Source organism: Papaver somniferum, chromosome 2, assembly GCF_003573695.1.
Source record: "Papaver somniferum cultivar HN1 chromosome 2, ASM357369v1, whole genome shotgun sequence".
NCBI lineage: Eukaryota > Viridiplantae > Streptophyta > Magnoliopsida > Ranunculales > Papaveraceae > Papaver > Papaver somniferum.
In genome coordinates this window covers 14,430,060-14,495,807 of record NC_039359.1, presented here as the reverse complement: position 1 = coordinate 14,495,807, position 65,748 = coordinate 14,430,060, and the positions used below count along the sequence as shown (strand labels likewise).

Here is a 65,748-nt window from a genome sequence, read left to right as displayed (position 1 = left end):
GTAGCGAAACAAGATACCGCTGAATCACAAACAATGAGACGAAGATGTTTGTGATTACTTTTTATGTCTTGCCTATCGGAGATATCAATCTCAAGCCAATCAATCTGATTGTACTCGTACGATAGAATATGCAAGATCAGATCACACAACTACGATAAAAGTAGTATCGGTCTGGCTTCACAATCCCAATGAAGTCTTTAAGTCGTTAACCTGGTTTTAGAAGAATAAAACCAAAGGTTAAAGGAGAACCGACTCTAGTATACAAACTAGTATCACATGTGAGGTGTGGGGATTAATTTTTCACAGATTCTAGAGTTCCCCTTATATAGTCTTTCAAATCAGGGTTTGCAATTAACTTACCTTGGTAACAAAGCAATCAATATCCACCGTTAGATGAAAAACTGATTTAGATTCAAGATAATATTTCTCAACCGTTAGATCGAAAACTTAGCTTGTTATACACACTTGACAATGCACGCTTCTAGGTTTGTTAACCTTACCCAAACGTATGCACTTGTTGGTTCAACATTAGTTAACCAAAAGGTTAGCCATATGAGCATTTCATATCAACCACGTTCTTCTTCACCATAACTAGTTAGAGAGTTGTTCAATTGCAAGGAAATCTCATGTACTACACAAGACACAATTGAAGCAAAGATGATTTGATTTACTTGAATCGGTTCATGAACTTTTATAGCCACGGTTTGCAAACTGCATTCCTTAGTCTTTTTAAGTTTAAGTTCATAAATCATCTTCAGATATATAACCTTCTCAAGTTCGCAGACTAAGTTTACGGACTTAAGTTACCGGGCAGAGTTTACAAACTCCAGCAGAAATTCTCGGGTATGAGAACTTCGCCAGTTCGCGGACTGGGTTTCACGCAAGTAATTTGTCAACTCCAGCAGAAATTCTCGGGTTTGAGAACTTTGGCAGTTCGCGAACTTGGATCACGCCATTCTTCCGGTTCTCTTGATCAACAAAGTTCGAAAACTTTGGTTCAAGGAATAGGACTTATACATAAATGTGGTTCCACAACAATGCTTATGTCCACCATTGGTTATGTAATCTAAACTCTCATTTCAATCATTGGAACATTCTTAGAGGACGTTATACAATTGTTACACCATTTCTCGTCAAAGAAATTTTAAAGATGATTGAAACATATCATGACTTTCGTCACATGGTAAAGATAAACTTGGTTAAAGCGAAAAGTTTACCAACTCATATTTCGAGATATAGATAAGCGAGGTATACTCGGCTCGAAATACCAAATGTGTATAATTAAAGTCTATATATATAGCATACGACTTCTTGTCTCAAAGAATAGGAGATAGAGTAGATAGACTTTTTAGTGATAGATAAGTTCAAGTCTTCACATACCTTTTTGTCGAGAAGTTCCACTGGTTCGTTGAGTAGTTCTTCTACTTGTATGATGAATCGTCATGAAGTCCTTGAGCTTAACTACACTTTCTATCCTAGTCCGAGACTTAGCTATAATAGACTAGAAATCAAGACTTATAGTTTTGATCACTAACATTGACAAACATGCTTGAGATAGCAACGCATGCGAGTTCGACCGAGCAATGCTCTAACACTTATATGTACACTGTTTGTGTCTTGTGATATTGAAATTATGTGATTTTTTGACTGAAGAATTATGAATCTGGTTTGATCTAACTGGATTTCTTTGATTATAGTTCTCTTGCTCATGGTAGAATGGCCAACGAGGAAGAACTGGTAGTCTTGATAATTACTAATTATTGTTTTAATTGTTCAAATTAGTAGTTGAATTTGTTAGTTCTAAATTTCTATCAGACTCTGAACAATTGAAAAACAAGATATTAACCTCTTGAGCATGAACTGTCAGTTAACCAAAACCCTCCGGCTAAGAACCGAACCAAGTCACAACCGAACCAAATGAAACCGATCAAGTTAAATGGTTTCAACGGTTTTTAAAGTTGGAAAACTGAGTACTTCGATTTTTGTTTTTTTTTGGCCTATAACCGTACCGAACCGAACCATGTGCAGCCCTAGATATCGCTATACACTTGTGTACTTATGCTTTTCAATATTGGTTCGTAACTTTCTTTTGGGTCGTACTTTTCTCCGGATATGATGTATCCATTATTTGTTATATATAACATTTCCCCTCATCTAGGTTCTGTCTTTTGACGCTGCGTTAGTCTAGGCTTATGGTGAATCATTTTCCAAGTGTGTCGTGGTGGTTATGTTCTAGAGGTTTCGAGGGGATTTTCCATGAGGATATTGATGACTCCGTCAGAACTTTCTAGTGTCAGCCGAAGTTATTTTTTAGTGTGAGGAGTCTCTACAAGGAGAACGCAGTTTTTCTAGGTGCTGAGTTATTGGTTAGCCGGTACGCACACTATAGCTAAAGGTTTTTCTCTTCTTTTTTGAAATTTAAATATAATGATTAAAAAGGAGAGGGTACCAAGTACACCACCAATTTTTTTTTTCGACAACATGTATTGAGAAAACCTACTACAGTTGCAAGTAGATCTAATTAAAAATCCTTAAACAATATATATATATATATATATATATATATATATAGAGAGAGAGAGAGAGAGAGAGTTTTTCTCTTGTCTCTTCCATATCAATATGTCTGGACAACAAATTCCCTGAACCTGATTGTGTAGAAGAGTTCTTGGATGATTTCACAAATCAATATCCAAGATCAATATAGTCGTATCCAAATCAAGAGGATCCGAGTTCTGTCAAGTATAAAATTTGTAATCTATCTTTCAAGATATGAATTCTACAAGAACAAGTCTCGTAATTGATCACAAATAATAAGGACTTAAAGTACATAGATTGAATATGAATTCTACTTGTGTTATTCCTATTATGAAGATAAACAATATAATACGGAAAATGGAAAACACAAGACACCAGAAGTTTTTTTAACGAGGAAAAATGCACTTGCAGAAAAATCCTGAGTCCTCGTCCAACTTTGAACACCAAACTGTATTAAGCCGCTACAGATACTATCCTGCTATCAGATTACAGACTGGAGTGTAGTTGAGACCAAATTAACCCTATAAGCAATTCTATTGCAGTCGTAATTCTTACGTATCTTGAACCTCGCAAGGCTTTACACAATTAATTCCCTTAACTGACGTCATTTACAACCTAAGAGTTGCTTCAACCTCAGTGAAGAAGAATCTGTCTCTAGCATATACGCTTATTTAATTTACCTTTAGAGCTTTTAGATTAAGGCTTGAATATCTGTTTGCAATAGACAAAGTTAGCAAACCTCATGAATACGGAACACTTACACTCAGTCTGCTGAGAAGCCTGGATTAATAACCACCTCTTAAGAACAATCTTAAACCAATTAACAAATAAGAGTTTTAGATATCTATATTGAGGAATCATAAAGTATGAGTCTAAAAAAACTTTGCGGTTTCTATCTATCTCGTTCTTTATAGGAGATTGACGAAAACTTCGACAATCGATAAGAACAAGATCAAGATACACCAACTTTTAAAGTAAGTATAGTCAGACCTGGCTTCACGGATCCATAATTGAAGTATTTAAGTCGTAAACCTAATTATTTTTTTCAGAGGAAACCTAGGTCAATAAAGGACGACTCTAGCATAAAACTAGGACATAGAAGTGTCAGGGATTGGGATTTCCGGTTGTTTGAGTCTCTCTATTAATATACTTTTAAGACTATATGTAGATTTGAATTCAAGCTAAGATAACTTGAGATTCAAGCAAACACATTCTTGTTTTAGGTGAAACTCTTGTAAGGAGTTCATATAAGCATGTGAGAAGTTCGTCTTAAAATTACATGGAAGAGTATACACTATGGTCCAGGTTTCTAGAACCGTATATAACGATAGTTTATGGAAAGTATGCCATATGAATGTATAAGCATAACCGTGTTCATTTAACACTCAAAACTGAAATCATGATTTACAAACACGAAGTGATTTAATGATCAAAGATGTCTTACAAGTGTTTATGAGAGTTGTACCAATAGCAAACATATTTTTGAAAATAGTTTATGAGAACCTGCTTAATTCGTATTGGGTAGATATGTGTAGGGGTATAAGTACCTATGAACCAGTTCGCCAATTCACTGGCTAGGGTACGTACACGTACTGGGTTTGCATACCCTAAGCTATTCACTTACTTGGACCCTTGGGGTACCTGTACTGGGTAATGTATACATTCACCTTTTATACGAATTTAGAACCCAATGGAACGCATATTGGGTATATGTACCAACCTATATTCTGGAACTTCAGTTGACTAGGGTACGTATACTGGGTACGCGTACCTGCCTTGTGTCCAGAATCCCAGTAGTTCTGATAGCTCTGTTTTAATGATTTGGAACATTACCAATCTCTATCGATATGAAATATCATTGCTTGGGATATTTACAAATGATCAATGTGATACAAAATAATACTTGAATAATAAATTGTTTTTAACTAAGATTGCTAAGGATCTATGAACGTCATTGCTTGAATCGTATTTCGAGATATTTAACAAGATAAGCTTGACTCGAAACTTCTTCTTTGCAATATGAAATCTACTAAGATCATATGACATAGTCTCATGAAGATAGAAAGGTAACGTCGTGAGTAAATAGGATGGTTCAGTCTTCACATACCAATAGCAAACATATTTGTGAAAATATTTTATGAGCACCTGCTTAATTCGTATTGGGTAGATATGTGTAGGGGTATAAGTACCTATGAACCAGTTCGCCAATTCACTGGCTAGGGTACGTACACGTACTGGGTTTGCATACCCTAAGCTATTCACTTACTCGGACCCTTGGGGTACCTGTACTGGGTAATGTATACATTCACCTTTTATACGAATTTAGAACCTAAGGGAACGCATATTGGGTATATGTACCAACCTATATTCTGGAACTTCAGTTGACTAGGGTACGTATACTGGGTATGCGTACCTGCGTTGTGTCCAGAATTCCAGTAGTTCTGATAACTCTGTTTTAATGATTTGGAACATTCCCAATCTCTATCGATATGAAATATCATTGCTTGAGAGATTTACAAATGATCAACGTGATACAAAATAGTACTTGAATAATAAATTGTTTTTAACTAAGATTGCTAAGGATCTATGAACGTCATTGCTTGAATCATATTTCGAGATATTTAACAAGATAAGTGGTGGACCCGGGAAAGCGTATAAAATTGAAGCGAAATGAAAACGTGCCTACAGTAATACCGCAAGTGCACGGTCGTCAGTTGTAGCTCGTGCAAGTACGGGTCGATCCACAGAGACTGGGGGTGTTTGGAGTTTCTAGCTATGTGGGCTCTAAATTGCTATTGGGCTTCTAATTGTGCTTTGGGCTTAGTGGGTTTGTTTGTAATGGTGAAGTGCTTTAGGCCTTGGGCCTTTGAATGATGTTGGAATGAACTGTGAACTTGGGCTTAACAGTTCAATTGTGAACTGGGCTTGGTAACAGTGAACTGGGCCTTAGCTTGAAAAGTGAACTGTGAGCTGGGCTTGATAGAGCTATCAGTTTGGTTTTTGAATGAGTCCACAGTGAACTGGACTGGGCTCTTAATGATCAATGCACTTAGGCCACAGTGAGCTTCAATGGACTAATGGGGAGCAAAACAGAGAAACTAGAAGAGCAAAAGATAGCAAAAGAAAGAGAATAAAAGAGAACACAGACAGAGATGAGGAACAGGGAAGAATAGGGAACAATAACTAAAGGATTAACAATGGCAGTGAAACAAACTAACAATGATCATGGGAAAGAAGCAAAAATCAGTGGCAATGAGGCACAAAGGCAGTTAGCCTAAGGCAAGGGAGCAGCAATGAAACAAATGGTAACAGTGGCAGTTAACAGGAAACAAAACCAAATAAACCAAGGCTGTTAGCCAAGGGCAGGGAGGAGAAGAAGTAACAAAACAGTTAAGTTGCAAGTGACTATGAAAACAGAATGTGGGTTAAGCTAAGGCTTTGAATCCACCCTTGTGTCCTAGCCAAACAATGTGATCCTAGGTTGAGTTGAAAATCCTATGCATACATCTAGAATGGGAGGAAAACTAATTTGCTCACTAGTTTGCCCCTAGCATTGACTGTCTTTTGACAGAACAATCAATCACAGGCACTATGAGCATCAATCTCTTCCCATTGCTCAATCAACACACTGCACTAAGGCTCTAACCTAGCATTCCACTATCTAACAGTGCACTACAGCTTCATCTGAGCCTCAGCAGTGAACTCAGAACATAATTAACATTACAATGGACTTAAACATGATCAAGTTTTAAACAGGAAATTAAACTAACTAACATGTGAGAAACAAAAATTGAAAGATGGAATTAAACAGCAAAGAACAAACATGAACAGAAATTGAAGAACCCTAAATATTAAATTGAACATTAAAACTAAAATTAAACAGTGATTAACCCAAATTTGGGGGTATCTCGGCTAACCAAGAACAACTTTTGACATCTTACATCACTTCCCTTTTATAGCTTTTACAAAATACAAAACCCTAATTCGAAACCCTAAAATTTTGGGGAAAAACAAATTCTCTCACCAATTTCCTGAATTGAGCTCGACCCATGCTTTGGGTATGTCCCCTCTGCTCTTCTGAAGCTTTTCCTGCCCTCAATTTTGTACTGCAACCCTAGCTCGAGTTGTTTCATCAACTCCACACCTAGGTCAGAGAGATGTGGGTTTGAAAAAGCAACTAGGCTAGAGGGTTGGAGAAAATGATGTTGTCGGGTGGTTGTGGTGGTGGTGTGGTTCGAGAAGAAGGTGTAGCTGGTGGAGGTGATGGAGTTGCAGAGCAGCTCTCTGTTGTTTGGGAAGAAGAGAGGAAGAACCCGATGGAGAAGAAGGGTCCGTTTGGTTGGGTAATAGGGTTCGGTGACTAGGGTGTGAAGCAGGGATAGAGAACTTTGATGAACATCGAGTAAAGAGCGTTGGATGATCCCATATAGATTGAATCGAACGGCTACGATGGAGAGGTGTGTGGCGACCGTTGGATTATTAGATACAACAAAATTGACGACACCAGATGGAGTTAGGTGTTGTAGTGTTAAGCGAAAATATCGAGGTTTGATGCGCAGGCAAAGAAGCGACCGTAGGATCTAAATGTGATCTAATCTGAAGGCTTGGAATTTAGGTACTATGGTGTTTTGCAGGGACTTCAGATTTTGATGAACGATGAAGAAGCGACCATTGGATGATGAGATGGATCTGATCTAACGGCTGAGAATGGAGGCGGGTATGGATATAGAAAATGGGTTTGGGTAAGGGTTTTGGGCCTTGGGTATGCCCAGCCCATATCTTCTTTAAGAACAATTCTTCCTTCTTGAGCCCATTCCTAGCTTTTTGGACGTGCGCTCCATTCTTTGCGTCTTCCTTGCGTAATTTCTTCCGGCTTTTCACTACTTTTCTGCTCTTTTCCGCTCTGCTATTCATCCAAACTTTATTTATTACCTAAAAATGCAAAATTAAGTAAGAAAAATATTTATTCTTGAAAACAATGAAAATACAGAATATGGGATAAAATGTAGAATTACTGCACAAAAGATGAGTTAAATGCCAACAAAAAGGGATAAATATATACATTATTTGGCACTCATCAATAAGCTTGACTCGAAACTTCTTCTTTGCAATATGAAATCTACTAAGATCATATGACATAGTCTCATGAAGATAAAAAGGTAACGTCGTGAGTAAATAGGATGGTTCAGTCTTCACATACCTATGTGTTGATGTAGTTCTCCAAATGTCTTAGTTTGATTTTCTGTCTTCAATGGTTATTCAGTGATGTCTAATAATCAAATTCTAGTCCGAGACTTGACTTTAATAGACAAGAAATCAAGATATAGATTTGTAAATCTAACATTGATTACAAGCTTGAGATAGCAAAACTTGTGAGTTCGACCGAGCAGTGCCCTAACAATGTTGACTACCTCCTGTTAGATCACTGCTCGGTCGAACTCGCAAGCGTTGCTATCTCAAGATTGTTTGTCAATGTTAGTGATCAAAACTATAAGTCTTGATTTCTAGTCTACTTATAGTAATGTATCAGACTAGGATAGATTGTGTAGTTGAGCATTAGACTTCACGTCGTTCATCAATTGAAGACGAAGAACTAGTAAGGAGAGCTTGTGAAACTTCATCAACAAAAGGTATGTGGAGACTAAAACTCATCTATCACTTGGAAAGCCTGTTTCTACTATATCTCCTATAGTGAGACAAAAGTCGTATTACTATATAGTTGTCGGTTATACACATTTGAGATTTCGAGTTGAGTTTAAATCACTTACATATTTCTCGGAATATGTGTTTGTAAGATTTCGCTTCAACCAAGTTCATCTTATATTCTTGACGAAAGTCAAAAGATGATCATGTGAAAATCGCCGAGTAACATCTTACATGGTTTGTGTGATACAATCATTTGGTGTAGACTTGGAATGTTTCGTTATGATTATTTAAATAACTTGAAAATTGTTTTGATGCTAATAGTGAGTGAAAACGGCTATTGTCATCCTCTAATAAAGTTTCAATGATTGAAATAAGAGTTTAGAATACTTAACCATCGTTGGATTTTAAACATAGTGTGCATTCTTGCATGTACGTGATCCATGACCGGAACTAAAGTATGCATAACCGTATGCGTACTTGTAGTACTTATGAAATTACGTTTACCAAGTACACATACCGGTACACATACTTTCGTAGGGTATAGGTCCGAGAATTTCTGCTGGGTTTTGGAAGTGTACTAAATATGCGTACTCGTTTGCATACTAGCGAACCCAAACTCAGACCAGCTACTTAAGTATGCATACCCGTTTGCATACTTGAGTGGTTAAAGTTCTAAAATCGGTTGGCTCATGAACTAATACATTTATATATTAAGGAATGCATTCTTTTCAAACCGTGCCTATAATGTTCATGAATTGATTTGAGTGAATCAAACCGATTTTGCTTCAATTGTGTTCTTGTATACTTCTATGAGAATATAACAATTGAAAAACTCTTTAACTAGTTTCATTTGAGTCATTTGAACTAGTTATGGTTAAGATGAATAAGGTTGATATGAGAGTGTTCATATAGCTAAACTCGGTTAATTACGGTTGAGCCAACATGGTGTACACGTTTAGGTACGGTTACTAAACCTAAATGAGGATACATTTCATTTGTGTATAACAATCTAAGTTCGAACTAACGGTTGAGAGATAGTAGCTTGAATCTAATCAAGTTTTCATCTAACGGTGGATATTGAATGCTTTGTTGACAAGGTAACTTAGATTGTAAACCCTGAATTGAAAACTATATAAAAGAGAACTCTAGCAACTGGGAAACCTAATCCCCACACCTCCTGTGTGATACTCGTTGTATAAGCTAGAGTGGATTCTCCTTTAACCTTAGATTTTTCACGAAACCCTGTAGGTTAACGATTTAAAGACTTCATTGGGATTGTGAAGCCAGACCCAACCATTTTCTCTGTAGTTGCGCGATCTGATCTTGCTATTTCTATCGTATTTGAGTACTACCTTTTCTAAGATTGGCTCGAGATTAATTTAATCTCCGATAGGCAAGATAAAAAAGTAGTCACAAACATCTTCGTCTCATCGTTTGTGATTCCACAATATCTTTTTCGCTACCATACGATTAAGATTATTGTGAGGTGATTGATATTTCCAGGTTGTTCTTCGGGAATATAAGTCTGGTATATCAATTGGTTCCTGTTCACCTTGATTTATCAAAAAACGGAACAAAACTTGTAGGTATTTCTATGGGAGACAGATTTATCTATTCCTATAGACTTTTATGTGTGAGGCAGATTTGTTTATCAAGTCGTCGACTTTGGGTCGTAGCAACTCTTGGTTGTGGGTGAGATCAACTAAGGGAATCAAGTGCATAGTATCCTGCAGGGGTCAGAGACGTAAGGAGCGCAACTGTACCTTGAATCAGTGTGAGATTGATTAGGGTTCAACTACAGTCCAGTTCATTGGTAGTAGTCTAGTGTCTGTAGCGGCTTAGTACAATGTGGTGTTCAAATCTGGACTAGGACCCAGGGTTTTTCTGCATTTGCGGTTTTCCTTGTTAACAAATTCTGGTGTCTGTGTTATTTCTTTTCCGCATTATATTTTGTTATATAATTCAAATATCAAAGGTTGTGCATTGAATCGATCAATTGGTAAATCCAACCTTTGGTTGTTGATTGAAATTGATTGATCCTTGAACATTGGTCTTTGGTACCGTTCAAGTTATTTCTATTATATTCAATCGGGCTCGCAAATTCCTATTCGCTGATTGCAGATTGAATTGAGAGATAGAGATATAAAACTCTTTGATATACTTTTCTCTAGATTGAGTCTAACTGTATAGTTGATTCTCTTGAAAGTACATTGGAGTTTGTTTATTCAGATTTCCAAACGAAATATTGGGTGTGGTTTTAGTATCAGAGCAGGCAAACATATTTAAGACCTTTTGAGTTTGTGTTTGTAGCAATCTGATTTTTGTAGACCTAAGAAGTATCTCACAAACTACGTACATAGAGATGTCTTCCAATGTTTCTGATTATGCCAAAAATCTTGGTTTTCACTCAAAGGATAACTCCTTTGCATTTTCTGGTCCATTCAATCATTATGTGCATGTACTTCATCAGCAAAAGCGTCATAGAGATCGCGATACATGATAATCTGCTCAAAAGATTCTCGTTTGGTCATTTGATTTTTTATAAGTTCCCCAGTTTCGATGATGTCCTTCGATATTTTTGGTATATCATTGAGGTTAAATAGATGTAGTAATTTTTTCAATAACTTAATAACTTTTTCTGGTTTTCTTTCTTTGCATAAAACTAAAAATACTTTAAATGAAAATTAATCACTAAATAAAGAATAATTAGAACTAAATATAACATAGAAAAATCGGAGTCAAATACTCTCTCTGTCTTTTTTAATTTATCTGTCTTCTATTCTGTTTTGGTCTGTACTTTTTATCTATCCGCTCTTTTTAGAGACATGTTTTCTCATTAAACTAATCATTTTTAATATAAGATTAATCCTAAATTTTAAATTGTATCTCAATATATAAATAAACAAATCTATTCAAGATGTTTCTTATCAACTTTCATTCCTTTTTAAATAAATAAAAATATTAATTATCAGATTCTTTATAAAGCTTTTTATCTATCTCCATTCCCTTTCTAAATAAAAATACTTGCGGCTATATTTTCTAAATAAAAATATTTATAGCTATAAGACTCTTTTAAACATTCCCCCGAATAATAAAAATACCTGATACATTTCTTTTTATCAGTAATAATATAACATTTAATATGGTTGGTCACGAGATTCTCACCGGTCTCTTTAATAACTTGACTTAGTCAAATAAGACAGTTAATAAAAGACATAAGAAATGCAAAATAGAAATTACAAACATTCAAGGATCCACATAAGTTATTAATTAAAACATACTTACACAATGTTGTAACCCACTTGTATTTTTGATGGAGCAAATCATGTTGAACCAGAAACACTTTCATTTGTTCATGTACTTTGACTTATGTAGAAACTATAATTACTTCCCTGGCGCAAGGTCGTATTATTCGTCTAGGGTGTCCTATGCGAACTTGAAATTTGGGGTTTTTTATGGGTTACCAAATCATTGTAAGAGTTAAAATTTTAGATTATAGGAAAATAGATTTTGTATGTTTAACGCGATAACTTGAATTAGGCTATGGCCGTAACAGACATTTCAACTCTTTTGGTTAGATTTTGGGTTCTAAGCCGAAATTTTGGCATAAACTACCGCCCAAACTGGTTGATGTTTTCAAAATCTAAGATTTTAAATAACTTTTGTAGTTGTTACAAACCATTTGCTAACAACTATATGTGTTACAAATTATCTGTAATGCAAATAAGTGAGACAGAACATTTTACTCATTATATGTTACACATTAACTACTATTAGAAGAATCTTTTTTTATTTTGACCCCTTAAAATTTGGGGCCTTAGGCGACCGCCTAGTCCGCTTTGCCCCTAAGACGGCCCTGCCCTGGCGATTTTCATTGAAACAGATTACAGAGTCTTTCCAAATCATCACCGTCTTTTCGAATAAAAATGTATCTGCGTTCACAAATCTCAGACATATAGTATACGCCAAGCAATAGTGGAGCGAGGAATTATTGTTCCTTAGTGGGGGAGAGGGATTTGATTAACCAAACCAAGGCCAGTTTTTTGATAAGCTTGTTTTATGACTGTATCTAGTTCATGTCTTCCGTACAATGGTCTCATAGGTTGAAACTTATACATGCAATTCATAAAACAATATATGATCTTTTTCAATTTTTAGTTTGGAATTTTGGTTCAGGTTCCATCATAAAGTTGGGTGCTCACATTTCCTTTAAAAACAACATTATCCGAGTATCTTAGTCACCCAAGTTATATACACCATAGAGAAACAACATTATCCACGCATCTTATATGTTAAATGCAGTTCATTTTATGGTTAATCATTTGTAATCCAAACAGACGCATTTTTAGTATTTGATGTCACTGTCACAGTGGAATAATCCAAGTACAATACGTGCTTCTCTATAAGTCTTGCAGAGGGCTACGCGGTCCTTCAAAAATGTTCAGCATACGAAAATCTTTTCTACTGCATGCAGTATGATGAGCATTGTACAGTCTTTTTTTTTTTGGATAAGCTAGATGCATCTAGCACACTGAGGATTCAAGTTCCTGAACAACCGAGTCTACCAAATTCATTTCGTTTTTTTTTCCTTCTTATCATCCATTTTTTTGTTTTCTTCTACTCCATTGTGTCAGGTTATTTCCCCAAATAAACTTTGTTGGAAAGCCTGCGTAAGTCAGTTCTCTAATCAGCTCCCAAATGAAAATTCCCTTCTGCATCAACTACGTATTTCAAGGACAAATGACTATCCCTGATAAGTGTTCGTACCTTGACTATCCTTGTAATCTAAAAGCATGATACTCACGCGTGCCTGACGCTTATCGTGGCATCGTTGACATATAAGTTTTGTGTATTTAATTTAGGAATTACAGACAAACTCAACCTGTACCCAAATCAAATATTTGGTTTCTCTTCACATGATTGCATCTCTATTCATGCTACGATTTACCCTTGCTTCTTATGGATCCATCCTTGGCGATCTCGGAACTAATCCTATAACTGTATTCCTCCTTCGGACAATAAAAACGCATTTAAAACAGTAATTTAATATCTCATGCAAGTTGAACAATAATACACACATATATGTACATATATCTCACCTAGACGTATTCCACGTGTTCTCTTATTTTTCCTCTCTAATATCACACCCTACGTCGCAAACGGTTTAGTCTTGCTTGTAACGGAGTTACCGGATCCAACAACCTAACTTGTTTAATTGATTTCCTGCATCAATTATTGTATTAACAAAAAATAAAATTTTGTTCCCATGAAACTCAAGAATACCAAAGCATGCATCGGAATCGTAAATATGTGTATGCCAAACGTACGTTCAATTGATGTCACTAACTAAATGAAAATTTTAGTTTGTTTTCTGCCACAATTTTCGCAATTATTTAATAAACTTTTTATGGTTATTCCAAGGTACTGTGAGTTGCAATTTCAGGTTGATATCTTGTTGAAGCTTGTGTATACCCCAACAGTAGACTTGATTGGAAACTTTCCCACCATCTAATATATTTCAGGTGACGTATCTCTTAATACAGTTGGAAATATGTGTTAGGAACCGTATCTAGTAATCAGTCCCAGCACCAACACTATCTTTGAATTCTCTTTAACATCCTAAAAAAATTTAACGAAAAGACGCGACTCTGGGTAGTATATGAACAGGCATATTATTGTAAGAACCCACAATATCAATAGGGAACCACCCACTAATTCGTAACTCTGAGTTATCCTTAACTTGTAACTCAATTTTATCTTATCTGTTGGATGTGATGTATGCAAAATTTTTATTCCTAAAGTAGGTTCTTGTAGTTTGGAATCACTCTAGTTTGAACAATGATTGACGCCGCTAACCACACCGATGCATAAGGCCCTTTTGCATGTCAAAGAAACATTCCGTTAGAGAGACTTTTTATTATTAAAGTACCTGGAATCAATTTTTTACAAACCCAAAACTCCATTGGATGCTGAAGTATAAAAAATCTAATCAGCTGCATATCCATCAGCCCGTTTGTCACTTTCCTTGCACGACTTACGATCCCGTTGGGCAAGCGGAGGAGGACTAAGATTTGTTGGAGTAAGCAGGAGAAGTAAGTTTTGTTTTCGAGGCTTAGAGGAAGAGAAGTATCAAGTATGTCTGGGGACATTATAGCTCTTTTTTAGGGATAAGACGCTTGGATGTTACCTTATTCTCCCCAATTAAGTCCTCAAGAGTATCATACAATATAATATTAGAGTGATGATACACACCGAAGGTGTGTACCACGATCTGCACCGCAAACAAATTCAAGGGATGTTAGGGCAGCCCTAGGGGGGATTTGTAGGGGGTGGGGCCAAAGGTGGGGACATTTTTTTTTTCTCTCTCACACGGTGCAGCCGCGGGATTTCCTCCACGGTACACCAATCATTTTCGATAATATTAAGTCTGCAGCATTGTTATATATGCCATATCACCTATATATTTCTTCTTCAAATCGATTGGGATTCGAGTGCAACCCTTACAACTATTGGTATTTGATACGAATGCAGATAAGCCAAGAACTTATAATGCAGTCGACAAACATGAAAGAGTTTATATCAGTGAACTGACTAAAGCCTAGGACAAACCAAAGAAACTCAACCTATAATGTAACTGTGATGAACTCCTACACCATATCACTTATTAGACCCCTTTGTCGAACCCTTGGATGCCACCCCATACGAATTCAGGGTCTTTCATAAAAACAAAGAACCTAAATTAACCTTTACGCAAAAGAAACGATTTATTCGAACCAAACCAACAACATAAAAACACGCATTTGTTATCTACTTGAAAGTCAAAATTTCCTTCATCTAATATAACCCAAAAAAGTTTTCACAAATCTATCTATTTGCAACACTCTCCTTTTGTTTCTTGATCTTAAAAACCTTCTTGACAATCTCCTGCTCCTAAACCAAGAAAACACAGATAATCCTACAAATAACAAAGAAATTTTTAGTTAACAACATTCATTCAAGTTACCGAAAATCTGCAATGGTCTCATATATGACAATCTTCTTGACATATATTGTTGATTTAAAAATATTCAAATTGATTGCGTTTCTCATATGATCATAAAACCTAAAAAAAATAGTGTGATGGTATATGTGACAGCTTAATCTAAGCTAGCCTAAGCGGTTATTCCGTTTATGAAGTACAGTTAGCATTTCTTGCAAGAATGTATTTGCGATTTTAAGGTGCAACATCGATTGCATATAATTAAGTAGATTCAAAGATTCAAAAGAGATATACCAAATCCTTGCGGATATTTATCAGGATTCCCATAAGTACTTTCGAGCTTCCCATGAAAAGCTTGAGCATACCTGCAAAAAAAATGCATATTAGTAATCAACCAACAATAAGAACAAGAAAAAACACGACCAATACCGTAGATGAAAATCTTTTGAGCGTACTTGCAAAACAAAAACAAAAACTACGACCAATACCGAAGAACAAAAAAGCAATGTGCAATATTTTGTCCAATTTTAAGGTGCAACGTCAAACTTGCAAACAGAAAAGAGCTCGCGTTATCACCCACGGTGCCAAATTTTAAAATCAACTTATATTGGGTAATATTTAATCAACTTGCATATAAGAAGATTCAAAAATTCCAAAGAGATATACCAAATCCTTTACCTCTTGCGGAAATTGATCAGGATTCCCATAAACACTTTCGAGTTTCCCATGAAACACTTTTGAACGTACCTGGAAAACAAAAAACAAACGCAAATCATTGATCAACAAATAATAATAAAAAAAAAACTCGAACAATACCATAAAAGAAAAAGCGACGTGCAAATAATGTCTTGTCCTATTCTTGAGTGCTTTATATAGAGCAAAGCCTGCAAAATTCATTAACTTAGTTTTGAAAATAATATAATAAATTTCTTATAGTTTTTAATATATTTTTTTATAGCAGCATATTTTTCGATAACTATGTTATTTATTGCAATATTTTGTCTAATTAATCCCTTATTTAACGATCCAAAAAATATATTTTGTACAAAAAATGTTAAATATCTATTTTCACGTCCAGGAATATAATTAATATTTTTTATTTTATTTTTTGTGTTTGCTTTTGTACACAATTGAGATATATTGAGCATTTTCTACACATTTAAGAATGAGAATCTTTTTTTTATGGAATGAAAAATAATATTGAAACTCATTCATCATTTTGTATCTCATTCATCCTTGAATTGCTTCGATCACATATCACAAAAGTGAAGCAGCATGGACAAAATCATAGGCGCAAAATCATAAAAGGGAAAAAATCATAGGAACGGTAGAAATAAAAATATGAAACAAAGATAACCATAGAAAAAGATGCTCATTACCTCACCTATACACTCGTACGAAAGTAAACTTCCGATTTAATTTTATTTTTTCAATATTGACTATGAGGAACGATTACGATCAACTGCAAAACAAAACCAAATATAAATTAAAAGGAACAAAAATACTAAACAATAAAAGGAATAAAGGAAAAAAAAACTACGGTTGCGTAATAGAAGATGTTTAAGGAAAAACTATGAACTATGAAAGATAAAAGTTCATCGTTTCGTCCTTCGCTGCGAGGATATATCACCATCATCTGCAAAAAAAAAAATCAATTTCCAAAATGAAAAACCAAAAAACAATAAAATTATAGGAGAAGAAAAAAACAATAGGGTAAATGATAAGAGTTTACCTTTGTGCGAGTGCTTTATATAGAATTCGACCAAGCCCGGAAATTCCATAAATAGAAGACGATTTATTGGAAATAATATCAATTTATGGTAGCCATATTTATCTTCTGAAGAAGGCAAAAACTAAATCTTGGAAATAATATCGATTGATATTCGTAAATTTCTTACCATAATCTGGTTGAAAAGAAACCGCATCATGCATTAATGAGGAAAAAAAATATTATGAATTGGGAAAAAAAATAGAATAAGTCGTGTTACTGTTGAAGGCAGCAAATGCAGGAAACAAACAAAAAAAATTAAGAATTAGGAAAAGAAAAATAAAGTATGTCATGCTACTGATGAAGGCAGTAAATGATGAATCCAAAAATTAGAAAAAGCAAGAATTTTGATTGCCAGTGTAAAAATAAACAGAAAGTTGATCTGGTTTCAGGTACACATATTATTCTCCCCAAATTCTTTTTCCCATAGAAAACTAAAAATGCTCAAAACACAGATTCTAAGAAAAAAAATATCAAACTCATCACCTCATCATTACACGACATCATTGAATGCTGATTTATCGCCACTAAAGCAAAGAGATTCACAACCAACATCTGCAAATCAAAAACCAAACATCATCAAAAAGATCCGATATTCATTATTATTATTAACAATAATAAAAAAAATGAATAAGAAAAAAGCAATAAGAAAAAACCTTCGCGGAAAAAAACTCACCACGTGATCCCAACCTTACAGAGCACTTTATATAGATAGCATGAGCATGAAATTTCCAGGAAAACAAAACCTCAAAATAGGTAAAACAATATTTAATTTAAGAAATAAAATCGTGATAGGTATCAAAATCTCTTTAAATTTTGGACATATATATTATATCCATATCATCGTAATCAGTGGTTGGAAACATATTAGTATACAAAATTCGTGGCATATCAAGACATAACAAAAATAACAATTCACCTTATTTAATCTTTCTTTTTTTAATTTATTTTATATCTATTTTTTTTTTAATTATGGTATAAACAAAATTTAAAAAAAAGTAACGTGTAAATGACGTTAACTAATTCAACAATATTGCTCGTTTTTTTTATGATTGTTTTGTACGAGCTTAGCCCGTTATTTTTTTTGTTTGTTTGCTCGATTATTTATATACTAATCAATATTTGTTCCTATTATTTTGTTTCAAATTCTAACGATTGTGCAATTTTTTTTGTTGTCAAACAGGATTAACAATAAAGTTATTTGCAAGAGAGACACATTCTCTGATCGAAAGGTTAGTATCCACAATCAATTTATTCATTTTTTTAAGTTTCTCATTATCGGAAGTCTCAACGGGGATAATTGATTTTAATTGATAGAACGAAATTGTAATTAGGAAAAGAGAAATTCGAAGGATTGTAACAAGACATTGAACATTGGATATATTTTTCATAATTTTTTTTAATGTTATAATCGATGATGCGGTTGATTGCGTGATTATTTTCGTGATTGATACATGATTAGTTTAGTTTTTGGGTGAAACCGTGAATGCATGACTTAATTATTTTTGTTAATATTTTATTTTTTGAGATAAACTTTTATTGCAACAAAATATATGTTTACAAAAAAAATCCATGGAATCTTTTTGCACTTTTCCTTATGGTACACGTCAAATAAACTTCCTTTTTAAAAATTCGGTGGAGGCCAGAATCAACCAGAAGCTCCGATTAACCACGTCGCTCGAAAAAATTCTGTTTTTATATAAAGAATTGTACTCTTTTTCTTTAGTTCGGATTTTGTCCCTCAGGGGTTTTCCTGACGAAGTTTTAACGAGGCAATTAACTTAGACTCGTCGATCTTTGAAGATCGTATTGCATGTGATGAACAACATGTAAAATACGAGACAACATGTGAAGTACTACATGTGAAGAGCTGTACCAAGGTATTGTCCCACTGGGTTTTTCCTTGTTAAAGTTTTAATGGAGCAATTGTTTTAGACACAATAGTCATCAAGAAGAGAACTACATTTGAAGACATACATCTGAAGTACTGCATATGAAGTTCTATTGAACCGCACAAGAGGGAGTGTTGTAGGTCTTTATCCCATGGATGTGCGGCCCAATATAGTAGCTATGGCTTTATTTCTATTGTATATAAAGGACTGTATCCATGTAACGTAGACTACCTCTAATGAATGAAATCTCTTTCTCTTGGTGTCTCTTTATCTTTCCCATCCACTGCAACAGTTAAAAAGTAGTAAAATAATCAGGGATTGTACTTGGCGTGAATCCAAATGTCGCGGGCGTTAATGAAAAAGTCGGTGGCGTTTTTGGCATGGTTTCGCGCGTTGGTTCTTCCAATGCCAGCATTGGTAGCAAGGACGCCCGTCTTTACCACAGACGCGCGCTGGATGTTCCGACTCAATGTTCAAAGAAACAGATTTGTTGATTTGAACATTTATTTTTCATGTTTGTTCATTCCGTAGTGGGAGCAAAATGAACAAACTCCAAGTTTGTTCAATCCATAGGAATTGCTGTTATCCTATCTTTCTTCTTAGGTGAAATGTGTGAAATATATTTGGTATAAAAAATATAGGTATAAAATTCGATACTGGAATTGCACCGAGATTTAGAACAGAAATCTCCTCAGATATAGGATTTTACCAGTGTCTCGGTCATCTGAAATCCGAAATTAACCGCATTGCGACCCCGTAGTAACTAGAAAATTTCCCAGCATGGTTGTAAGATCATGCACCATAGATAGTTTACCCGTTTTATCAAAACTTATTTTCACAGGAAAACCCATTAATCTAGACCGTTGATTTTCAAAAGGTTGGATGCTTAAAGTGGGACTCATTTCTGCATCTCTCATCTTATCTGAACTCCAATAAGATTTAATCCTTCAGAGGATTTTTGAGAGAAGTAGAGAAAGAAAAAATAAAAGAGGAAAAACAGAGTCGTTTCTGGTTCAAATTAGGTCTAAAGATGGCGTCTTTAGCTCAACAATTCTCAGGATTAAGATGCCCACCACTTTCTTCTTCTCATCTAACAAAACCCTTTTCTTCAAAACCCCAGAAAACCACCTTTTCACCTATAGTTTCAGCAGCTGTCATTTCCAATGCACAAACTAAAGAAAGACATAGACTTAAAGAAATCTTTGAAGATGCTTATGAAAGATGTAGAACTACTCCAATGCAAGGTGTTGGTTTTACTGTTGATGATTTTCATGCTGCTCTTGAAAAGTATGATTATAATTCTGAGATTGGTACCAGGGTAAGAAACAAACTAAGTTCTCGCCTTTCTCATAATCATTTAAAAGGGCACATAATATGTTTGGTAAAATGCTCGTTTGGTTAGCTAGTACATGTGAATTTCGACAGCTAGTTCTTTTTTGAAAATGAGGTTTCTTCATGTGAATTGGAATGCCCATGTCATCCAATTCTCCTATCTCGAAGTCAGATTAGAATTAAGGGTAGCCAAGAATATGGTTTGTCAGGAACTGCTGTTATGCTCGTGGGCTGTTGTTGTTGTTGTTAAAAATGGCTCCCCAGCTTGAAGTTAGTGTAGATGATATTGTTGAGTAATTGTGTAGAGCTGAACTGGTGACTGTAATTTGATGTTATTGATTAAACAACAAATGACTGATATTGTGTTCGTAGTTTGGGTTTACTCTTTTTGTTGGTTGTTATCAGTTAGTTAGTTGAGGTGTGTGGTCACAAATTGGTAACTTGTTGCACATATTTTATCTTATGGACTATCCATCTCATGTTAAACAGTACATACTATGCAGAATAGGTCATGCTAAGGAGCCACTGTCTTAAATTGCTTATGTGCATATTATTTCAGGTTAAAGGAACTGTGTTCTGTACAGACAACAACGGAGCATTAGTTGACATCACGGCCAAATCTTCAGCCTATTTACCAATCCAAGAGGCATGTATTCACAAAATAAAGCATGTAGAAGAAGCAGGAATAGTTGCAGGCCTACGTGAAGAGTTTGTGATTATTGGAGAGAACCAAGCTGATGATAGCTTGATCTTGAGTTTGCGTTCAATCCAATTTGACCTCGCATGGGAACGGTGTAGACAACTTCAGGCAGAGGATGTCGTCCTCAAGGGTAAGGTGGGAATATTGGATACAATATTATTCTTTCAGTTTGAATGTTTTTATCATACAGTATAAAAGTGTTTAGCAAAGAGAACATTGAATTTATAGTAATGTTTCTTGAATTTCTGCACAGGTTGTTGGTGGAAACAAAGGTGGTGTGGTGGCAATTGTCGAAGGCCTTCGTGGTTTTATTCCATTCTCACAAATATCTTCAGTTAGTTCTTAAACCTGCTTATTCCTTGTTAATCATTCATCCATAAGTTTCTTGTATCTTTAATAAAGTTTGCATGTGCCCTACCAGAAATCAACCGCGGAAGATCTCATTGATAAGGAGCTTCCTCTGAAATTTGTGGAAGTTGATGAGGAGCAGTCTAGACTTGTCCTCAGTAATCGCAAGGCCATGGCAGACAGCCAGGCACAGCTTGGTATTGGATCAGTTGTCACTGGAACAGTACAGAGTCTTAAGCCATATGGTGCTTTCATCGACATTGGTGGAATCAATGGTCTTCTTCATGTTAGTCAAATTAGTCATGATCGTGTCTCGGATATTGCAACAGTTCTTCAACCCGGTGACACTCTAAAGGTAATTCAGTTAGGCATCTTACAACTTATAGGCATAACTTATTGGGTTTAGTGCCCAAGTTACTTATATTTGATTTGTTTCTTTCAAATAAAAGGTGATGATATTGAGCCACGACCGTGAGAGAGGCCGAGTCAGTCTATCCACCAAAAAGCTAGAGCCTACTCCAGGAGATATGATCCGTAACCCCAAGCTTGTTTTCGAGAAGGTAAGCACCTCTCTTTTTCCTCCTTTCTCCTTTGATGTATATTTGTTTCAACAATGCTCCTGTTTTATATAGTAAGCGGTATACTTATCTAGCAGATTACGCTGACCAGATAAACTTATTTGCGTTGTATTTTGTTTGTCACTGCTTTCTTCTATCTATAAGTATTTGTTGCTAAGTATATATTTGTATCCTTGTTCTTTTTAGTTGGAAGTCTTTTATTCGAATGTGAATTTTTTTGAGATACATTAACCTTTTCTCTTCAAAAAAAAAACAACCAAAGTACACTATTTGAATCCAGCTGGAATAACTCTTTTTTTTTTTATTTGTTTAAACAGGCTGAAGAAATGGCTCAGACATTCAGGCAGAGAATAGCTCAAGCAGAAGCTATGGCCCGTGCGGACATGCTGAGATTCCAACCCGAGGTACTTTTTCAAATTCTGTGTTTCATATAATCTTCCTTTTCACCACATCGGATGGGGTTACCACTAGCTTTGAATTCTTTAAATTAACATTTGAGACTCATACCTAAAGTATCTTAAGCATCGAGTGTTACATCTTACTATCTCAGGTATAATCACTTATTTTTTCCAATAAGTCTTAAGGAAGGTGTCGGAATAAAGGAAACAGTTTTACATATTTCCTCTTTACTGCCAGATAATGAACGAATTAGACTTCCATTGCTCTTTTATGTCACAAACCGGTGAATCAAGTTCCTTACGTATATGTAGTCAAACTAATTGATGCAAATATTTTTGTTTCTCTCCTCTTTGTTGCAGAGTGGATTGACTCTAAGCTCAGACGGCATCTTAGGTCCCCTGACGCCAGACTTGCCTGCTGAAGGTCTAGATTTGAGCGACATTCCTGCAGCTGATGATGCATAGAAACCAATAAGTATGAATTAAATCTGTCTTGACGTTTCTTCTCATCACCATTTTTAGGCAATGTAAGATGGGTCTATAGGTTGTTCAAAGTGTTGACTTTTGTATTTATCTTGATAGTTCAAAGTGTACTTCTTTAAGCGATAATCATTGAAAAGAAAAAATGGAGAAGGTAAAAGATAAAAATATCCAATGTATTCTTTCCTTTGTTTACAACTTTCTCGAGCTCCCCGAAGACAGCAGGTAATGCACAGAAAAGAACGGTTGCGTTCGCTGTTTCTTTTTCTGCGGAAGCTAAACCAAAAAATAACGTCAACTCAGAAGCTGACTACAAGAATGCACAGCTTAGAATCTTGCCAAAGTGCATTTCTCAGAGCCTTGAAAAAAACCCAGTAAAATAGCTTCTGGAACATGTTAAACGTTTTGTTATTTATTGCTACTCTGATTGCTTGCGTAGCTTAGAATATTGCCGAAGTGCATATCTCAGAGCCTTGAAGAAACCCCAGTAAAGACCTTCTGGAATCTGGAACATATTAAATGTTTTGCTATTCATTGCTACACTGACCAGCTTTCTTCGTGATAAGCGCATCATCCAAGAACCAGTACTCTTTTAGAGCACGACGGAATTATACGTATATAATCACGTACAAGAAATTCGAATGTGGCAATGTTATATTCCCTCTTGGTGCGTCACTTTTTTTTTATAGTCTTCGACTCTTTGGAGCAGAGAGCCATGGATTGCCACTTGGGCCGAACTTTGGTTGAAACGAACTCTTGGTGCATAAGGAGGCTTCATGTGGTAGTTGTTTTTTTTTGTTCTTTAAATTAGTGACTTACTGACTTGTCGTACCCATTATCTTTCTTTATGGTTTGTAAACGTAACCTCGTTATTAGCTTAGGATCTGATCTGATCTGATCGATATTGCTAAGGGTGAGTCGGAGTTGTGTAGTGAAACTGCTGCCTTATGAAGGAGTTATGCTCGTATCCTTGTCAGACTTCTAGACAGTTTTTTTGTTGGGAAACGATTAATAAAAAATAACTTTTTAAAATTTTAATAAAATTATAATTTATTGTTTTTTTTTTGTGAATGAAACTTATTAGTCCCACATTGTGGAGTTTACAATTTTTAGTAGTTTTAAAAAACTATATAAAACTTTTAGTCTCATTTCGGAGAGTTTTTCTTCTTAAGTTGTATTTGTCAATCATATAAACAAATTTAATACTTTTGTAAAATCTATGGGAAAGGGGTTGCTCTATATTTAGAGGGACCCCTAAGGGAAAAAACATTTTATATTGTTTTCTCAAGTGTTCGAGATTTTCCTTTATGGTTTTTTCGGAGTTGCCAAGCTCAAGTTGAGCATCTACTACATATGCTAGTAGTAGGTGTAGTAGGGTGTTTTATCCTGGAGATATCCTTCCTGTGAGGGCTATAGCATCACTCTTGAGTGTATCCGGGCGCTAATGTCTTAAGGGCAACGTGTTGAACACGTGACTCACTCTGTTTTTCCAAAGTTTTGCCTTGTTGCTGTTGCGGAGATATGGGGAGCTCGTCCATTTCATCAAATCGATCACTTCCATTATAAAGGAGCTAAGTATCAATAACTTTTGCTTATTTGATTTTTCCTTGTTTTTGATTATTGCACCCAACAATCTTAAGACATTATAATTTGTAATAATCGAAAATGGTTGGTTGGTTTGTGAATCATGGATGTTAATTGTGGAGTGAAAAACAAAAACGAATTTTTGGTCAGATGTAGAGTTTCGAGTTTATCTCTTAACCTAGAAGGAATTTCGATGAGACCTTTTGACACAAAGTAGTAAACATCTTGATAGTTACCCACGTAAAATTTCAGAATTTTTGGAGTTGTAAAAGTATTTTTTTGATATTTTACAAAACAGAGAAACGTTCCTGAAAAATTCTGACGGGCAGAATTTTGCTGTTAACTAAAGTAGTTTTTATGAGGGAACCATGAGTTTTTTTGATATGGTGGTTCAAACGAAGTTTATAAATATAGATATTATCTTCGAAACTCATATTTTATCTGAACTAAGGTTTGTGAGATGTGGTGTATTAGGTGATTGGGAAATTACCGTGTCCGTGGTCAGAGTATAAACGAAGTTTGTGACATGAAATTGAAAAGGAACATGGCTACCAGGCGCATGTGGATGAACACAAGTCTTCCAAAGCTGACAAAGGCGAGAACATCAAACACAACTCTAAGCGTAGTCTTCATAAGAAAGGTATGTTTCGTAAAACTGAATCCGGCATTACTTTAATTACGGGTGATTATTATGTTTGTAAAATTCCTGGCCATACGACAGTAAAGTGTAGACAACATAAAACCTTAATAAGTAGAAAGTTAATGCTAATTTAGTTGAAACAAATTAGAACGAGTTCATTGACATGATGTCGGAAGTTATTTTAATAACCAATATGAGAGACTGGTGGGTGGACTCTGGAGCCACTAAGTATGTTTATTGAAACAGAGACCTGTTCACCTCTTATCAGAGGATAAGGGATGTAGAGAAACTCTAGGTTGCATAAAAGGGAAAGGTCGAGCATAAGCTCATATCTGTAATATTCTCACACTGAATGAAGTTTTCATGTTCCGAGCATATGAAAGAATCTTGTATCTTGTTCTCTTGAAGATGGTAAAAGATTGAAAATCTTAATTAAATGTGGAAAACTTGTTATAACTAAGGGCATTGATTTTTTAGGCAACATTTAGAGGACTTAGGGTCTATATATAAGTTTAAAGGAAAATATGATGAAGTGAACATAATTGATTCTTATGTTTTCTTTTGTGTGTCTTTGAATGTTTTGCATGGTAGACTTGGAACCGTAAAATTATAAGTCAATGCATAAACTTCCTAGCATAGGCTACGTACCCAAATTTAGTTTGGATCTTGAACACAAAAGTGAAATGAATATGCTATAAAATCTTTTAACACAAATGTTCAGAGTAATTCTAAGCCCGTAGAATTAATTCAGTTAGGCCTAGTTGACATGAGTTCAACCCAAAACCACTATGGTAAAAGATGGTTTATAACTTTCATGGATGATTGTACGAGGTACTATCTTGTATACTTTCTTAGGGATAAGGATGATGCCTTAGAAGCCTTAAGATGTATAAACTTGAAGTTCAAAACCAATTAGAAGCCTTGAACATAACAATTGTATCCTTAAGAAGATGATAATTTTCATGTTGATTAGTTCAGGATTACCTGCGGGCTTGTTGGGGGAGGAAGTCCTCTTAACTAGTATATCCTGAATATAGTACCCTTAAGGATCAGATGAAACTCCATATGGTTTATGGAAATGTAGATGACCTTCTTATGAATGCGTCAAAGTGTGAGGGTGTTTGACTAAGATTGTCATTCCTCTTCCTAAAAGAACTAGATAGAAACCAGAAATGTTGATTGTGTCTTCATATAAGGTATGTTGAGTATACTTTTACATATAGATTTTTGGTTGTGTGTTCTGATTTTTCATACTTTGGTGTGATTTTTCTGACTTTGTTGTGAATAATATTACATAATCTAGGGGTGCTAAGTTCTTTGAACATGTTTATTCTTAAACTTGTACCTCATTAGAGATGTGTTGTTGATCCCCTAGATTTATATTCAAATAGTCAGAACTTATCTTAAAGGAAGATGAAGTTAAGGTTGAGCCTAAGAAAAGTAAAACAATTAGACTTGAGACTTCTTATGAAGCCGACTTCATAACATGCCTAGCTTAGTCTAAGCCCTGGACTTGTAAAGAAGCCTTGATATCTACTGAAACCTCATTATGGCAAGAAGCTTCATTTGGTGAAATAGACTCAGTCCGTCGGAACCTAACTTGGGAGGTTTCTAGTTTACCTCCAGAGAGTAAGACCATGAGATGTAAATGAGTCTTTAAGAGGAAACATTAGGTATATGGAACTGTGGAAAAATATTAGGCTAAGTTGGTAGCTAAAGGCTATTAACTAAAAGAAGATGTATATTTCCTTGATTCTTATTCACATGTGACGAGATTTACTTCCGTTGAGATGCTAATTGTTATTGCTGTCATAAACAAATTAGAGATACATCAGATGGATGTTAAGACAGCTTTTCTAAAATTGTGAATTAAATAAAGAAATTTACATAGACCAAACTGAGGACTTTGTAGTGAAAGGTTATGATGACAAAGTTTGTAAGTTGAACAAAATTTTGTATGGTTTATAAAATAAGCACGTTAACAGAGACATTGAAAATTTGATCATGTGATAATATGTAGTGGATTTAAGTTAATGAATCTGATAAGTATATTTACAAGTAACTTGTTAAGGATGCATGTGTGATTGTATGCTTGCATGTTGATGATATGCTTTTACTTGATACAAACATAGATGTGATTAATTCCACTAAAAACATGCGCTGAATGAGAACGTTGACTTGAAAGACTTAATCCATGTTGATATAATCTTAGGGATAAGGATTAGAAAATAATCTAACATATGTAGTCTTAGTCATTCTCATTATGTTGAATTTGTGCTTAAGAGATACAGTCAGTGTGATTGTAAGCCTGCTTGACTCCGTATGATTATTCTTGTAGACTCAAGAAAAAAAGGGTAACAGAGTATCTTAACTTGAATACTCAAGAGTTATAAGATGTCTGATGAATTTAATGAACTGTAAGAGTACATACATTGCCTATATTGTGAGTAAGTTAAGTAGATATAATTATAGTCCAGAGCAATAGCATTCAGATGCACTGAATAGAGTATTATGGTACCTAAAATACTCTATTACCTTTTATTTGATTTATGAAAGGTATCTTGCTGTCCTTGAGGGACTTTGTGATGTAAACTGGATAGTTGACTCAGAGGAGTCTAAGTCTACGAGTGGATATGTTTCACTCTAGCATGAGGGTTTGTTTTTGGAAGATTTACAAACAAACATATATTGCTCAATTCATTATGGAATCTGAGAGTATTGAGTTAGATAAAGCGCGAGAGGGAGCCGAGTGCCTAAGATGCTTTTTAGAAGACATTCCTCTCTGGCATAGGCCTGTGCCAGCTATATCTATACATTGTGTTAGCCAAGCTATAATAGCTAAAGCTGAAAATAACTAATCTCAATCGGCGTTATTTCCATTGATTGGATAAAGTCCAAGGAGAATATCGCGAAACCTTTGACGAAAGGTTTATCCCAAGAGACAGTTAGAAATGCATCGAGGGGAAGGGGATTAAGCTCATAAATCAAACTTTCCATGAAGGACACTCAACCTTGCTGACTGGAGATCCCAAGATCAAGGTTTCGAATGAGACAACTAATTTATGGTGGGTAAAGGTAAACACTATCAGAGAATTTTATTCTCTGTCCCTTCCCTATGGTGTAGACGTGATAGTGTGACTGCATGTGAAGGATGACTTTTAAGAAGTCTTAATGGGTTCTATAGTTTCAATTTAAGATTGAAGTGGGGTGTAGAAGTAACACTCTTTATGGAAACTCACTTATCTGAATGAGGAAGTGGGCCGCTTCCTATGAGAATATGAGCTTTGATTCTCTAGAGCCTTCTGAGAAACAGGATATGTCCAGAACCAAATTGGACAAAACGACACGAGCTTGGCAGCAACCTTGGAGATATCACCCGTGGTTGTTATCGCGAATTACATCAAATGCTAGCAGTTCAAGACATAGTTCACTGTCTCTAGCAAGTAATTCCGGTAATATCTCACTAAGCAAAGGTTCAAGACTTCATGGATACCTCTGCCTAAAATGGTATTTCCTGCGCTTTTTATGTGATTTTCGTTTTGATAGTTTTGGTATTACTGGAACTTAGGACCTAAAGGTCACTAAGGGTTCACTAATTCATGCTTTTTCACTTTGGTGAAAGATACCTATAGTCTCACCATGTGAGAACTAAAGATGAAAGATCTCAATATTATTATGATTTGTGCAATCCATAGTATGACCTTGGGGTCAACACACTTTTGTGTGAGGGAGAGGACGTAGAAATGACTAGTATGATTTCAACACTTGCACGATCAGTATGTTTGGATCGTGAGATTGGGATGTTGGGATGTTGATTTACCAAGATTTATCTGTGTTTTCATGTTTTATTGAGTTTTCATTCATGTGGGGGATTGTTGGAAAACGATTAATAAAAAATAATTTTTTAAAATTTTAATAAAAATTATAATTTATTGTTTTCTTTTGTGAATGAAACTTATTAGTCCCACATTGTGGAGTTTCAAATTTTTAGTAGTTTTAAGAAACTATATAAACCTTTTAGTCCCACATCGGGGAGTTTTTCTTCTTAAGTTGTATTTGTCAATTATATAAACAAATTCACTACTTTTGTAAAATCTATGGGAAAGGGGTTGCTCTATATTTAGAGGGACCCCTAAGGGAAATTTTTTTTATATTGTGTTTATGAAGTATTCGATATTTTCCTTTATGGTTTTTTCGGAGTTGCCAAGCTCAAGTTGAGCATCTACTACATATGCTAGTAGTAGGTGTAGTAGGGTGTTTTATCCTGGAGATATCCGTCCTGTGAGGGATATAGCATCACTCTTGAGTGTAGCCGGGCGCTAATATCTTAAGGGCAACGTGTTGAACACGCGACTCACTCTGTTTTTCCAAAGTTTTTCCTTGTTGCTTTTGCGGAGATATGGGGAGCTCGTCCGTTTCATCAAATCGATCACTTCCATTATAAAGGAGCTAAGTATCAATAACTTTTGCTTATTTGATTTCTCCTTGTTTTTGATTATTGCACCAATATTTTTTAGAGTTGTTTTTATATGTTAATGATTGGCTTATTAAGTATTTGGTTTTCATCTAATTTGTGCTTGTTTTCCAATTGTTACAAAATCCATACAGATGCAAATATTTATCAAGTCACTCTGTGGTCTCACGAAAACTTTAGATGTTGAGAGAACTGAAACGGTTGGGAGCATAAGGGAAAGGATTTGTAAAATAGAAGGTATCCCAGTCAGCGAACAAAGACTGACCTATGGTACTACCCAGCTCAGGGAGGATGATCGTACCTTAGAAGAGCTTGGCATTGAAAGTGAAAGTACTATCCATGTACTGTTATGCCTGAGGGGATGTTAATTGGGCTTTCTCTAGTGCAAAACATATTATCTCTCAATTTCTTATTTATTTTTTTGTTTAACATTTTTAATGCCAATGATTGACCCTTATTTTATACATGGATGCACAAAATCCATGTTAATTAGGTATCAAGGTTATAGTGCTTTGCTTGAAGCGAAGCGAAGTTGATTAGTATCAGTTAATCCCTTATTTTGTACTGCCAATGTACTGCTTTGCTTGAAGCCAAGTTGATTAGTATCAAAATTGTGTACTGCTTTGCTTGAAGTAATGTTAATTGGTAGTTGCAATATATATTGCTTCAAGAAACATCTTGATTTATGGACGATTAATGAGATTGGTAGTTGTAAATTGTGTACTGCTCTTTTCACTTTGTCAAACAATGTAATATCTGTGCATCCTTCAACATGATAAAAATTATTTAAAGTTATGTTGTTAATTAGGAAGTTTTGTCCATGGAAGGACCATGATGTATCCTGGGTTCTTTGAGTTGGCCCGTGGAAGTCTTGTCCATGGAAGGAACATAATTATACAATAAAACTTTAAAGTCATATTAGACTACCTGATTTACAGTTTCATGTTTAAAACGTAATATGCTCCCTCCGTTTATGGAAAATAGATACTTTCATTTTTCTTTCAATTTGGCTTATTTTTAGGTTAAAATGAAAAAGTGAAAGTATCTCTTTTCCAGAAACGGAGGTAGTATATTTTAAATGAAGGAAAATATCGTATATAAAATTAATTTATATTATTATGTTATAGTTTTTCGAGTTGGGTAGGTTGTTCGGGTTAGTAAAATTTGTGTTTACGTCCACCTAAATTAGTTTGGATTGGTAAATTTTTTGCTCATGCCTACCCGATATTTTGAATTGATGTGACAGACCGGAAAATTTCGTCCAACGCGCTGGGGAGCGCGGGCCGAAACTTCTTGATGCGCCAATCTGATGTTAGTGACTGGGATGTAAATTTTTACTTCGTGTCAGGGAAATACACGTCTGTTTTCTCTTACAAGCATGCTTGGAAAGTATGATGCCTTGAACTTAGTTTCCACACCGTTCCAACTTGCCTTTGTTCTGCGAAAGGTATAAAGACATAAAGGCTGATGTTTATGCGTTCTTGCATGTACAGTGGCTTTTGAGTCCTGTCCAGGCATAAAGCATGCCATGGACTTGCACATAGGTCATTGCAAGCCTATTTCCGCTTCATTACTTCACTTTGGCATTGAGTTGAGTGCATGCATTTTTCTTGATTGTGCCGAAGGTGCATCATCTAGACTCATGACACGCAGGCGAATTTTTCTGGTCTGTCACAATTTTCCTTGCATGGTCAAGGTTCGGGTTGGTATAGGTTGGGAAGGTTCACCCAATCCAAATACCACCCCTACTTATGGCCACATAGGGCTTTAAAGCCTGTAAATCGTGGATATCAGCATAATGCCTCCTTGTCCTAAATCGGTTGTATCCATTGCGGCATTATTTTCGGTCTTCATCTTGCTCAACAAGGCGCGGATTCCCTTTTGATTATTTCCCAAAATTAAAATTGTTGCATGATAAAAGGAGGAAAGAAAAGGTCCATATCATGGATTAAGGCCATGTTTGACTATCTTTTACCTGATATTTCTTGTATTTTCGAAGTTATTATCATTTCAGATCAGGAACGAGATAGATAGAAATCGCAAAGTTCTCTTCATCTAAGACTTAATGATTCCTCAAGATCGGTTTCTAGACTCTACTTTGATTTGCTTGGATTGTTCTTAAGAGGTGGTTAGTAATCCAAGCTTCTCATCTAACTGAGTGTAAGTATTTGGGGTTCGTGTGGTTTGCTAAATTTTGTCTTATGCAAACAAATTTCCAAACCTAGACCGAAAGACCAAAAGGGAAATGAAATAGGCTATCTATTAGAAGCAGATTGGTATGAAAAGTCTCCACTTAAGTTGAAGCAACTTTTAGGATGTAAAGGACATCAGCTAAGGGAATCAATGCGTAAAGCCTTGCGAGGTTCAAGAGACGTAAGAAGCGCGACTGCATCTGAATTTCTTGGAGGGTTAATTTGGTTTCAGCTACACTCCAATCTGAAGTTTGATAGTAGGCTAGTGTCTGTAGCGGCTTAATACAGTTTGGTGTTCAAAACTGGAAAAAGTCGTAGGGTGTTTCTGCAGGTGCAATTTTCCTCGTTAACAAAACTTTTGATGTCTTGTGTTTTTTCTATTCCGCATTATATTGTTCTATCTTTATAATAGGAATAACACAAGTAGTACATAATCAATCTTGGTAGTTTAAGTTCTTATTAATTATGATCAATAACGGGACTTGTTCTTGTATCTTGAAAGATTGATTACAAGTTTCATACTTGTCAGACTCGGGTCCTCTTAATTTGGATACAACTAGATAGATATTGGATATTGATTTGTGAGATCGTCGAAGAACTCTTCTACATGACCGGGTTCACAGACTTCTTAATCTAGACATATTGACTGTGGAAGAGAAAACTCTATATACATATTGTTTAAGGATCTTTAACTCAGATCTACATGCAATGGTATTAATTAAGTTTTTTCCATACATGCTTCCGAACGAAAAAATTGGTGGCGTACTTGGTACCCTCTCCTTTTCACCCTTATTATGTTATTTCATTATTCCCTTTTCAGTTTTCCTTTGATAGAGAGCAAGGTACATTTTAAGGAGATTTTCTATCTCGCTATTTCCAATTGATAGATATATTTGCCTATTATGTGCAATAATAGACAAATCCTTGTATTAAATTTTATGTACGAACAAATTGTGTGCTTCCTCACAATTATATATTCCGGAAAATATCCTAAACACCCTTAGAGCAAGTCTTATAGTGGAATCCAACTGTGGAATGTCAAGTCTAATGGCTTCCAAATTAGATTTATCTGTATTTTTTCCAAGGCATGTTCCAAGGTTTCATGGAAGATAGCTTGGAATTCAAATGATAGAGGTAATCCGATTCACGTTAAATATTTATCGTTTTGGGGTTGTTAATAAGTTGAATTCAGAAAGGTCTCTTTTCTTTCGTTGAACATGAGATGGAATTAACACTTGGATACCATTAGGGTTGGCGTCCCAAAAAAACACCAGGAGCCAAGAGAAATACAGTCTAGTAAATACTTTATTGAAAGTCAAACATCAGGATGCTATAGACCGTTGAATTCATAGTCTTATTGGTGATCTAACGGTTGATACATCAGACGCCATTTCAAATGGCACTGTTTTGAATCTTGGATTCCCACTGTGGTTGGACGTTGAATTTGGATAACGTGGGTTCTCCAAAAATATTGAATGTTGGAGAACCATTAGAGCCAGCCTTAGACTCACACTTCCATGGTCTATTCCAAGTGTTGATTTGTCATGAAACGTAGAAGATGAAATTCTTCCACCATAAGACTTGCTTTTATAAAACAAAAAATCCTAAAATACTACATACTCAAATGTTATGTGTATGGATATTTTCGAAAAATCCTTAAATGAGAGGTATTTTTTCGTAACCCGTTATAGGGGCGGCATGGTTTATTAGAGGGGCGGTATTCTAATAGAACAAAAAGGGTCATTACATGATCATTCAAGGTGTCCCTTATAAAAAAAAAACTGGAAATGACAAATTAACCCTCAGAATTGATAATCTAGTTTAGGGATGATAATCAAGTTAGTGTTAATGATTAATTTCACTTATATTAACACAAAATCAAAACCAAAATCAGATTTTTAGAGTTAAAAAAAAATGTTTAGAGGAGAAGGTCAATCTCAATCAACTGAAGAAATTAACCAACAAAATGAAGAACCAGGACTTGAAAATGACCGGGTATACTTCTAAATTAGTCCCAACTAGATTTTTGTTGCTCAAAGTTATCTAAAGTACGTAAAAAATTAAATTTTTTCTTACATTTTCAGAGCTAATTACTGTTGGAATTGTGCTCATAACCAACCGTAAATCGAAGTTACGGTTCGTAAAAGATGAACTACCAACCGTAATTGGTTAGATTTGAAGAAAACACAATCGTAAAACCAGTTACGGTTGGTAACTAAATACTCGATACGAACCGTAACTCAGTTACGGTTGGTAACCAAATGCTCGATACCAACCGTAACTGAGTTACGGTTGGTAACCAAATGCTCGATACCAACCGTAACTGAGTTACGGTTCGTAACCAAATGCTCGATACCAACCGTAACTAAGTTACGGTTCGTAAACTAAAATGGTTACCAACCGTTACTGAAGAAAATTCTCAGATATAAGAACATACGGTTGGTAATTGAACTATTACCAACCGTAACAACATCAAAATATCCGGTCACGGTTCTTAATTGAGTTAAAATCAACCGTAACTCACATAAACCCAGAAATTTCAATTTCATTTTTCATCTAAAACCCTAATTTTCGATAGAAATTAAACTTAAATCGAACAAAATAAACCAAATCATAACTGGGTTTTCAAAACATACCTCATATAAGTCATTACACTATACTTGATTAATTTTCGAATCGTCGATTAATCGAAGACGATGAAATTTTGAGTTTTAATGGAGGTTACGGTTGATGGGAGGAGAGAAGAGAAGAAGAAAGAAAACAAATTTTCAATTTAGCTTTGATTTAGGTTAAAAAATGGAAAGGGTAATCTAGTTAATTTACATCCCTATAGAACATCCCCTAACCAACTAGAGGGACATTACTATCACACTGCCGCCTCTCTGATAAACCATGCCGTCACTATAACAGGTTACATTTTTTCAATTTCCTTAATTATTAGTAGTGTTGTTTTTAACTATCCCCTGTAGTCACACCCATGTAACACTCCAGTTGATTCAACGCAATAAAATAATAAAAATTTATTGCTGGTAGCGCTCAGTAAAGGTGCTACGATCGTCTCTCTCTCAGTACCTTGACACCAACAGAGGAATTCTTCAATTTCTTGTCATGGATCTAAACCAGGTAAAATAAAAATCCTTGTTATGGAATCAATCTGATTGGATTTCGGAAATTAATCTGGTTAAAGTAATTTAGCTTGCATTTTACTCCTCAGATCACCATATTATGAATTATGATTCAGAAGACCTCCATATTGTACTAGATCTTAGTCTACATAAATTGCATTTGAAGATCTTGTATTGCGTTTTTGTTATGATCTTATTCCTAGTTAGTTGTGTTTATGAGCCATAGAGTTCTTGTTGAGTTCCCACTTTTCACCACAATTAAGCACCTTTATTTGTATAAATCTCAAATTGAATGTCATAACTCGTTGTCAATTTATATCTTTTCGCTTTCTGAACTAAGAAATGTCAGTTTTAACTTTACTCCAATGATGCAGCCTCCACCGGAGAATTATGCCAACCCAAAAACTTGTTTCTTCCATGTACTTTTCAAGGTTAAATACTACATTCTTTCACAGTTTGCTATTTACTTAAGCATAGTTGTCAATTTGGTTGTATTAACATGTACTTTGTTTGAACTGTTTATGGACTTTCAAAAAACAGGCTTCTGCATTGGCGTTTTACATTCTCTCAGCACTGTTCTTTAGTAGCTTCGTAATCATTTTCGTGGTTACTGTATTTCTCGCTGCTCTTGATTTTTGGGTTGTGAAGAATGTCAGTGGAAGGATACTAGTTGGTTTAAGATGGTGGAATGAAGTTGATGAACAAGGTGAAAGCGTGTGGAAATTCGAATGCCTTGACCAAGAGGTTTGAATCAACTTAACATTTTAATTTTTTCGTATTTCCTTTAAGGTTGTTGTTGTTGATCAATGTTTATCGTTATTATTCTTCTGCAGTCTCTGGCAAGAATGAATAAGAAAGATTCCTGGTTGTTCTGGTGGACACTTTATATCACAGTAAGTAAATATGCCCATCTAATCGTTCAAGATTCAGTCTACTGGCTAATGTTGGTATGCCTAACAGTTTAGAACAGATGCCTTCTATTCTCTTCACGGTTTATATATGCCTGACTGATAGTATCTCAGTCTATTCTTAACAGTTTAGAACAGATGCACTTCTATTCTATTCACGGTTTATATATGGGTCTTTCTCAATGCCAGACTGACAGTATCTCAGCGTTAAATTGGCCTAAAATTTTCACATGAGGGAGCCGTGAACCAGTCTTGAATTGCGTGATGCAATGATTTATTATGAAGACTAATGCATTTGCTTCAAAACTGCAGGCAGTTGCTTGGGTCATCCTTGGAATATTCTCACTTATAAGGTTTCAAGCAGATTATCTACTTGTCGTAGGAGTATGTCTGAGCCTCAGCGCCGCTAATATCATTGGCTTCACTAAATGCAATAAAGGTATGTATGTCAACTCTCCTTTTTATATCAAATATATGTCATTTCATTTAAGAAATCAATTTCTGGTAGTGCGAATTTGCTATCAATGAATCTGTGTCGTTCAGTTGGACATGCTGCTTCTTCTTCTTTCTTCACATTTCCATATTATCTAGCATAGTACTAGTATATCAGAACTTAAGGTCTTCTTGTGTGTGTTCTTGTTTTGAATCTTCTTTCATACGGTACAGTATTTTCTGCATGATTCCTAACTTCATTCTTTATCTCAAATCTATTCAGATGCCAAGAAGCAGCTTCAAGCATTTGCATCAAAAACAATTGCTTCTCGTATGACATCAACTATACAATCAGCATTCAGTGTTGTCTAATACAACGAAAAAGGATAGACTGAACTGCAGTGGCAGAAATGTTTCACAGAACAGCAGCTGCATAAATTTTTTGATTCAAAGTTGATTTTGGTAATAAACTACCAAGGGATTTTAAATATATTTTTTGGTATATTTTTTCCAAAGTAAATCGGTTCAAGCCCAATGGGAGACATTTTGTACAGAGATAAACAGACCAAAGGATTGGTAAATGAGATGCATAGTCACGCCGATTGTCGTCGATGTCTGGAATTTACACTTCAGGATTTTTCACCAGGAAATTTCATAATTTACACTACAGGATTTTTCACCAGGAAATTTTCTAAGCAAAACATCCCATTATTCACAACACCCCATTGAGCTGAACTCTTTTCTTTCTTGGAGGATGAGGGATGACACAAACCTTGCTTAGAAAAAAAAAACACGTACAGAATGCATTTATTCATCAAGTTAAGGCTCCACACAGACTATTGCGTATCCATATTTAACCTCATCATAAGTTACTCTGTACTAGAACATAGTAACAAATAGTTCAATTATTCAGAATAGTGTCACTATTGGATGATTTACACAATGAAAAAGCCATCCTCACAAATCTTGCAGCCCTAACTGACACAAGTAAAAAGAAGAAAAAAAAAAGTGGGACATTACTAAAAAGGGCTGAAACCTAGCTGTCACCGTTGTGCCCCAAACCAGCCTTAAACCCCAGGGATATGTACAGAATGTATTTTTGTGTATATATTACATTTGAATACTTTCTCTTCTGAACTTTTGGTGTAACTGGCTGTCTCCACCTTGAAGAGTTCAGATGCTACTTCTAAACATTCGACAGTTTTGAACGGGTTCTCTTAGATGGGCGAGTGCCCTTCGGTAAGGATAATCAACAAAGGGAACTGTTGAAAGAAAAATTCTATATAGCAATTTAGCTGAGATCAAAGCCGGCATCTGCGTTGATTGCATACATCAATTTGTTTTCAAGCTGTTCTTTGCTGCATCATAAATCACACCATTTAAAAAAAAAAAAGCAATTCAACAGAAACAACACCATTTCAATCTTTAGTTCCTGAATAGTACTATATGAGTAGGTCTGTATACCTTCTATAGGGTGGAAGTTTCAGAAGGTTCATACAGGTAGCTGAGGTTGGTAATCGATCAAGAGCTTCTTCAGAAGCATCACCAGCAGCCCTGCAGTCGAGTACAGTCCAATCAGCACATGCGCAGGTAATTTATTTAACTTTTGCTATTTAGACACACAGCAGGTAAAGAAAAGGAGAGAAAATGACACTTCTCTTTTAATTTTCAATAACCTTTGAATACAAAACTGAGGCTCCAGATATTTGAAACCAAGCAATGGTCCTCGAGAGCATCCAGTCACAAACCTGCAGATAGCCTCAATTTATTGTCATTTCTTATAATTCATAATGCCGATGCTTGATGGTAAATTACAATCTTAGACTGCAATGCTTAGCACGCAGGTAGTGAGCCTAGTCCTTTTTCCATTTCAGGTGCTATCAAAACATTTAGGCCCAGTAACTTAACTAAGTTGGCTCAATCATTCAATGGTAATAGGCAGCTCTACTTAACCTACAAGCTATTGCGCATTGTAGGTTGTATACAATCAACAGTTGTAAGGTTGATCGGGGAAAAAGTTTAGTTGAGTTACGACTTACTTCAAAAATTTCTTCTGATTTTCCAAAGAAAAACTCTTCACAACTCCCCAAAACATTTCGATGACATAGTGATCCTACAAAAAAAAAAAATCCAGAAGTATCAGTTGAAAGATAAATATAATCCAATCATCATTGACAACAACCTTGAGAGAGAGAATTATTCTGAGAAGCAGAGAGACACGACTTACAGCATGGTATCCACCACTATAATGAGTATAAGTTCGCAAGTCGTCCACATCCAGGCCCTCAAGCGATCCAGATATTAGAAGCTGCAATATAAAGATTTGTGTATTTAAGCACAGCAACTATATTTACACACTTGAAAAATTCATGAACTTTGCATTTTATCATTCTGCAAGAGAAAATAAAATTGTATATTGACAAAAATATTTTCACTAACTTGCAGTCAAACAAATGCTGACTTCTATGCAGTTGGTTTCTTGACAGTTAATAACAAACGCTTCTATTCCATGTTGTATTTGGCAACTATAAGCAATTCGAAAGAATAGTTTGTGAACTAGAAAATGTACAGCACATTTCATTTGTGAAAACTAGTACGGCTATTGGGGACTGAGGGAAAAATCAGATGATGCAAACTGTAGGCGATTCAAAGTACATCTAATGTCATAGTGATGGAATTTTGTGAGCCAATAATGGGCATTCATAAAAGTCGACAAAAATGAAGATTGCAATATTCCAAAAAGCTCTCATCCTCAGAGATATTACCTGAAGTTCGTGCTCATTGAACATTGATATCCAATCTTTTTGTATCAGCTGTGAAAATCCCCTCAAGAAGTGCGTACTTTGGTGGCGTATCTGTTGACAACACATGTTCCTAAGTGTCAGGGTATGTGATTTAGAAGGGAACTGAGAGACAACTTAGAAAGCTGTAAGCGCCAGAAAGCAATACCTGGATATTCAACCTATGTGTGGCAATAAGATGGATATATCGAATTACATTCTCATTTGTCACACGAATTTCCTTTCCTCCTAAAATCAACTCCTCTTCTGTTTGTTCCCCATATTCATTGCTCACAATGACAAAGTACAGCTCTAATGCTGAAATGTCCCCTTCGTAATGCTGTAAATAATACGTCAGTTAAATAAGTTTAATAATTTTCTCAATACCAGTTAGTATCTAATAGAAAAACTTGGCAAAAACAACACTAAAAATCTAAAAAGGTAGCAGAAAGATCAAAAGTGTTTTTGAAAGGCAATATTTGGTTCTAATGAAAAAGAAAACCTGTTGCAATGATTAAGAAATGTTTCTTAAAGATTTTTTGATGCTCAATGTATTGAATACTGTTAAAACTTTTCCAGATCATGATCTTTTATTAAGAGGGCAGTGAAGCTGCCACAACCATGCAAAACAAGAGTTTTTTTTACAAGAAACATGGTAACTATGTCCACCAAGAAAATTAGCATGAACTTCTATGAAAAATTTTAAACGAACAACAAAACATAACCTTGCAGCCATCAAAATATATTTTTGATTTATAGCTGCTTGATAAAGATCTTGAAAGGAAATCACCTTCAGAAAAATAAGATGACGATAGAGTTCTGGATCAAGTGAAGGCAAGTCGTTCAAATAGTTGTGCCTGGAACATGGTGAAAATCAGGTATGGAAAAATAATACATTCTGAGGAGTCTCTAAACTTCAAACTACTTTAGACTACTCAATAGTGATGATAACATCGACTTAAACACAAGAATAGGAAATTTTAGGACATTTAATTGATATAACTGAGACAATACTTTTTTTACAAGCATAGACATCGTAGTATGAAGATAAATTAAAGATACAGAATAACATAGGAACTCAAGTCAAGAGATCTAGCTGAGGTCAGCAGTCCCTAGGTACTCTATTTTTAACTGTGTGGTAAATGTACTGCAAGTATGCTTAAACAGCAACCATCTGAAAACTTACTTCTGTTTCAGTTTACTCAGAAAAAACGTGGCAAATGGTATGTCCACAAGAATTCCTTCAAACATCGCCTGCAAGAATAGACATCGAGGCATGAAATTTATCAGGCCTAGTAATCGGATGAATGACATGGTCAACAACTTCATGCACTATGTAAAGAAACATTGCACCGGCTGAAAGTCAAGGAGCAGATGGGCTTGAGGATGGAATATACCTTTCCAAGAACAACTCCAAGAAAATAGAAAAAGTTGTAATGCTGTTCATGTACCAGTCCAGACCCGGGATTAGGGTATAAAAGGTGGTCAGCTGTTTCCTGAAGATAGTACCCAAGAAAAGAAAACAGTAAAACATATAAGAATAAAGAGTCTAAAACATAAGAAAAGAAGAAAAAAAACAGCAGAAAATTTAAATAAAGTGAAGTCTCCAAGGCACTGATCAAGAAAATACTCAAAATTTTTAGACTCACATGTCTCTAGAAGTAGACGATGATTAAGAGCATATATCAAATGTCACCTAGAAGAAACATACAAGAAAGTGCAATAGCAGCACTACAGCAACATAATAATACAGATGTAAGAGCATATTTCATGCCGTTGGATGAGATGACTCAGATCAAATGTTGTTAGTCCTTCAATTAATGGGTAGGGATACTAATGACAAGGTTAACCATTTGCCCTTTTTCGTAAATTCTTATTATCTTCTTGTATGATAATGTAATCACAATTTGTGCCAGCTCTTTTCGGAGCCTTAGCTTAGATTGTTTAGATCAAATTCCATCGGTCCTTCGCTTGATGGGTAAAGCATACTCATAGACCCAACTTATTACACGGTTCACCATTACAGTCTTCGGTTAACAGGCAAATGATATATCAGAATTATGTACTGACACTTATCTCATGGAAACACATCTATGTTAAATTGAGTGTTACATAAAGTAAAGTCAAAGTCATTATTCCATTTGCACCATAACGGTTCACCTTATTTACTCCTACAGACATTGAGTACCAATTTTTGACAGCTTGATCTACATATTAATATCTTCACTACAAAGATCAGTAATGTTAAGAATACTTCAGCAAACAAAATAATACAACAGCATATAGTAAGACATCGAGGAATTGCATGACTGAAGTCTGGATTTTTCTCAACTACCTAGTTACTGTCATGTAAAGTTTTCCAAGGAGCATCGAGTTTCAATAACTCCATTTTCGTAACTTAAAGTGGCAAGATAATAACATATATAATTATAACCAGAAGTTAAGGCAGGGAACTTTACTATACAGAAATAGAAGAGCTTCAAATCTATTAAACTATTTTACATATTTCACGTCAATAAATTAATAGCAATAAGCAAAATCATTTTGAAACAGATGAGATTTGACAATAAACAATGATAAATACACATCACAAACAAATGAACAAAACACATGCATATACACTAAATTACCAACCTTAAATAACCCGTACTGCACATTGAAGGCTGCTCGCGTGATATTCTCCATGAAATCTTTAAAAATACCACCACCATCTATTCCAGCCTCCTCCACTCCAAACTCATTGACAAAGGTTACACGAATCTGAAAAATTGCAGACAGATTTACTTGAAACATATACCAAATCTAACAGGTAAACGCAAATTTATTCCATCGAGAAACGCTAGGGCATACCACTCCTCGAAGATCTTCTTCCGATAGTGCACTCAGTTGATTGAAAGCATCTTCAAAAATTCTATCGCGTCTAATTCGGAATCGGTTTCTGGTGAAAGCAACATGCTGTCCATGTCTTTGCCTCGAGGCTGCTAATTGTGTCTGTCACGATTCAGGCAAAAAATTTCATCAAAAATTATACCAAACAAAGAAAGTGAACTTGAAGTGAGATTTCTACCATCGACGCGCTCTGCGAACAAGTAAATGTATACTGACTCAGGTTTCTGTGTTTCCATAGCATTGAGATTTGAGAGAAATGCAAGTTTGGCAGGAAGAAGAAAAGCACTCACCGTAAATATTTTAACCCTGCTAGTAAATGGAACCAAGAAGGGAGCTTGTCTTAATATATCATACGCTCTGGAATTTTCAGTTAGAGCCTGAAAAGGGGCACAATCATATCATAAGATACATCACGAAATACTATGCTAAGTTGCTAACATTGTTCAAAACTTAGTCGAAATTCCGTACCTGGGATATGAAAAGCTCGTCAACTGCTTCCTGAGCATGGAAATTACTGGGTGTTGTAAACTGTCTCCTATTATTCCAATCTTGTAACTGCAGTGATATTTATAAACATAAAGAAGGCAGAAAGAAGGCAGAGAGAGATTAGAGACCTATTTTCAACCCAATACATATCAAAGACATGTGTTTCTCTTTTAAGCACATGAAGAATTCAACAAAGACTATTAAATACTTGGATCTACCAGTAGTTTAAGAATCAAAAAGCAGAAAATAATAAAAAGGAAAAATCTAAAATCCAAACTTTATACCTGAGTTAGGAGCTCCGAAGTAACAATGTTAACCCTGTGTTGCAAGAAGACAGTAGAGTGTTTCTTTTGTGAAGAGAAATCAACTGCAGTTTTCGTCACATTGGGAGATTTAGAAGGAATTACCCATAGCAGTTGCCACAAGGCCTGCAATACGAAGCAGTTAATGTAAGTTGAACAATCTACAAAACATGTTAGTAGTGTTACGTGTTTAAGACCAAACTATAACACCACCCAGTTCACTACTATTGCATCCACATGCTGACAGAAGTAAACTTAGATTCACCATTTTGACATATCTAATTCCGCATAAAACATCAAACTTTCGTTCAATCAGATTATATCCGACTAATCCTAAAATCCAAGTTGTAATAATATAAAGAAGGAAAAGTTATCCAACCCATAACACCTATGTTTCTGGGAAGACAAGAATATGCTCATAGATCATTCATTTCTGGTGCATTTTAAAGATAAGAAAGAAATAGACATTTTTACACGAATGTAAATAGATACCCTTGGGGTCATCATCAGCTAATAAGAACATACCTGCTTAAGAATAATGACCAAGCTCCTAATTTCATTTAGCGTGAGTGGCTTCTCCTGCTCATAAAATTCATCATTACCGACTAACAGGAGCATATGCCTAGCAAACCACCAAGAATAGGTAAAATTGATTAATCAAATGCAAAAAGAACCAACACACAAGCTCAAAGGAAAGCAGAAAGGGTGGTAACAGCTTGTTCTCAACTCAAGAGCACAGAAGGTTTCGATTCAAAAGAAAGAACATGCAGAAGACAAGCTATTTTCAGCTTTCGGTAACTGTGCTTAAGAAAACCTATAGGAAGTTCAACTTACGAAGACTTACGTATATATAGGACAGAAAACAGCTAGTGGTAATAGCCAACCAGGAACTTCGCCAGAATGATTAGCTGTTAGTTCTGTCAATGCTGGCCACCTTTGGTTCTCATGGCAGCGCTTTATAAAGTTCCAGAGAATCTGAACAAGCTCAGTTCTGTAGGCTAGTCCAGTTATGAGGAAAGGAACAGGTACCGTGTTGAACGTAATATGCAGGAAAGAACAGATAGCACCAACTGCTGCCATCTCTTTATCATGTGGCAAACCTCTTTCTAGACCTTTAAGCAGTGACGCACCTCTAAATAAAACATTTACCTAAATTCAGATAGAGCAACTTCAGTTAAAAAAGCAGAAGAAGAATCTGCGGAAATCAAACTGGAAGGAAGAGCGCTTATGTGACCAGGCTGAACGGCATATACCAATTGCTGAAGAAGGCGTGGATTGATGGCATTGGAAATCTGGCGTTCCAAATCAAGATCCATAACTATAGTTTCTTTAACTTCCTCTTCAACATCCATTTCATCCTCGTTGGGAATTGAATCTAACAAAATGAAAAGACAAACCCCATTTAGGTGTTTCCTGAATATTACTTAGCAGATGAAGAATTGTATAGAGGTATTTTTAATTGCAGAGGAGCATACTTCCACCGCTGTCTGTATCCAGGGATCTTAACGGCGGCAACACCTCCAACAAAAATGTTGAAACAGTAGCAAAGTCTATGCCCTGATTGGAAACAAAAACAAATACGTACATATTTAAAGATCTTCACAGTTAAAGACAATATAAAATAAATGAACCTAGGTCTTCAAGTCATAGCATATTTCTTTCCGGGATACAGTATATTTCGTCTACCATGCTAAGTAAGTTGAACTGGGTATGGAAAATAAGAAAGCTCGAATTGACACAGCTCAGTTTATGTTTTCCAATTCTAATATGATTTTTTCTGCTTAATAATTCCTTGTTCAAATCCAGTACGTGGTGTGAGTTTTGGATCTTGGCAGTTAAATTACTCGTGGAGTTCACTTTATGATGTGCAGTATCTAAAAATTCGAGCAAAACAACATTAAACAAACACGTGCATGAGAAGGCCCTTACCATGTCGAATGAACAGTTTGGTCGAGACAAAGAAACCCCAGCAACTTCTAAGAAGTTCCCAAGTAGGCAAGCATACCCTGGAAACTCACGCGAGATATCATCAGGAAGAACATAGGTATGACTACGCACACATAATGACATCTCGTGAATATAATGGTCAACCAACCCTTGAGTTGCAAAGACCTGGAATTCCAAAAAACAAAAACACTCAGTTTCAAAGCCAATTTGCATTTCAATTAGCATCATATGTTTCACATACTGCGTCAAACAAAAATTTATCGCGCTTTGACTAGTAAATCCCTAACAAACTAACAAAACAAACATAATTTTATTGAAGCTGATAATGGCACCAAGTTAATAGCAAGTTATATCCACCAATACAAACTTAGCACAAGGAATTTACATCTTTTAAGTATGAGAAACGCCTCCACAAGAAAGGAATGGTAAGAATTTGTGAGGAGCAACTCCACTGATAATCATTGACAGAGCAAATTCTTCGTTGTTCACCAATCTGACGAACAATAATGGTAAGGACATGCTCTAAAGAAGATGCTGCTCTCTCACTAGCACCTTGAGTCTTCACAATATACTGCACATAATAATCTATATCAGTAAGGAAGTTATTCAAAAATCCAAACACAAAGGATGCAACCATCACGGATTTTAACAAAATTTTCTGCTAAGTAAAGATTTTAATGCATAAGCATAATTTATACACTATTTCTACAGGCAGAATTACATTTAGAATGTCTTTCATGAGGGAGAAGATTTATACAAAAATGGGAAAGCAATAAGATGACATTTTCACATAAAATTTGAATTTTTTTCTGTGAAGAGCACATACAGTTTCCGTAAGAATGATGTCTCTCAACAAGGCAAATGCATGTGTTTGTTGAAGATGAGAAGCAACTATGCAAGCCCAGGGAAGACTCGAATTAGTCAACAGGATCACTGCCTCAAGCAAGACAACTGTATGAGTATCAGAAAACTCTGACGACAACATAAGCTGGTCTTTTAGATGATACCTAAGCAACATAGAGCACCGTGAGCAAAAAATTCAAAGCGAACTCGGAAAACAAGTTTTACAGTAAGAAGCTAACGTTTTGCTCCAGTGTGAATAATGTATCCAAATACAAAGATGTTACATCCCAAAGCTAGATTCAAATCTAATTGCAAAAAATATAGCACATCTTACACTTTCATACAATATTTCAGTGCATTGTGCAGAATCAGTGACTAAGCATACCTGATGCTATGAACAACACAATTTACCCAACAGCATTAACAAGATGACGCTGATGAAAATGGTCAGAAATGTATTGTAAAGACAATAGTCATAAGAAGATTGGACACCGTCAGACAGTCTTCCAATCGAGGGTTGAGCATCTCTTTGTTTCCTTAAGGTATAACAAACACAAAAGAACACCACTCACCTATTCTGATGAACTGCCTGAAGACAAATATTTGCTAAACGCTTCACTCTATGTTCCACTGCCGCTCGCTTTACGGAATACTCTGTGCTTGCAAAGAGGCTAACCAAATCCCCTATAACACAATCAAATTTCATGAACAAACAAATTGAAGTAGGAAAAAAGAATGGGTACCGAACCAAAGAAATAGGATCTTCAACAAAAAGGTTGCTAAATATGACATACAAGGTAAACAGCACTATTCAAGAAAACACTACATTGTCATAAGATAGATGTTCAGGTACATACTGGAAGCAACAACCGTAGCTCTAATAAAAAAAGTTAGTCTTACCACTATCTAAAGCAAGCTGACGAAGGATTCTGCAGGTCTCCACAAGAACCAAAAAATCGCCACCATTACTTGCTTTGAAGAAAAACAATAACTTACTAAGAAAACCAGAATCAACATCAAAACAATGCCTGCAGAAAGCAAACAAGCTCACATGTTTAATTATTCCACAAAATCAAAGGCCATGAGAATATGAGGAAAAACCACAAACCAGGAAAAAAAAAAATCTTTCTTGCAAAGACCAAGAAGCAGCATACCTGTCTACCTTTTGACATTTCTCTCCATAAGTTAACTTAAATTCATCCCTCACTCTATTCCTTTCACCTTCTACAAGCTTCCTTCCTCTGTAGCATTTCTGTAGAAATTTTAAGTTAAATAATCAATGCTTTTTTTTATAGCCTAAGACATAATTCAGCATGAATTTTAAGTAACTCTGACCTAAAAACATAACTATGAATGAATTTGAAGTGATTTTTACCTGAATTTTGAGTGCAGAAGCATTTTTCTGCTTTAATTCTTGTCGACGTTGTCTTTCTAATCGTGATTGTTCTAATACCTTCTTTCTATCTGTTTCTTTCGAGCTTCTTCCGCCTAAATCAACTCTTTTACGAGTCGAATCTCCAGAAAAGAACATCCTAATATTTCTAATTCAATTACTGACTCAAAATTGTTAAAAAATTTCCCTAATATCACTTCCCAATAAGAGAATTCCTTCTGAGAGAAATTCCAATGTAAAAAATCAGCCCTAATTTTACCCTAATCCGAATGTGAAGAAATTCTGCCCTGATTTACTAGAATGAGAAAGTTAACACGGACATCTGAGGAGTTCGTCTTCTCCTCTCAGCTTTTTCCCCGACAACGATGAAGAAAGGAAACTGGAACCAGAAGGAAAGAGCTTTTAGTGAGGACTGTATTTGTAGTACTCCGTATTTTACAGACAAGGACTTTTACTTGTATGTTTCCACCCCAACACGAACCTGTTGACGTTTGACTAGGATTTTTCGATTAAAGATTCATTGAACTCCCTTGTCCATTTATTGTTTGGCATTATCTTCAGATCTTATAATTATATATATATATATATAGAATTTTAGAATTAAAAGTAGTAGGTTCATGAATCCCTTGATAAGTTTCACAATAAATTTTATGGGGAGAGGTCAAATTTTATATGGAGGATTTGTTGGAAAAATGATCACATGGAAAACGTGATTTTTGGGGATTCGGGCAACCAAATATATCAAAAGAAACGTAATTCCACCAAATTCCCTAAACCCATAAATCCCACCTTTTATATTCTGCATCCAAATTCACCAAAATTTTCTTTCTGGTGGTAAACTAAGAAGTAGGCGCGTTTGTTAAGAACCCATATTTGGGATACCTTCATAAATTATGGGGTACCCACGGTCAAATAGAGTTGGATTTTTCGCTAAAAGAAAGGTTTTAGTGATAAAACTATCATGATACCCTTTTTCTTTCCCTTAATAATTTACAAGAAAAGAAAAATCCTAAAATCTAAATGAAAGCTAAAAAGAAATGCATTCCTCGATCTCTTCTTCTCCTAAAATCAAAACAAAAACTAAAAAAATAAAAAAAGAAAAAAAAAAAAAAAACCTTGCATTCCATCTGACAGTCTGCCATTGAATGATAAATACAATGTCGACCGTCAAGAAGACAATGCCGACAAAGGTACATACTCTAGTATGAATACACACCCCGTCGACATGGTTGATTAAAATTTTATCATTACCGACTGCACACTTATGCACTCGGTGTAGTCGACCCACGATCAATCAATCCGACTGTGTAAAAATTTTGGGTTTGGTTATAAATGTTACAGTCGGCGTTGTCGTATTTCTTCGATCATGCCGACTGCCTGATAAATTGGGCAATACCTACTCTCAGTATTGCTAGATGATGAATACTATACCGATTTTTTAGAGTCGGCATTCATTATTTAGCTATGCAGACTCTGGCCTATTCATTTTCTACCGAAACAAACCAAAAATAAAACAAAGATCGATTTTAACCTCATTTGGACCTATATTTGAGTATTCAGAGTACTTGTATCATAAGTTTCTTCATTTTTCTTATGACTTTGCACTTGTATCATTAATATCTTGATTTAAGATTTTTTAAAGGATGAAAGTTTTTATTACCTAGAAGGTATTGCAATTGAATGAATCACTACAAAGAAAAACAAAATGAATCATTACAAAGAAAAACAAAATGAATCATCATCTCAAGTTTAAACTTAACAAGCTAATTTATTAACTGACTTTTTTTAAGCATATATTTATTAACTAACTAATTTTAATTAACAATAATTAATCAACAGTAACTTGGCTATTGCCAAAATTAATTGGATAAGAGGTTCTTTAAATTGCCTCGTAATGTCTTCCTTTTGTCTTTTTTTGTATACCTAATTTGTGGGAGTATCCCTCAAATGTGGGTTCTTTGTTAACCAAAGATCAAATGAGTATAAAATGAATTATAAACCAAAAGTCGATGGTTAAATTGTTTCTTAAAACTCAGGGACTAGTGCAGTGGTGGCCCGATGAAATTTATTAAAATTTGATCCTCGTTAATCTTAACTTATATTTTTTTGTTAGAAATAACTTATGTTGTAACATTAGTAGTTTTATTTATTTTTTGTATGTTGTAACCAATTTATTTTGAATTTATGATGTGCTTCCATCCACACTTGTGGATATTATGTTGAGTAATTTGTGGTTCAATATAGATTTGTGTATTTGTGATATGCATAGCTAAAAGTCAAATATACATAAACTCATTTTATACAAATTTGATGTTGACAATATGCAAAAATGAAAAAATTTCCGACAATGAATTTTCAACCAAACAATAGATATAACTAACGGAACCCTTTTTCTATTACAACACTTGATCATTCACACATTAACAAAAGTGGATTATACGATGTGATTTTGAAATTTTATGAAATGGACGATATACTTCTCAATTGTGTCATGTTTCATTGTCGATCACCCCAAAAAATGCCACCGGGTGGTTTGAAAATATTACCTATTGGATTTTGGATAAGGGATCTTGTGTAGCTATAATTGATATATGATTACATGTTGATAACTTACAAATAAAACTTATCAGCGTTAGATATGATTGTTTATGGAGGAAGAGCTGGGACAACAACCTGTGTATCTGGAATAAAATGGAAAAGAAGGCGGAGTTTATTCATAAGTCGGAATTCCTTGAAAAACCGTTTTAACAAAAAATTACATAATATGATGAAATATGTGAGAGTATATTCACTAATAATGGAGTAAATATGCAAAATATATTATCATAAAATTTGTACTCCATCCTTCGATTGTGAAAACCATCACAGGGTATGGTGATTCATCGAAAAAAATTGGTTGTTTTTAATGGTAAGAAAAAAAACATAAAATAAGAAAAATAACCGAAAATTTTAATCAAAAGGTCAAACGAACAGAGTGGTCATATAATATCTCTAGAACTAATATTTTCTTTCAAAATAGATGTATAACGCAAAATAATAATAATAATAATAAACCATAAAAGTTTGAAGATTCAATCTGTCAATTAGGCTTTTTTCGTTTTTTCTTTCTTTCTCAATCTGTCAATCTTCTCTGTGGGTTCAATTAGGGTTTTTTGAAATCTCGAATTTTTCAATTTGTAGAGGATTATTTCGTCGATAGAAGCTATGGTTCTATTAGTTTTCTGCTTTCTCCTCTTCTCTTCTTGTCTGTTCAGTTCTTAATCTCTTCCATCTTGTCATGATTCCATTCAAATTTGGGGATTTTTCTGGGAGTGATTCATAGAAACATGGTGAGGTAGTTGAATTAGGGAGTTGGTTTGGTTCGGGTTTGTTTTGTTTGAAAGAGGTGTTTCAGTGAAATCCAGGTTTAAGGTTTATCGAATTGATTGACTGTTGTGTGAAATTGAAGTTGAATTAGGGGTGGGTATTGTGGTTTGATTGCAAGGGAGAAGTTTACTCAGTTAGCTCTGAATCCTCAGTAATGCAAGTGAGTAGTTTCAACATATGTTATGTGATTTTTATTTTTTTGAGGATGTAATTGTTCTGTGTTTGTTCAGTGATGTAGGAGTTATAAAATTAGGACTAATCTGTGTAATTGAAGTTGAATTTGTGATGGGTATTGTGGTTTTATTGCAAGGGAGAAGTTTAATCAATAGTTCCCAATCCTTAGTGATTCAAGTGGGTAGTTTCAACATAAGTTCTATGATTATTTTGAGGCTGTGGTTGTTTTGTGATTGCTCAGTGGTGTAGAAATTTCAATGTTACGACTCTGAAGTGGGGTTTTCTGTATTTGTTTTTGAAGCATTTTGTGAGGGTAAAATATTAAATCCCCACGTGTCGACATATCAAGGGATGATCTCATGATGAGATAACAAGGAGGATGTACCAAATCATACTCTAAAAAGGTGATTACATTCGAATCGAGGTATCTGCTACACAACCGCATGAGAGACGCGTGTATGGAGTAGTCAAATCATTCAGACGTTCAAGTCTATAAGAGAAACAATGCATTTAATGAAGGATCAGAGGGGTGCGAAACAGCTGTGGACGAAAGTACATCGTATCAGAAGCTCGAATAAAGGACGATCAACAATATAGCCCGAAGAATGTGCAATATGATGCCCTCCAAGGAGAAGCAGTACGATAGTAAGCAAGGCGAGATAACTTGGAAGAGAATCGAGAGAGATACCACAAGGGAGAATAACGAAAAGTTCGTTGATGAGTGCATATTTCACATATAGTTAGTGTCAATTTCATGCTAGTAATTGCTTATATTCTTGCAAATTATTGTGTATTATGTTTGTTTTCTCCTATTTGTGTTTTATTAGGTGAATCATCCGAAAAGAAATGAAAAGAGCTACAAAAGTGAAGTCTACAAGTGGAGAAGGGACAAAGACCGAGTGAAACTCATTCGAACCAAGGAGTTCTTGCTATCATCACGAAGAGGACAAAAAGACGAAGCCAATGGGGAAGAATTGAGTCATTCCGACATCGTATGAAGATTTTATAGGCATTTGAAGCGAAGAAAAGTTGCGGAGGTACTGCAACACAGAATTTATAAAGGCATTCGCATGAATTACTCAAGGCAGACAAGGAGATGAACTGTCAGTCTCGCAAAACTGACAGTTGATTGTGATATTAAAGGCACCTGTATTATTGTTTAGGGCACCACTGTCAGGGAACGGTGGTCATTTGAGTTTGGGTTGATGGCAGAGATGGAAGGAGGAGTTCATAGGGAGATCAGGGGATGGTTGAGCTTGCTCGTGATCAATGGAAGGTTGCTGCTCGGGTTGGGTTTTGTTGTGTTTAACTCGAGCTTGACAGTGGTTATGGAGATGATCAAGGGATGTTGATGATCATGGAATAGCCATGACAAGTACCGTTTGTTGTTCAAGAAAAAGCATATTGATTTCCTCCCACATATGAGGACTTACCAAAAATGGTTAGCAAAATAATGCCTCCAAACAACAGAGGACTTACTTAGCATATTAACTAAACCAACACCGTTAAACATCGCCTCGGAAGGAGCATGAGGACTTATCCACCTAAAGTACCTTTAAACATCGCCTCGGAGAAAACACGAGGACTTGCCAACAAACAAAGGATAAAAGTTCCAAAAACACTTGTTCACATATACAGAAGAAGAAAAGCAAAACTACCACTCAAAGAAGGTAAGCACCAATGAACTTAAACATGTTCATCGCCAGGAGCATCCTGCTCAGGGTCCATCTGGCCATCGCCTTAGGCTGCACCACCGGCAGGGGCAATTGGCTCAACAGGTGGCTTAGGAGGAATCACGGCTGTGAAGCAGCATCAACCCTCTGACGCTCCCGAAGAATCGCAACTTTGCAAGCATTAGTCAGCTTTACACCATACTTGGCATGAAGATTTCTCATCTTCTGCCTCCAGATAGCACGTTCATCCTCTATCTCCATTTCAAAACAAGCCTCCATGCCATCGAGCTCCTCATCCAGACTCTGTTTTTCTCCCCTGAGATCGTCCAATTGCCTTTGCAGCTCTGCATTGTGCTTACGAGCCTCTGCAAGATGACATAACAATGCACAAGTATTCTAAGGAATAAAATGATAAAACACCAAAAGTTGCAAAAAGAAACCTTTTTGGCTAGCTAAGACAGAATTTAAGGTTTGTTCCAATTGATCCTTCTCATTATCTAGAGCACTAATCTGTGCCTCAAAGGGAGTAATAGCACCACTACTAGCAGGGCAAGACAACAAATGCCTATCGCGCTCCTTCTCAAGCTTGATATATTCTCGCTTCAGTCGACGAAGCTCCTCCCTATCATCCTCTGCCTTGGCTAATCTAGTCATATGATATGCCTGCCACTCAGCAAGCTTATTCTTTTGGGTTTGGAGCATCTTAATCTCCGAACGAGTAACAACTACTTGCTTAATTTCATCCACTCTTGCACGAATCTCAACAATACGATCACAATGAACATCCATATCTCTATTAGTAGCTTCAATTTTCTTTTCCAGGGAGTCAATCTTACACTGTCGGGAGCTGAAATCGATCTCCACGGAGCAAAGCTCCCTAGCATGCTTATGCGCATTAATCTCTACCCTCTCCTCCAATTGACGAACAATTATTACCAATAGAGGGACTAAATTTAGATCCAAGGGACCTATCTTCCTAACAATTAAAATTATAAAGCGAAAAGGTCAGGTACCTTCCAGTTTTCGCTTGTCATGGCGCAGCGACTCCGTCTCTCGCCTGGACGCTTCCAGCTCGAACTGCAAGCGACGGACATCGCCTTCAACATCTCGGGTTCGTTTCCTAGCAACCCCAGACTCGGCTAGCATGCCGATCCTCATATTGTTGCTCTAGTAAATCAGGAAACACTACCAGTAAGACTCGGGCAATTGAAGACAAATTATAAAAACACATCAAGGTATAATAGCATACCGAAAGCACAAGCTGCTGCTAAGTAGATCTATCCAAGGAAGTCAAAATCCGTGCCTGCTTATCCTCACTCAGATTAGCATACTCCTTAAAGCACAACATTGCAACAGCACTAGCACCTCCACCAAAAATGGTGAAGGATGGAGTAGAAGGAGCCGCCGAAGACGAAGGAAAACCACTAACGAATAAACTTGGTACACCAGTATCACCAACAACAACACCACTTGAACCAACAACGACACTACCATCACTTAGAGCTCCTACATCGGATGAAGGAATACCCTTATCAGCGAGAACACTCGCTTGGGGCATCCCCGGACCCCATCCCGGAGTACTCTCATCACCCTCTAAGGGAAAAGATTCATGCAACAACGTACCGCCCACATCCTCAAAGAGTGATTTGTCTAAATCAATCATCTGGCTATCACCAAAAAGAGCAGAAATATCAACATCCAAAGCATGTTCAGTAACCTGAACGGGAGCATTACATGGCCCAGAACCGTCTGCAGCCCTCACTCGCCGCCAGCACACGATTTCAGATGCTAAGCTATAAAACAGGGGCAAGGTATATATATACGTTACAACAATAAAACAGTATTTTCTATCTTAGCATCTTTAGTAGTCCGGGTAGTCTGCATCCGACGTTTACGAGCGGTAATCCACCTAAGCTCCCATGGCCTATAATGCGGCAGATAACTATGCATCTCGGGAAGCTTTGGAAGAACATTACCAATCTCGTCCCAGCCATAAATAAAAGGACGTACAACAAGAAGGGGAACCAAAAACCACTTCGGATCATTCGTCTTACGAAGCGTAATGTTACTAGCATGGGGGAGGATCCAGATCGGATAGGAGCATAGGGCCTCGCAAAGGGCGATGAGATCGTGAAATCCTCACCCCGAAGCCATCAAAATTTTCAAGCTGTTGACACCAATAGTTCTCCACGAAGGTTCAAAGTATATAGATCGTCTTGGTCAGGAACAAATTCGTTCATCTCATGATCAGTAGCTTTGCCTTTACTTCAGCGAGAACACTCTCGGACGATCCCCCAGAAGTTACCATTGGGCTGAAACATACCTCGTTGAGGATTGAGACGACAGAGCACCTCATACTGAAACGAATCTAAAGGACAGTATAGGGGAAGGCGAATCCCCGCCTCTAATTGACCTTCGGCCACAATAATCTCGTTCGGGCTGCAAGGCTTCTCGGCGGTCTCCTTTGTCAGAATTCCGGCTTGACCCTCAGGGCTTGCAAAGGAAACTTTGAATCTCCGAAGACGATATTTGATCTTAAGATTCTCTATATATTCAGTATCGGATATCTCATATTGTCTGCTAGAACCATAGGATCTAGTCATTGGTCTCTTATCAGCTGCAAAAACCCAAACAAAACACGCCCAGAAAAGCAAAATATCAAAACAATGAATCGAAGAGAAGATAGTTAAAAAGCAGTAAAATCTTAGAAGATGAACCAGTAGACCAGCAGTTAATGACGCCGGTGAAAACCATTAATAAGAACAACCTTAAAGAAAAGCGAATGAGAATAACTCTTAACGTCTTAAAGGTCGGGAAGGAGAATTTCTACCAGACATTATGAAGTTCTTTATAATGATTAGAAAGTTAAAGAAGAACAGGAAAAGACAAAGAAAAAAGAGAAAAAAAAAGTTCTGAACTATGCAGAAGTGAAATAAAAACATTATTCTTTATCAATGAGATTTTATATAAACCTTTGGACAATCAACCGATGCCTCAAATCCAACAGGTAATAGTACGTTAAAAGTAAAAATGTGGCAAAAATCTTGGGACGTAGCGACAAACATTGGACGGTTATATATTTTCTTCTCGATGAAAAGAAAGGAGAAAATTGTAAGGGTAAAATACCCAATTGCCACGTGTCGATATCTCAAGGGATGATCTCATGATGAGATAACAAAGAGGATGTATCAAATCATACTCTAAAAAGGTGATTACATCCGAATCGAGGTGTCTGCTACACAACCGCATGAGAGACGCGTGTATGGAGTAGTCAAATCATTCAGACGGTCAAGTCTAAAAGAGAAACAGTGCATTTAATGAAGGATCAGAAGGGGTGCGATACAACTATGGACGAAAGTACATCGTATCAGAAGCTCGAATAAAGGACGATCAACAATATAGCTCGAAGAAGGTGCAGTATGATGCCATCCAAGGAGGAGCAGTACGATGGTAAGCAAGGCGATATAACTTGGAATAGAATCGAGCGAGATACCACAAGGGAGAATAACGAAGAGTTCGTCTGAAGTAATGATAAGATGTACGAAAGCGTCACCAGCTCAGCAATGTCGGGTCACACCTTCATGAGTCTAGTTTGTCTATAAATATCAGTCCATGTAGAGGAAAATGGACGAGTTATGTAATCTTAGATGGTCTTTCTACAGAGAATTCTAGAGAGAGATTCAGAGAACGAAAGAGTGAGAAGTCTAAGTGATATTTGTAATTCTTTCAAGTGTAAGAAATTAATCAATAAAGAGATAGTTTCTTTCCCGTGGATGTAGATCGAACCACGTTATATTCTTGTGTTCATATTTACTTTTATGTTCTTTACATCTTGTTTATCTTTGAATCTTGAATGTTAGTAGCTTTATAGTCGTTAGATCTACTTGGGTATAGTCATGAGAAAAGATGCAACTACACATTTCTTTTTTGTGAGTGATCGTATAGGAGTTTCAGTGGTTTTTATTTGAACAACTTTGAATATTGGTGTTGTGGGGGTTTTACCTTAATTAGTGTTTTAATGAATGGCATTTCAAGTTTTTGATTGGGTTTGTTTGCCTAATTTGAACTCTTAATTTCCCATTCCTTGAATCTTAATTGTTATTAATTACTTGAATTCCTTGAACCCTAACTGTTCTTGAATCAAGGAAGGTTATAGAGTTGAGTTGGTCAGGGTTTGTTTTGATTGAAAGAGGTGTTTCAGTGGAAACCAGGGTTAAGATTTTTCAAGCAGACTTCCAGTTGTGTGAAAATTGAAGATGAATTAGTGAGGGGTATTGTGGTTTGATTGCAAGGGAGAAGTTTAAACAACTCGTTCCCAATCCTCAGTGGTGCAAGTAGTGAAAGTTATTCTTACAGAGGCTGAAAATCTGAGTTGTATATTTTATTCTTTACAGGCAATTTATTACAAATTCCATCCATCATCTTTTCACATGCCATTCACTTTTATATTCCACATCTTTCCTGTTTTACTCCAACACCTTTTTTTTCATCGAATGAAGAAAGCGGTTATTGTAGTTATCATGCCAAAATCTAGATCATCTTCTACAAGATCGTTATCGTTATCTGCAAGATTATCTAATACTGTGTGTGATGACTTTTTGTCCACACTAGGGGGTTTACCATCTTCATCTGCAGGAGAGGGTGTTTCAGCGTCTTCTCTGACTAGTCCATCTACAAACTCTCAAGGACAGTTACCTTGCATTGATAACTCAATAGATGATGATTCTTCGTTTCGCTGCCCGTACAAACACTTCAAAGAATGTCGTGATGGTATAAATGGTGGGGGAATATGCAAAAAGTTTCATCTTCAGGATATACACTTTCATGTTATAAATGGTTTATCCATTTGCAAATAAAGAATACGTACAGAGTACGTTGTTTTCATGTCTTAGGAAAAATTTCTCAGGAAGATGAAGATGTGGCTATGCTTTCCTATATGCAGTGGTATGCATGGAGGAGACCATGCCGTGATCACCCTGGTGGTGTATCACCTGGTCCATTCGATAGTAGAGGTGCAAAGTTTTTGATATATGGTGTAGACAAACCTACGATGCATAATCCTGCTCCTAATGCGACATCTACAAGCAATGATGAAAATTATGGGGGTCTTAATATCGGTATGCTTAATCTGATTTTTCAGAAACAGATCACTACAATGTCGACTGCACTATTCTAGAACTTTAAAAACATCTTTAAATAAAGTACTTGTCAACACATGTGATCTCAATTCATGGATACAACTGCTTCTATTATCCATTTGCACTCTCAATTTATATATACCAAAAACCTCAAGGGAAGAGAGATCAGGAAACATAAAGAGGCTACAAACTGCATCCATTAACCAAGATTTGAACATATGGAGAGAACCAAATGGCTGTATTATTATACTTCAGCAAATTTTGGAGGCTCAACAAGAAATAAAAAAGAACTGGAAGCAACACACTTGAAAGAAACCAAAGACCAATGTGGAGGCATGTAGAAAGCAACTCAGTTATGGGCACTACATAGCAGCCATCATAATTTTATCCTCTAATGGTATAGCACCACATAATGAAGATACTCTTCATGAGTTACAATAGAAGCACCCATATGCACCCCCTCCTATCATACCTCCAGACAACATAGATTATCCACCAGTTTATGTTGATAACAAAGCCGTCTGGGATGCTATTAGAGGATTCCCAAAAGTCACCTCATATGGCATATATGGACTTAGATCCCAACACCTGCTTGATGCTCTAAGTGGATCTGCAGCTGCTGTTTCTGAAGAGATCCTCACATCCATTGCAGCTGTAGTGAACTTATGGCTTTCTGGAAAGTGTCCTGCTGCTCTTGGAGAATACATTTCCAGTGCACCCCTCACACCATTACTCAAACCAGATGGTGGTCTAAGACCCATGGCATTTGGTACAATATGGCGAAGGTTATATTCTAAACTAGCTGCCCGTTCTGTGTGCAAAGAGATGACAAGTTACCTGGGTGACCATCAGTTTGGAGTTGACATTCCATGTGGTGATGAAAGTATAATGCATGCAACCAATAGAATGCTTGAGTTGAAAGGTACACATAATAGCATAACTATGATGCTTGTTGATTTTACAAATGCTTTTAGTTTAGTTGATAGAACAACTCTAATTAAAGAGGTGTAGTTACCTAAAATCTGAGAGAGGTTAGAAGTGGGATTCTAGGGTTTTGAAAGTGAGTTACGAGAGGTTGAGCACGAACATTTTTCGCCTAAACCACGCACAGTGGTCTTTCAAAGGCTGCTTCAGTCACAGGGAAGAAGGATTAGGGCCAGTCTTAGGGAGGAAAGAAGATGAAGAGAGATATCAGAGAACAAGTTATTATTTTGAGAGGTTATGAGAAATATGATCGTATCTTGGAAAATAGATGACCTATTTATAGCTGGATTCTCTAATCTCAAGTCGGTGAAGATAAGGATTGCTTTCCGTGCCGTGCGGAACAATTCTTCCGTATCTTTAAGAATAAGGATAAACTAGGTTGAGTTTATCTCATTATTCCACCGCCTTTATTCTCTTATGCGGTGAGAAATAAGACGGATATTTCTCACACGTGTCGTAGACCGCCAGACCAAAACCCTAATTAATATCCCCCCATTTGTGTGAAGCTGAATCAGCCTTTGTGATGACGCATTTGAGAGAGAAATATTATATTTATCCGAGTCTGCCAAGATGTAGAGATATTCTCTGATTTGTGAGAATGACTAGGATGAGTCACGTGAAAAGGAATGAAATTCCTTAGGAATCGTGTGCAGAGTTTGAGAGGAGATGAGGCTGATCTCTCTCTCTCCGTGGCCGGTCACACATGTCATGTGAAAACCATATTATTGTTTGTAGGTCCCTTTGTTAAGAATGCGGTGCTCAAGAGAGCCTATCCACGTTTTTGATAGCCATGTATAATTCAAGCTCAATTTACTAGCCGTGAGTGCATTTAAGAGGCTGAGAAATAGGCTTTGAGCGCTAGGTAAGGCGTGTGCCTCTCAAAAAATCTCTGTGATTTTGCAGAGAGATTTTGAATCTCTCAGATATTTTCACGAAAATCTCAAAAATTTCTCAAAGATTTTTGCGGACAGCTCAAAAAATCTCTCTGTGATTTTTGCAGACAGCTCAAAAATCTCTCTGTGATTTTTGCAGACAGCTCAAAAATCTCTCAGAGTTTTTTGCAGACATCTCAAAAATTGAGATATTTTTGCAGACAGCTCAAAAATCTCTCTGTGATTTTTGCAGAGAACTCAAAAATCTCTCTGAAGATTTTCTTAACGGATCCGTATCACTTTGCGATCAGATGGGACTCGGCTTAGAGAGAGAAAAATGGCTTTGTACACCCGACTTAATGTCTCTGCGAGACTTCGGCTCACTCGTCTTTGACTAGCGTATCTTGCAGAGATGTGCTAGGAATCAATTGTGTTTCCATATGATGAGCCAACGAGACCAGTGTATCTCGAAAGGATGTTCTAGGAGTCTGTCAAAAAGGCTCAGAGGTAGAATAACCAGCGTATCTCGCGGGGATGTCCTAGGAGTTATCCGGAAACCTCAATAAGTCGAGTCATAGCCGAGAGCAGACATGACCAGTGTATCTCGCGATGATGTACTAGGAATCAGTCTTTGACCTCAAATAGGGTGATTCGTGCTTATAGGAGATATGTAATCTCCGCTCTGGGTCATAAGTCCATCGAGGACGTATTTATGCATCTATAGAGCCTACATGACCAGCAGCATCTCGTTGAGGATGTATACTAGGAATCATGGCATCACAATCAGCTGTGTCTCGCGAAAACATCCTGGAATTGTGGCTGTTCTGGTTCATAAGTCTGTCGGGGACGTTTTACGCTCTACAGAACCTACGTGACCAGCAGTATCTCGTTTAGGATGTACGCTAGGAGTCACGGCATCACGACCAGCAGTGTCTCGCGGGGACATATACTAGAAATCGTGGCTAAGAATGCCTTGAGGACCAAGGGCTTAATCTCTCCCGTGAGAGTTGAATTTTTTCTATAGGGTTGAAATGATACTTTAGCCCTTTATCCAAATTTCACCATCTACATTAAGTCCCCTGCTCAGAGTAGAACCTTGATTGTTCTATGATGAGTAAATAGATGGTAACAAATCATTCGTACGTACTTATAATTCATTCATCCTTTGAACGTGCAGAATCCCCGAATTGATGTTTAGCCTTCGATGGTTACGACTTTGATCTTAAAATCGGTTCTGGACCTTGGAATTCCCTTGGACTTTGCGTTGAACATCAATGAGGTAATAATGAAGTCTTTATGGGACAAAATTTCCGTCTTTGGAAAGATAGAATTCGTTAATTAGGGTTTACTCGGCCAAAACCCTAATTTTCTCTCTTTGTGCATCCTTGAGTTTCTGAACATGTACAGGAGGGTATTGTGGGGAAGAGAGAGTTTCTGAACGGTTTCCTGGATGACCTTGATGTTGGTGAAGATCCGTGAGCAAATACATTCACCTACCTTTTGAAGTTTCGGAATACCTATCTCAGGCAAATTTTCAATTTTGTACTTCACCTAAACCCTAATTTCTCTTTCGTCCGCGTCTAACTCCTTCAGACACTCTGGAGATGCTCGAAGAGTCTTGGTAAGCGTGCATATTTCTTGCGGGGTCGGCACCTTGCATGTTGAGAATTTGTTCAATTCCTTTTGCCAATCAGACACCCCTTTTCTGAGAAAAAATGCCTTTTTGAGACCAAGGGTATTTTTGTCAAAAAAAATAATATGAGTCTGATTTTCCTTTGGCATGAGAGAGATATAGAGCCTCCCTAAGCATATTCATGTCTTGAAAGAGGAATTGGCACGCCTCTGATCCTGGTTTTGGAAGTCATGAACCCGAATTCCCTGTTTTGAGCTAGATTATTTAAACCATATATCTAAATAATCATATTAGAGATTCGATACAAAGCTGGACCCGAAACTAAACCTTAACTAAGAATTTATCAGAAATACCTATGAAATGATACATATACAATAGTGAGTCGACTGTCATATAGAAACAAATTATTAAAAGGCCATAGTATAAATTAACATTCGACCAGATTTCCAATCCCCGCTCAATATCTTCGAATCATGAACATTCTCCATCATGAACACTACTTGATTTGTCTTCTGAAAGTGGGAATTGAGTGATCTGTCATCCAAAATGGTGCTTAATGGAAACAAATACAACACTCGAATAATCACTAACGTGCTTTACAACTTAACTAATTGAAAAATGATATGACAATTTTTAAACCCAGCATACAACAAAAGATTGCTCTAGTTCACCTCCCTAGATATTGCGTACCATATTAGATTATTAATGAAATATCACCACTAGATGAATCTACAGAGTGACGTCAGAACAACCTAAACATATATTATCCCAACCTCGCCTACTCAATAGAGAAGATGACCCAAAAATAACTCCAGACGCAAATGATGATACCATTCACACAAAATTCGTACATCTCGTGATTCAGATACTACCATCAAAGTCTAGAACATATAAATATATTTTACATACTCTAACCTGACTCCGCACAGTAGGTTTACAGTACGTCTTATCGAGACATAAACCTAGAATTTATTCCAAAAATAATGTTAGAATAACCAAACAAGCACAACATGCATATGACCAATCTCCTTAGATAATATTGTATAACATTGGATGCTCTTACCCCCCAACACATATAATTTGTATTATAAAATATAATATCGGACACCTAATGACTATATGACATACCTAGATTAGTCTGAGCTACAGACTTGTAAAGAATCCATAACATCTACTGAAACCCCATTTCGGTAAGAAGCTTCATTTAGTGAAATGGACTCAGTCCGTCAGAACCAGACTTAGGAGCTTGCTAATTTACCTCCAGGGAGTAATACCATAAGATGTAAATGAGTCTTTAATTAGTAGGAAACATAAGGTATATGGAACTGTAGAAAAATGTAAGGCTAGGTCGGTAGCTAAAGGCTATAAACTAAAAGAAGTTGTAGATTTCCTTGATTCTTATTCACCTGTGACGAGAATTACTTCCATTAGGATGCTAATTGTTATTGCTATCATACACAACTTACAGATACATCATATGGATATAAAGACAACTTTTCTAAATCATGAATTAGATAAAGAAATTTACTTAGACCAACCTAGAGACTTTGTGGTGAAAAGTTGTGAAAACAAAATTTTCAAATTGAACAAATATTTGTATGGTTTAAAATAAGAACATAAATAGTGACATGAAAAATTTGATCATGTAACCATGAGTAGTGGATTTAAGTTAATGAATCTGACAAGTGTATTTACAGTAAACTTGTTAAGGATGACTGTGTGATTGTATTCTTGTATGTTGATGATATGCCTATACTTGATACAAACATAGATGTGATTAATTCCACTAAGACCATGCACTGAATGAGAATGCTGACATAAAAGACATGGGCCATGTTGATGTAATCTTAGGGATGAGGATTAGGAGATTTTCTATGGTTATAGTCGTAGTCATTCTCATTATGTTGAATATGTGCTTAAGAGATACAATCAGTTTGATTGTAAGCATGCTTGTACTACGTACGATCCTTCTTGTACACTCAAGAAGAATAAGGATGATGGAATATCACAACTTTAATACTCATGAGTGAAAAAGTGTGGGTCTAACAACACCACCCAATATTTCGCTTAGCAATCTGTATGGACTAACTCCGAAATACTTTCTAGAGAATCAACTAGACAGTCATACTCAATCTAGGTAAAAGTATCTCAAGGAGTTAATATCCCTCTCTTGTTTTGATTTACTCAAGATAATAGAAATCAGTGAGTCTTTAATCAAACACAAGGAATAACTTGGATGGTACCAAAGACCAATATCCAAGGATCAATCAATGACAATCAACAACCAAAGGTTGGATTACTCTAATTGATGATCTAACCTACAACCTGTATTATTTCAATTATAAAGATAAAACAATATAATGCGGAAATAGAAATAACACAGACACCAGAAATTTTGTTAACGAGGAAACCGCAAATGCAGAAAAACCCCGGGACCTAGTCCAGATTGAACACACGCTGTATTAAGCCGCTACAGACACTAGCCTACTCCAAGCTAACTTCGGACTGGACTGTAGTTGAACCTCAATCAGTCTCCCACTGATCCAAGGTACAGTTGTACTCCCTACGCCTCTGATCCCAGCAGGATACCGCGCACTTGATTCCCTTAGCTGATCTCACCCACAACTAAGAGTTGCTACGACCCAAAATCGCAGGATTTGACAATAAACAAATCTGTCTCACACAGACAAGTCTATCAAAGGATCAATGTGTCTCCCACAGATAAACGTTAAAGGTTTTGTTCCGTCTTTTGATAATAATCAAGGTGAACAAGAACCAATTGATAATCCGGTCTTATAATCCCGAAGAACAGCCTAGAGTTATCAATTACCTCACAACAATCTTAATCGTATGGTAGCGAAACAAGATGTTGCGGAATCACAAACAATGAGACGAAGATGTTTGTGACTACTTTTTATATCTTTCCTATCGGAGATATCAATATCAAGCCAATCAATCTGATTGTACTCGTACGATAGAAGATGCAAGATCATATCACACAACTAAGGTAAAAGTAGTATCGGCCTGGCTTCACAATCCCAATGAAGTCTTTAAGTCGTTAACCTGGTTTTATAAGAAGAAAACCAAAGGTTAAAAAAGAAACGACTCTAACATGAAAACTAGTATCACACGTAAGGTGTGGGGATTAGTTTTGCACAATACTAGATGTCTCCTTTATATAGTCTTTCAAATCAGGGTTTTCAATTAAGTTACCTTGGTAACAAAGCAATCAATATCCACCGTCAAATGAAAACCTGATTTAGATTCAAGTTAATATTTCTCAACCGTTAGATCGAAAACTTAGCTTGTTACACACACTTGATAATGCACGTCTCTAGGTTTGTTAACCGTACCCAAACGCATGCACTTTTTGGTTCAACAATAGTTAGCCATATGAGAATTTCAGATCAACCATGTTCTTCTTCACCATAACTAGTTCAAATGACTTCAAGATGAACTATGAGAGAGTTGTTCAATTGCAAGGAAATCTCATGCACTACACAAGACATAATTGAAGCAGAGATGATTTGATTCACTTGAATCAGTTCATGAACTTTTATAGCCACGGTTTGCAAACTGAATTCCTTAGTCTTTTTAAGTTTAAGTTCAGAAATCATCTTCAGATATATAACCTTCTCAAGTTCACTGAATAAGTTTGCGCACTTAAGTTACCCGGCAGAGTATACAAACTCCAGCAGAAATTTTCGGGAATGAGAACTTCACCGGTTCGCGTACTGGGTTCGCGGACTTAGCTTCACGCAAGTAGTTTGTCAACTCCATCAGAAATTCTCGGGTTTGAGAACTTCGCAGTTCGCGGACTTAGCTCACGCCATTCTTCCGGTTCTCTTGATCAACAAAGTTCGCAAACATTTTTTAAAGAATAGGACTTATACATAAATGTGTTTCCACAAAAATGCTTATGTCCACCATTAGTTATGTAATCTAAACTCTCATTTCAATCATTAAAACATTCTTAGAGGATGTTATACAGTTGTTACACCATTTCTCGTCAAAGAAATTTTCAAGATGATTGAAACATATCATGACTTTCGTCACTAGGTAAAGATAAACTTGATCGAAGCGAAAGGCTTACCAACACATATTTCGAGATATAGATAGGCGAGGTATACTCGACTCGAAATACCAAATGTGTATAATCCAAGTCTATATATATAGCATACGACTTCTTGTCTCAAAGAGTAGGAGATAGAGTAGATAGACTTTTGAGTGATAGATAAGTTCAAGTCTTCACATACCTTTTTGTCGAGAAGTTCCACCGGTTTCTTGTGTAGTTCTTCTACTTGTATGATGAATCACCATGAAGTCCTTGAGCTCAACTACACTTTCTATCCTAGTCCCAGACTTAGCTATAATAGACTAGAAATCAAGACTTATAGTTTTGATCACTAACATTGACAAACATGCTTGAGATAGCAACGCATGAGAGTTTGACCGAGCAATGCTCTAACAATCTCCCCCTTTGTCAATTTTAGTGACAAAACTATCAATACATATGGAATACAAAAAAGATAAAGAAACTTTAGTAGCTCCTATTCCACATGTCTAATCTTCAACATTCCTCGAAATCTTCGTCACTTCCAAGTACTCCAATGATTCCAAAAGGTTGTAAGTTTAGCATCACCGTTGTTGAAGATCCGTAGCTATAACAATGAGAAAACATAGTTCTCGATCATTGTTATACAATGCCATAGTATTATTACACAGCGTCAAAGTTCAATTGTATCACAACTTCAACAATAATACTATGGTGATATGTATCACTCCCCCTTAGTCAATACTCCATCTCACATGGAAACCACTCCCCCTTACACAATGATCCGAAAACCATATGTATTTGTAGTATGAACTAAATATTAATTCTCCCCCTTTTTGTCAATAAAATTGGCAAAGGTACAAGAACGGGATCATAATGAAATTTCCGAGAGAGACATTTCATGATGAAAGGAAAAAAATACATACCAACTAATTTAGATGCAATCATAAAGCCGAAGCTAAATGCATTCATCAAGGAGTTTAAAGATACAAGATAACCCCTCTAAAATTCCACAACCGCACACCCCTCAAGATATGACCATTAAGCACAAGTTCAAAAGAACTTTCCCCCATTTGATGTCATTCCCGAAAGAACAACAAGAGCGACCTTAATTTCGAAAGAAAAGAAGGATTTTTATTGGACACCAAAAACCATAAGAATGATTTTCTATATCCAAAAACTCAATCAAATTATTCACAAGTA

At 36.1% G+C, this 65,748-nt stretch overlaps 4 protein-coding genes and 1 long non-coding RNA gene across 11 annotated transcripts; 2 read left to right on the top strand and 3 right to left on the bottom strand.

Annotated features, from left to right (window-relative positions):
* Window positions 1–14,731: 14,731 nt before the first annotated feature.
* Window positions 14,732–17,600, bottom strand: LOC113352982. Of its 5 annotated transcripts, XR_003361014.1 has the most exons (7): window positions 17,585–17,600; window positions 16,893–17,483; window positions 16,701–16,796; window positions 16,540–16,622; window positions 15,839–15,907; window positions 15,455–15,525; window positions 14,732–15,136 (listed from the first exon to the last, which is right to left on the bottom strand). It is a non-coding gene; the product is annotated as an uncharacterized LOC113352982 (long non-coding RNA). The 5 variants fall into 5 exon arrangements; XR_003361012.1 differs by lacking the exon at window positions 16,701–16,796 and having other exon boundaries at window positions 17,415–17,483; XR_003361013.1 differs by lacking the exon at window positions 17,585–17,600 and having other exon boundaries at window positions 16,893–17,578.
* A 2,141-nt stretch (window positions 17,601–19,741) lies between these two features.
* Window positions 19,742–22,835, top strand: LOC113346968 (30S ribosomal protein S1, chloroplastic). Its single transcript, XM_026590529.1, has 7 exons — window positions 19,742–20,138; window positions 20,712–20,987; window positions 21,106–21,186; window positions 21,274–21,555; window positions 21,650–21,760; window positions 22,096–22,182; window positions 22,537–22,835. The coding sequence occupies exons 1-7, from the start codon at window positions 19,851–19,853 to the stop codon at window positions 22,639–22,641; spliced, it is 1,230 nt and encodes a 409-aa protein (XP_026446314.1). The 5' UTR covers window positions 19,742–19,850; the 3' UTR covers window positions 22,642–22,835.
* Window positions 22,836–34,504: 11,669 nt separating this feature from the next.
* LOC113346967 (Golgi apparatus membrane protein-like protein ECHIDNA) lies at window positions 34,505–36,641 on the top strand. 2 transcript variants are annotated; one of them, XM_026590527.1, is made up of 6 exons: window positions 34,505–34,669; window positions 35,046–35,102; window positions 35,212–35,415; window positions 35,505–35,564; window positions 35,892–36,018; window positions 36,295–36,641. In XM_026590527.1, the coding sequence occupies exons 1-6, from the start codon at window positions 34,655–34,657 to the stop codon at window positions 36,381–36,383; spliced, it is 552 nt and encodes a 183-aa protein (XP_026446312.1). In that variant the 5' UTR covers window positions 34,505–34,654; the 3' UTR covers window positions 36,384–36,641. The 2 variants fall into 2 exon arrangements, with proteins under 2 accessions (XP_026446312.1, XP_026446313.1); XM_026590528.1 differs by lacking the exon at window positions 34,505–34,669 and having other exon boundaries at window positions 35,040–35,102.
* A 209-nt stretch (window positions 36,642–36,850) lies between these two features.
* Window positions 36,851–47,044, bottom strand: LOC113346965 (E3 ubiquitin-protein ligase UPL6-like). The gene is made up of 27 exons (XM_026590526.1): window positions 46,911–47,044; window positions 46,634–46,790; window positions 46,413–46,510; window positions 46,159–46,286; window positions 45,831–45,942; window positions 45,242–45,422; window positions 44,801–44,986; window positions 44,398–44,580; window positions 43,944–44,025; window positions 43,722–43,843; window positions 43,313–43,617; window positions 42,994–43,090; window positions 42,451–42,594; window positions 42,149–42,235; window positions 41,971–42,057; window positions 41,642–41,782; window positions 41,426–41,551; window positions 40,189–40,287; window positions 39,978–40,045; window positions 39,582–39,648; window positions 38,961–39,131; window positions 38,777–38,866; window positions 38,239–38,319; window positions 38,051–38,124; window positions 37,688–37,759; window positions 37,476–37,565; window positions 36,851–37,369 (listed from the first exon to the last, which is right to left on the bottom strand). Exons 2-27 carry the CDS (start codon window positions 46,787–46,789, stop codon window positions 37,303–37,305), a joined length of 3,114 nt encoding a protein of 1,037 aa, XP_026446311.1. The 5' UTR covers window position 46,790; window positions 46,911–47,044; the 3' UTR covers window positions 36,851–37,302.
* Window positions 47,045–51,612: 4,568 nt separating this feature from the next.
* LOC113346964 lies at window positions 51,613–54,714 on the bottom strand. Of its 2 annotated transcripts, XR_003358683.1 has the most exons (4): window positions 54,632–54,714; window positions 53,114–54,481; window positions 52,878–53,031; window positions 51,613–52,229 (listed from the first exon to the last, which is right to left on the bottom strand). XR_003358683.1 is itself a non-coding variant. In XM_026590525.1 (3 exons), exons 2-3 carry the CDS (start codon window positions 53,020–53,022, stop codon window positions 51,985–51,987), a joined length of 390 nt encoding a protein of 129 aa, XP_026446310.1. In that variant the 5' UTR covers window positions 53,023–53,031; window positions 53,114–54,701; the 3' UTR covers window positions 51,613–51,984. The 2 variants fall into 2 exon arrangements, 1 of the variants encoding a protein (XP_026446310.1); XM_026590525.1 differs by having other exon boundaries at window positions 53,114–54,701.
* Between the last annotated feature and the right edge of the window lie 11,034 nt (window positions 54,715–65,748).

Bases quoted from the DNA above. Each gene is read 5' to 3' on its own strand.
- LOC113346968 (XM_026590529.1), top strand. From the start codon at position 19,851: ATGGCGTCTTTAGCTCAACAATTCTCAGGATTAAGATGCCCACCACTT. The intron at 20,139-20,711 runs GTAAGAAACAAA...ATATTATTTCAG, and splicing joins ATTCTGAGATTGGTACCAGG to GTTAAAGGAACTGTGTTCTG. The intron at 20,988-21,105 runs GTGGGAATATTG...ATTTCTGCACAG, and splicing joins ATGTCGTCCTCAAGGGTAAG to GTTGTTGGTGGAAACAAAGG.
- LOC113346967 (XM_026590527.1), top strand. The intron at 35,103-35,211 runs GTTAAATACTAC...TTCAAAAAACAG, and splicing joins TCTTCCATGTACTTTTCAAG to GCTTCTGCATTGGCGTTTTA. The intron at 36,019-36,294 runs GTATGTATGTCA...AAATCTATTCAG, and splicing joins CTTCACTAAATGCAATAAAG to ATGCCAAGAAGCAGCTTCAA.
- LOC113346965 (XM_026590526.1), bottom strand. From the start codon at position 46,789: ATGTTCTTTTCTGGAGATTCGACTCGTAAAAGAGTTGATTTAGGCGGA. The intron at 42,595-42,993 runs GTATGTTCTTAT...TTCGTATTGCAG, and splicing joins TGGTCATTATTCTTAAGCAG to GCCTTGTGGCAACTGCTATG. The intron at 41,552-41,641 runs GTATGCCCTAGC...GCAATTTTTCAG, and splicing joins AAGAAGATCTTCGAGGAGTG to ATTCGTGTAACCTTTGTCAA.
- LOC113346964 (XM_026590525.1), bottom strand. From the start codon at position 53,022: ATGAGGATCGGCATGCTAGCCGAGTCTGGGGTTGCTAGGAAACGAACC. The intron at 52,230-52,877 runs GTACCTGACCTT...GTCATCTTGCAG, and splicing joins TGACAAGCGAAAACTGGAAG to AGGCTCGTAAGCACAATGCA.